The 72089-nt window shown below is 45.1% G+C and overlaps 1 non-coding gene and 3 pseudogenes across 1 annotated transcript; all 4 read right to left on the reverse strand.

Annotated features, from left to right (window-relative positions):
• Positions 1–20817: 20817 nt before the first annotated feature.
• LOC149221907 (25S ribosomal RNA) lies at positions 20818–25270 on the reverse strand (annotated as a pseudogene).
• A 248-nt stretch (positions 25271–25518) lies between these two features.
• On the reverse strand, positions 25519–25672 carry LOC149221908 (5.8S ribosomal RNA). Its single transcript, XR_016249773.1, has one exon. It is a non-coding gene; the product is annotated as a 5.8S ribosomal RNA (ribosomal RNA).
• Positions 25673–28636: 2964 nt separating this feature from the next.
• LOC149221909 (18S ribosomal RNA) lies at positions 28637–30448 on the reverse strand (annotated as a pseudogene).
• A 40033-nt stretch (positions 30449–70481) lies between these two features.
• LOC149221910 (25S ribosomal RNA) overlaps positions 70482–72089 on the reverse strand; it is a 3117-nt pseudogene continuing 1509 nt past the window's right edge.

Raw genomic sequence — 72089 nt, forward strand, 5'->3', positions numbered from 1 at the left:
GGTGCTATGCAACATAGCTAGTCAGTGGAGCAGCTGAAATGATCCTGATTTGATTGATTCTGAGCATTTTCTGGTGGAGAACTTCTAGGAGAAGCTGTAATTTGTTGACCTTGTTCCTTTAGGGGTCGGAACAAAACTTTTAGGGACTTAGGATCCCTTGGCTTATGGACATTTCATGCTTGGAGCTGCAAGGCACAAAAATGTCTATAACAGGTAGGGTACCGGCCATCAATCACTTTCCCTCCTGGTTTGTCATGTCATTGCTCCCTTCATGGAAAGTGGCCTTCTTGATATATATTAGGTCCTTTTTGTCATGTAGCTACTCCTTTGTCATCTTGTCTATCCTTCATAATATTTATCACATGGATGCTTAGTTGTACTTGCTTGTTCCCATACTTTGATTTAGTGGCCTTTCATGACTTCATCGTGATATTGTTTCAACATCAAATGGTGCTTTTGTTGGATGGCCTGTTCATCATGACATAATTATAGATTTGAATCGGTTATCTGCACCTTACTATCTCCAAGGCCTTCGTAGGTTTCAAGGGTCCTTTATATTTTTCTTCCTTTGTCAGAATTGCCATGCCTTTTTTTGAGAGATGTTGAGGAATCTTGTCAAATAGTTATTCTTTGTGACCGCAATGTTCTTCACATGCTTGATCTCATTCTTCATTTGCTTCTTCTTGGATTGATTAGTCAACCACATTATACTCCTAATGAGAGCACTTCTTCATGTTGACCTTTACTCCATTGTAGTACATGCCTCCGAGAATATCGATGGCGAAAGAGATCCTTTTATTCTTGATCGTGATTCTAGAACTTTTCCCATGACCCAATCAATATATATGATGACATGACTTAAACTTTGATGCATACATACCTCATCATGATTATGCTTTTACCATATCGGCTTTATTTGATAGTTCTCCTCGATTGGTGTAGCCTTTATTGCTTCATCTACTCTCGCCTGTATATCATCCTTTCTTGAATCCCATAAATGGGACCCCCAATGAGACATCTACCCCCTTTGAAAGAATAATTTAACCAAAGAGGTTGACTTAGTCATAGGAGGATCTTCGTTCTTTTGCTTCTTGTTGTCTTCTTTCACTTCTTGAGTTACATGAGCTTCTTCCCTTTTTCTCTTGTTGTTGTTGTCCTTCTTAAGTTTAGGACAATCCCTTTTGTAGCATCCATATTCTTGGAATCCAAATAATTGGACTTTGGACATGTATTGGTCCCAACCAATTTGTTACTTTCCTTGCAAAAAGACATTGAGGTATACTAAGAAGGGGACATATACTTACTTAATAGAGTTTGATATGTAGTGAACTTGCTTTCTTCTTGAAGACTTGATGGCTTGCCTTCCTTAGATCTTGATGTTCTTCAAGTTGCTTTCTTAAAATGGACTTGCTTGATGACTTGACTCATAGTGCCTTTCATTTTTCAAGATGGTGTAGCTTGATGTAGGTCCCTCTTTGATTTTTTCTTCTTGTAGGTGCCTTTATACAAGGCGTTTCTTCTTGCTTTGTAGTCTTCCATGATGAATGATAGATGGTAGACCTTCTTGTCCTTGATGTGATTGAGACTTCTTGGCTTGTTGCTTCAACCTTGCAGATGTTCTTGAGATTCCCTTTCCTTGATGTGTTACCTTAGCTCCAATACCACGTTGAAGAATCTGGGGCATTGGGGTATAGTGGGATTCTTCCAGACTTGATAACAATTTGTGAAGCTCTTTTACAATTTATCTTGTTATCTTAATCTTCTTCTCTTCTTATTAATGCATGTGTGTTTACTTCATCAAACTGGTGCCAAAAACATAAGAACAAGAACACAAGATGTTGGCTCTCTGCCAGGAAAAAACCTCTCTCTCTCAGAGAGGAAAACCCTTTCATAAATTTCTCTTATTGAAGCTTCTTATTGGTCATTGTGAAGCCCTAGACCCTTGACAACAATATCCTCCAAGCACAAGTTGAGTCCTTCCTCCTCTCTGCACTTTGTTTCTTCAGCACTTCGTTCCCCGGCAATGTGTCCTTCTTTCAACTTTTGATAGTCCTTGGTGGACGAGCTCTAGAAGAGACTCCAACCTTTGATCCTTAGCGAGATCCTTTAAAAATGAAGAAACCTTCATTCTGTTGACCAACCGAGCCTTTTTCTTGATGTCAGGTTGCAGACTCGATGTACACCAAGTGTGAAGTAGGAAAGTGTTCCCTCTGCGGACAGAGGCAACTCCTCTAGCCATAGAGTGGGTCTAGTCACAGCAAGGACAAATTCCCTTAAATAGTCATCATTGGAGGCCTACCTCAAACTAGTGGTTGATAAAGTTCCATTGCACTGCTCCCGCTTCCGTTTCCTTCTCCTTAATGAGCAATCAATGTGAAACACCACAAGAAAACAACATAGGACGTAATTGAGGACAACAATGATCTATTTACTCATAAAGTCAAGAAATCATGAGCTATCAAGTAAATTACATACAAGACATAGGAAATCATCATTGATTGTATTAATGATAAATCAAGAGCAAAGCTTACAACCATGTCTTGATGTCGCAAGCCTTCTCGAAGGATCCAGCCAGCATGTTTCTTCAAGCATTCACTCTAAAAGATGTGTCTCCCACACAATAATATCTCTCTCTCACTCACAAGCTTTAATACAAGATTAAGGGCACTCCATAACCTCTTGCAAACTATTTCACAATCCCACCCTTGTCACACTCACACCAAAGCTATTTACCAAAATCAAAAGCAATAGCAACACTATACAACCAAAAGAAATAGTAGATCATATCAATGGTGAGTGATTTTATAGGAGAAGGAGTCTCCATGAAGTGAGGGAGAGGGAGCTTATCCTAAGGGAAAGTAGCACAAAAGACAGAACTACCATCCCAGAGGGGGAAGGGTTACCCAAACTGACCCAACAACCAGGTCTAGAGACATCTAGAAGGCCAACTATTGGAACAAATTCACCCAATCTGGATTGTCGCTGGTCGTGAACTAAGCCTCAGCGATGACATCGCTAGGAAGAAATTTATGCAAACCATCTGTCGCTAAAGATAGTTAATAGCTTCGCGTCGAGGGTTGAAATCCAAACGTCGCGAGAAACAGGTGTACTCCCATGACGGGGTCGCGATGGGACTATTTACGACAAAGGTCCATCACGTATATTAAGTGTATTCTCGTGACGAGGCAGAAAACTTAGGAAATGAGGGTTAATTGGCAACATTAAAGAGCATTTACTTAATATGAGCATGTTTATTTGAAAATGACATAGTAGAGGGACTGGGATGAAGACAGTGACAAATTACTATGTAATAGATGCCCCATAAAACATGAAGCCTGAGAGAGGGGGAGGGGTGAAATGCTTTACGAAACTGTCTAAACTGGAACACCACCTAGAAGAACCTGCAGGGGCACAAGTACAACTAATATCTCTGATAGTGAAATACATGTAGTTTAGGCATGGACACAACCATCCAAAAGACATACAAACTTGGTCTGTGGTATGGACGTAGCCACCCAACTAATAAGACCATGATAATGATAAAGGTATGGTCGCAGCCATCCATGAAGACTCAGGTATGGATGAAACCATCCATCACAGAGTCATATATGTAATCACGAACCAATCCACGCAACCCGAACATGTGTAATCTTAGTTCGGGGTCTTGAACCCCAACCGATCATAATACAAATTCTAGCATGCGAATGGATGTGCTGAAGTCAAGCATGATAGAAAGTTGCTTGATTACTGGTCAGTGATGAAAATCGTTAACAGGCGCGAGAGAAACCACCAATAATGCCAACGGATCTCAAGGTATTGTCCAGTACAATCCACCAAGTGCGAAAAATGAGCTGAAGTCAAACACTCGTGGAATCACCCAATCAACGACCAATAATGAAAGTTTATTGTCAGGCGCGAAGAACTTACCATTGAGGCATGCAAGCTCCAAGGTACTGAAAGGGATCTCTAGATCAATCGCCTGGATAATGAGCTGGCATTGACAAGAGATGATCCATCACAAGAAGGCCACAATGTTTCCCTCATCAATGACACGAGATAAGGAACAAGTGGTAGATGGTGAAATAGAGTATCAGAGGAGGAGTTAAGGGTGTGAACTGCAGAAAGATTATACTCTTGAACATGTGGGAGACACGACTTCAGGAGGTGGTAGCATTCGGGTACCAAGGGATCAGAGGCTCGAAGGAGACAACGTAGATCAGATGGAATGAGGCAAAATGGAAACCCAAAACCCCGGAAAGCCAAATGACGATGGATATCCCAACCTGACAAGAAACCAAAGTGTCGATGTTCAAGAGTGACTAGCTGTTGCAGGTAACCAATGATAACTTCCAAATTTCGCCCCACCATTGCTGGCGAGTACCCCAATTATTTTTGAAAACAAGCTTGAAGGGGATAGCATATGCTTGTAATATAAGTTCATCCGTAGGACGAATCCAACCTAGTGATAGTTTAACGAGCCCTAGGGAGGAGAAGATCGAGTCTCATCATGGTGATGAGTCCAATGTCGTCAGGGTTTAACGAGTCTGACATAGGGAAAACTCGGAGTCTTTTTCATGTTTAGAGAGTTTGAAAAAGACACAGAAAAGAAAACTCCATGGGGTTCCTTTTTCGTATATTTGTGTCCCTCGAACCCTAAAAAGTATAAAATAATACTCGAGAGAACCGCTCGACCATTACGGTCAAGGAGTATTTTTTGTAATTAGTGGCCTCGATTCGAAAAAGTAGAAAAGCAATCGAAGACACGTCATTTCGTAACCAGTATCGAACCTAAAACGATAAAAGTCCGGTGATATTTTCACATTTATATAGTCAGAAAAGAGCTCAAAGTGGACCACCTTTTATTCCATTTAACGAGTTGAAAGGGAAAACTCTGCAATCTTTTCGTCATTTTTAAAGAGGACTTTTTACAAAATATGGACCAAGTGTATACAAATCATGACATGTACCCACCACCTGTAGTTCTAGACAAAACACCTCAACATAAGACCCATTCAACATAAAAATAGTATATGTGTGGATACAAGGTCAAAAACTCAAAACCCTGACCAAAACCCTAAAATAAATGGAAAAAACCCAAACCATATAGTGCAAAATTTTTATTTTTTGAAAAAAACACTATAAAAGTGGGTGTGGTAAGTTTATATTTACCATTTACCATTGTGAGTTTTACCTTGTAATTTTGGTGTGCAAAACTGAGCGAGGTCCCGAGCTTGATTCCGATACTGACGACCAACAACTTCGCCCAAGGTCTTTACCAAGTAAGTAATCTCTCCCTTGCGCTCCATTTCAAAGCTTTTTTCATGCAATTTGGTGGTAGATAGGTGGTTTTTGGGCGGATTTTGAAACCCACATCCGCCTCTTGGTCATCACGGTAGATCCGCTTGGGTTAGTGATGACTGAGATTGTTAACACTGGCTATTATCGGGATCGTCATGGTATATAGATGTACTCCTGTGATGTTCACCAAAAAAATGAATGGCTGACCTCGAGTCACTGTTCCTGTTTGAAAAATAGATGCGACGGCATGGTAAAGTCAATGTTTTTTGTAATTTATGTGTTTAAGCTTAAGAAAAGTGTCCTAGTCAATTTTCCCTTTGATGTAGGGCAAAATGGCTTTTGTGTGGCAAGAGACAACTCATGATGACAATGACAAACAAGATTTTAATGATCCTGGGTGCTGAAGAGCTCTACTCAAGTGCAGATTGCTAAAATTCTTCCTCACTCCTCATCTTCAAGCACAACTTGACTTACTAGAGCTGTTAATCCGCTCCTAGAACCCAATGGATGGGAAGTTCATCATTTGGGGCAAAGATATTGAATTTGATGCCATGTATATATATTTTCTAACTAGATGGTCTCATCACAGTGAGAGGCAAATCTTAGAGGGCCAACAAGTGGCCGATCAGACCTTAGACATGCTGATAGCATGGGTGTGCCCAGGGGCACACAAATTAGCCACTAGTGGGAAATTACAAATCCCGACAGTGGATGACTTGACTCTCTGGTTGTTACTGTTCATAGTGACGAGGATGGTGGGTTCCCAAGCCCAACATGAGGCAACAAAGAACCACCTCTAGTTAGCTCTCGAGTGCCTTAACCTGACCATGTATAACTGGGCAGAGGCAGTGGCCATTAACATGAAGAGACATCTGATGAGATGTTGGCGCGAAGAGGCGAAACAGTTCGGTTATGGATCTATCCTGATCCTACTCATGCTGGAGGGGTACCAGTTCTTCAGCTGCAGGACATGGACTTGTATGTACCCAGGCCACGAGAGACCCGCATCACCCACTGGGCACATGTTATGCTACGAGGGGGTGGCGGTTGACCGATATCATGGGGGATGCTATTCTGAGAGTGGCTAGACTGGCAAAAGTTTATAGTTGAGTACTGGCCATATGCAGGCACAAATTTTTATGGAGACACCAACATGCTGCTTCTTGCGGGCGAGCAGTGGGATGAGGGAGGTAAATACTTGATCAAAACACCACACTATTTATGTTTTGATTTTTATGATGTTTTATTTTATTTTATCAGGCATATGTCTTAATAATGTCTCTTATGTTACTTGTAGATGTGGGACTAGAGAGGCTGGTAGGACTAGCTCCCGAGGCACGGACGAACCCACAGGGAAACATGGAGCTAGCCCTAGTTCACCCTAGTGGCAATGCAGTGGAGGAGATAGCCCGTAACCTTGAGGGCTTGATGGACAGGATCCCGATTACAGGGGGATCGAGGAGGTCCCTGTAGAGTACTAGAGACATACAGTCGAAGTGACAGCTAGGGTGCATAGGCTCTTGAGATTAGTCACATGAGGAGTGGTCTGCTATAGAGAGCAGAACCCACTATAGTAGATACCTAGGTTTTACTTCCTGCTGATTTTTTTAGAGACATGTGTCTCGGATGTATGGAGAGCACAGACTCTATTTTTGACATATACACTTTATTTTTTGAGCATCTCGGTGTGTCACACGATATATATATATATATGTTATCTATAGTTCATTATTGTGTCTTGGATGCTTCTATACAATGTTTTGATTACATGTTGCGTAAATGTATGTCTAACACATGATTTGCTAATGCATTAGTTAATGTGTTTAATCTTCTTGGAATGTGTTGATATGTAATAAAATCAAAATTCCTTTCTAATAATTTAACACGTAAATACAACTTTAAAATCCAATGATCTTCGACGGAATAACACCCGTTAAGCTAGTGGACAACAAGTTGAGAATCCAGATTCACAACCAATGCACGAATATCAAGGTTGACAGCCTCGGTCAGTAATTCAATGAGAACGCTATATTCAGCGACATTATTTGTGGTGCAACCTAGACAAAAACCTTGAAGGTCTACTAACTCACCATGAGGATCGTAGATCACCCATGCCGCAGAAGAAAGGTTCCGGGTACTACGGTAGGCACCATCAGTGAAACCAACGTAAGATGTACTAGACATCTGCACAAATAAAAAGACACAATAAGTGGCAATCATGCCTACACACCAAGCCAAACATGCAAACACACACTAAAAACACACTTGCTGACAAACACACGAATGTACAAATCAGATGCACGAAATTCATGCATAATATTTTTTCAGATAAATCCCATTTCGAGGCTTATCTAGAGGCTTCCCTTTGTAATCGATCAGCTCATAGGCCCCTTTTTACAAAAGACTTTTCACAATGTAAAGCCCATGCCACATAGGCTCGAATTTTCCTGCACCTAGCTTATCATTTGCTTGATCGTAGAGCAGGACTAAGTCTCCTTCAATGAAAGAATGAGGATTGACAGCTTGGTTGAAGTGAGTTTTCACTCTCTTCTTCTATGCTTCAATGGCTAGAGAGGCTAGTCGACAGGTCTTGTCTAACCGCTCTAGGTAAAGAAGACATTCTTCTACCGGAGTAGTGCTTGGGAGAAATTCTATGGCTAATTTAAGAGAAGGGATCTCACACTCAATCGGAAGGGTAGCATCCAGACCATAAACCAATTGGAACGGGGTGAACCTAGTGGCATCCTTAACTAAATTTCGGTAGGCCCATAAGGTGGAAAACAACATCAAATGCCAGTTAGACTTGTGCATGCCAATGGTGCATTGAAGCATCGTGACCAAAACTTTGTTGACAACTTCCCCTTGGCCATTGGCCCGAGGATAGTGTGGTGTTGAGCTATCATGCTGCAAGCCCAGCTGGGTTGTTAACTCAGTCATCATATGAGTACGGAAATGTTTTCCATGATCAGTGACGATAGCCTGAGGGACTCCGAATCTGAAATGACATGATTGAATAAATATTGTGCCACTGTCTTACCGTCATTAGATAGCATAGGCATCTCCTTGGCCCATTTCGTGAAATAATTGACGGCAACAATGATATACCCATGCCCCCTGGCGAAGCGAGGGTTACAGGTCATATAATCAATGCCCCATTTGGCAAAAGGGTTGACGGTAATGATAGGGTGTAAAGGAGTAGGAGGCACGCATCTTCTGTTGGTAGATTTGGCACTCATGACAAGAGTAGATGGCAAGAATGAAATCCTTAAAAATAGATGGCCAAAAATAACCAACACGGAGGATCTTCTGAGAAGTAACATATCCAGACATATGACCACCATAGATAGCAGAGTGGCAGTCATTCAGAACTCGTTTAGCTTCCTTGAACGTCAAACAACAACGGAGAGTAGAGTCGGCACCGAGATGGTACAAGGTGTCCCCAATAATGCGATAAGGTTGAGAATGATGGCAAATACATCGCCGAGCATCCTTGGACAAATCTGGATGAAAGGAGGATGTCTAAAGATAGATAATAATGTCCCCGTACCAAGGATCGAGGGTACTAATCAAGAACAGAGATTCATCCGGGATATGGTCCTCTAACCGAGAGGGCGCGGTAGCAGATGGTAGGGATCAAAGTAGCTCAGCGAAAATGAGGTTCTTCTTAGACTTGACTGTAGTAAACTCCAAGTCAAACTATTGAAGGATGAAAATCCATTTTGAGTACTTGCCCCCCAGTAGCCGACGTGACAAGATGTACATCATTGGGTTTGAGTCAGAAATCACTGTTGTGGTGTGCAATAATATATAGTGGCAGAAACGTTGGATGGCGTAAACGGCTGCCAATGCCAACTTCTTGACATAGGCATATGGAGTTTTCGTATCAAGTAGATTGCAACTGAGATAATAAACAATATGCTCAAAACCATCATCATCGTCTTGGACCAGAACCATGCCAATGGTGCTATCGATGGTGGCTAAATAAAGAGTGTAGTCACTGTGATAATCAGGTGGACGAACGATAGAGCAAAAGCAAGGAGGGCCGTCAGCTGCTCGAATGACTCTTGTGCAGTGGTATCCCAAAGAAAAGGGGTATCCCACTTTAATAACCGCGTATAGCCTTTGGCCACTTCAGCATAATTCGGAATGAAACGGTGTAGAAAATTTGCTTTTCCCTGTAGACTCTGCAATTGCTAAAAAGAAGCAGGGGGAGGGAGATTTAGGATGGCTTCAACTTTAAGGGGATCCAGGTGGTTACCCTCTTGGGAGACAAAAAACCCAAAAAGTCTACCAGATTCCATGCAGAAGACACACTTATGTGGATTAAGACTGATACGATAGTGTCGACAATGAAGAAAAATTTCGTGAAGGTGGTTTGGATGGTCTTGGTGTTTCGTTGAATGACCCAGAAGGTCATCCAGGTAAGGCTGTACAATGTGTCGAATATCATGAAACACATTGGAAGGTAGAACTAGCATTTTTTAGATCGAAAGGGAGCTTTTTATAAGCTAAATTACCCCACGGGTAGATAAATGCGGTATTATGTTGATCCGCAGGCGAGATATTAATCTGGTTATAACCAAAAAAGCCGTCCATGAATGAATAGATCTCACTCCCAGGTCAATGAAAGGTGTAGGCTAGTTGTCTTTGGGATAGGCACGATTGATGTCACGATAATCAACACATACCCTAATAGTGCCCTGTTTCTTAGTCACAGGGACATTAGAAACCCAATCTGTGAGCAGGATAGGGTAAATAAAACCAGCCTTAAAAATATTTTTGACTTCCGCTTTAATAGCTGCAGCTTTTTGGGGGTGCAGGACTATAGACATTATCGAATAGGTTTGGAACCCTGATATGTAGGTATTTCATGCACCACGATGCTAGGATCGATGCCAGGCATCTCTTCATAAGACCAAGCGAAAACATCACGAAATTCACAAAAAAGATTAGTATAAATATGAATCTCCTTCGGAGTACAAGTTACTCCGATATGAATGTGCTCAACAACCCCTGGTTTAATAGAGATATCAATCGGCTAAGTTTGCATAATGTTCCTCATGTTTCCTTCAGAAAAAAACTTGATGAATTTGGATGGGTGTCTGAGGGGGTTGAGAGGGGAGACAGGGAGAAAACTGCTGAAGACAAGTAAGCATTCCCCCATGGATAGGGAGAAACGAGGAATGATGGTGACGATCGGACAAAGGAGGTTCCTCAAAATACATAGTCTCAATAATTGCTTCATCAGAAGGAAAAATTTCCTGTAAATGGTCTGAAGAAGTGCTATATCCTAGTAAAGGGGATTGAACGTACAAGTCGAGAGCTGTTCAGGAGGTGAAGTTGATACAGAAACAATTTCGACGTAGTTGAGCTCCGCAGGACTCAACGACATCACATTGCCCCAAGATTCTATCTAAACAACAGGAGGAAGAAACCAAGGATCATAATGAACAGAAATCATATTAACAAGAGAGACGTTGGGAGGTGGGAGTGAAAAAACACCCATAAGGGTAGGATCTTTAAAGAGTCCAGCACCCACACTCTCATATGGAATGAAGGTATGCTCCACGAAAGGCACGTTTTCATCGAAGGAGGAAGAGGTGAAGAAGGACAACTGGTCTATCGTGAAAATATTCCCTTGATGAGGAAAATGAAGGACACAAAATAGAGATGAAGCCACAGCTCGCATGGCATATGTCCAGCTTCATCCTAAAAGGAGGTTGTAAGTTAAATTGGCATCAACAACTTCAACCTCCACTTCAACCGTCTTCCCTTCTAGGGTAATAGGTAGACATGGGAGTATACCATAAGGATGAGACTCTCTCCCATCGAAGGCTTCCAAGGTAGTGAGAGACGGACTCAGAGTCGAAGAACCGATAGCCTTCCAACAAGCAATAGACATAATGCAAGTAAAAGCACCTTCATTAATGACCATGCAGTGAATAGTTTTAGAATTGATGATGAATTGAATAAGGAAGGCAATTTGGTGAGGTAGTCTCGGTACATGATTGTCTAGGTCAAAAGTGATCAAATCCGAGTCAGCCAGGTCAATGCCACCGATGGCTGATAGAAATGACTTCCTCTGAGAGGGGTAGCTCTGGAGGACCTCTAATGTGGACATAGCTGACGAAGCCTGGGCTGAGTCCTCAATGATGCTACAGTACTGCACAGCATGAGAATTAGGGTTGTAAGTAGACTTTTGGAGTACCCCTTTAGGAGGAGGTCGGATGACTGACTTAGTGCTAGGTCACTCGATATGGAGCAAAACAAAGCTGGACGAAGGAGCACTAGAGGGGACCTCAGTTTCCTTCACAGCAGGCGAAGGATACTCTTTTGACCAAGTACTGATATGGATGGGAATTGTCCCAGCCATAAATACCTGAGAACCAAAAGGAGAGGAGGATTGAGATGGATCAGCCACCATTTGAGTCTGTTGTGAGGGAAAAGGCTCTTTGAGCATGGCAGGAGTCCTAGGGACACCTTTTAACAAAAGACTAACTTCAGACTGCCTCAGGCAGTCTTTAGTATAGTGATCTTTATTGCAAATAAGGCAAGGATACTTAGGCTTGCGCTTGGCACCTTCCTCTAGTGGAGGTTTAAGGGAATCTTGCTTCAGTTGATCGACTTTATTCTTTCCTTTTCCCTTCTTCTTTCCTTTCGAAGCTTTATCCGTCGTGGTGGAATGAATGGCATTAACCTCGGAAGTGTTACCAGAATTGGATATTGCCTGAGAAGAATTTTCATTCAGAGCATTTGACTTTTTCTTCCTAGGGTTCGCAGAAGATTTTTTAGAGGATGTATTGACAAAACCGATGACACCATCAACAAATGGTGTTGATGGGGCTTTAGAATTTTTGTGTCATGGAGCATCAGGAAAATAATCATATAGCGTACCAGACTGGGAGTAAACCAAATCAAGATACTGAGCACACGCGATAGCTTGCTCTTCAGTTACACATGCCCCCATAGCACTGTCCTGGGCTATCAGTCCGACAAATTAGGCTGTGAACCAGTCAGTCAGAAGCTGACTGGGGATCTAGAACTCAATCAAATGGCAATGCCTCCTCCATTTATGGATATGATCAGAGATATGCATGGCCGTGTTTTACTTTAAGGATGTCAGGAGATGTGTGCCTGTTTCATATCAAATCAGCAACTGAAAATGAGTTAAAAATGCCATAGCCAGCGAATTAAAGTCCTAAAAAGATGCGCGAGCTAGCTTAATATACCATTTTGCAGTAGAGCCAGTGAGAGTCCATTGAAAAAGACAGAGCTAGATTGAATCATCGAGCCATGGATTTGATGAACACCATAGGTGATAAGTCATGACATGAGCTTGGGGATCCTCTCCAGCTTTACCATCAAATTTGGGACAGTCACCGGGAATTTTTAGTTGGAACCGGTGACCAATATGGATTATGAAGAAAGGAATCATTGGTCAGTTTGGACACATCCAGTAATTCCAACATTGCTAAAAAGGGTAATTGAGGGTTAAAGGACATCTGAGGCCATAGGTAAGAAGTAGCACCAGAGTTCCATCCAGTTCCTGGTTGCCCCCATTGATTTTGTCTAGGCGGATTTGGCCCATAAGGGTTTTGTCTATAGGGATTTTGTCCATAGGGATTATAACTATAACTAGATGGTTGACTCTGGATTTGACCCGTAGCATTCCACTGATTACCAACTTGGCCTGCAGGAGCAACATATGCTTGCTAGAAATTCTGATAAGGGTTAACCTATGGCTATTGATAATTTTGGTATGGGGCAAATTGAGTTTTCCCTTAGGACTGCTGAAAACCATAAGGTGGTTGGGCTCCAAACTGAGCTTGGGGACCAGGCTGTGTCTGATAAGTAGGTTGGGTTTGGGATCCAACCTGATTTTGGAGACCGGATTGGGTCTAGAGCCTAGACTGGAGCTAAAAACTAGGTGGAGCTTGAGAAGCAACTACCGTTTGAGTGCCTGGTTGAGCAGGCCCAGACAGATGTCCTTGGGAAAAATAAGGCTAAGCCATCTAGCTAGAAGGTTGGCCCAGTTGAGGTTGAGGTTGGCCCATTTGTCTAGAAGTTTTAACTTGTTGGGTATTGGGTTGACCTTGCGCAACCGAAGGTTGTCCAGACTGACCAAATGGTTGAGTAGGCTAAACAATTGGTTGGCCTTGTTGAATTTTAGGTTGACCAACTTGTCTAGAAGGGTGACCTTGCTGGGTACTAGGTTGGCCTTGTTGGATGTAAGGTTGTCCTGGGTTGCTAGAAGGTTGCCCGAAGTATGTGAAAGAAGAACCACTAAAGGTCGAAGGTTGTCCCTGAATGGGTTGTCCTTCTGGGTCGACAGGTTGCCCTGGATAAGGTTGCCTATAGTATCGTTGTCCATAAGACATTTGACATTGATGGGGTGGACCTTGAAAATTTGAAGACTGTGCTTGGCTACCATTATAAGAAGTGGTACCTGAAGCGACAGATAACGAAACCAAAACCTCAACCGCAGGCTGAGATGCTATGGGTCCAGGGTGGTAAATATGGGCTCATCGAGAATCATAATAATGAAATGGATTTTGTGGATTCGGATTCTAAAGAGCTTGGAAATATTGATCATATGCCCCCCCTACTAGAATGGAACCAGAAGAAGGTGGGGCACTAAGGCTAGGATCAACAACCCTAGATGTGGATGCCGACGGGCCAGTGTTTGGAGGACTAGTTGAAGGTCCCGCAACAGTGGTCACAACTGAAGATGCAGTGAAGGCACTAATAATGGGGGTTGAGGAAGCCACACAAATGGTTGGAATATTCAGGACAGGTGTGACAGTTACATTGTGAATCTGGGGAGTAAAAGGTCCCGAAGTCGGAGTGACAATAAGAGACCACATGGAACTTGTAAGGGGAGACCTAGAACCTATGATATCAGCCAGAGCATTATAGCGTAGAGGCAATGTGATACCAAGAGGAGTGACATGGAAGGGTGAAGTTTTCATAGGTATAGGGATTTCACCATTTTCCATAAAGGTCTCTTCACTCGTGACGGGGTTTGTTTCATCCATGTCAGAAGAAGACATTGGGACCAAAACACTAGGAGGAGTAAGGGGAAAGTCTTCTTCAGAAGTCTCCTAGATGGGGTTCCAATGAATATCATAAGGCTCGTCTTCTAGAGCATGAGAGTTAATCGGTTGGATACTCAGAATGATAGGACGAGTATCACTAACAACCAGTACCTAAGGAGTGACAGAAGATGGAGATCCTTGGTCGCTTGGAACGGGAGATGGGATCAGTGATTCCACCAGGATGATTTAACTCAAAAACCCTAGGGAAAACTAATCAAGTAAGGAATACAACCCTACACAAACTAAAATGCAAGAAGATCTAACAGGGTAAATGTGAATGTAGCCAAATAAATTTTAAGACACAGGAACAGAACTTGACCTTTTCATTTTTAGAGAGTCGAGAAAAGGACAAAAGGATGACTCTAGTTGCCTTCGAATATTTAATGAGCCTGATAGGAAAAGTGCTCAGATGGAAATTTTCTTTTAAGGAGTCTGAAAAGGAATGAAAGTGACTACTCTGGAGAAATTAGGCAAAAGGTTAACCAAACAACCCATAAAACTGCAAATACACCTTGGCGATCATATGAAAAACAAGGACTTTCTGTGTGGCAATCAATCTTCCAGAAAGCTGTGTTTGGTGTGTTATAGTTTGCAAGGCAGTAGACACGGCTTCCTAAGGATATAGGATGATAACCTAGTGGGGTCTCCCAACATATACTCGACGGTACTGGGAACACAATTCCGTACTAGACCGCTATTGAGTCACAGAAGCAGGAATCACCCAACCTTAAGTGGAAAAAATAGTGACTAGGTTTAACGACACTGGAGCACGTCTCTAGCCTAGACCTATAAATAATGTGCGTTATGTTCCAATTCATTGTTAAGTTCATTCAGTTCATTTTAGAGTTGATCTCGAATTATGTTTTAGTTTCCAAGCCTTACCGTATGTATATCAAAAAAACCTAGGATGCAGCTGGAATGAGTAAAGAATTTTTTACTTCAATGAAAACCTACCTACGGGAGGGTAGAGAGATCATTCCCAAACCAAGAAAAACCAAGATCAGCTAAGAGACACAATGCATAAACACATCAACGCTACAATGCATGGATACTACTGATGATAGATTTTAAATTTTCTTTCTAATTTCTCAAACATGAAAACTCAAAATGCAAATATACTTTCACTTTCATATATTAAATGAATGTAGTCTTTTGATTTTAATCGTTTTGAATTTAAAGATACAAACAAGAAAGTGTGAAACCAACTGATCCAAACAATTGTGATCTATGTTTGGTAGTGAAAAGAAATCGAATAAATATCAAATATTGGTTCAATAATTGTCACTAAAAATCAACTAGCAAGAAACAACAGTGAAGAAGCCTCAAACAGATCGAAAAGAAGGTTGTAGATGAACCTTGGACGAACAAGTAACCAAGTCAAGTAATTAAAAAAATTTGAAAAAAACTAGGTCACAAAGCCAAAAAATATGAGATCCACTCAATGAAACCAAAGAAAGAGTATCTTAACCAGAAGAAATTAAAAACAAACTAATGGGCAAGAGAAAGATAACAGGGGATCAACAGGAATGGTGAATACAGGAGGTAGAATTGAAAAAAAAAACTCTACAGGAATCGTCGCGAGCATAACACTAGCAACTAGGGATGATCAGCCACTAGCCGTAGCAGCAAAGCGATGTTGTCATGAGAGTACATGTCTCTTCTGTGATGGGCCAATTTTAGGAATCGTCGCGACTGTACAATAGTATTCAGCGACGCACAAAACTTTAAATCAGAGACAGGGCAATGTCGACATGATTGTTAAGCTATTTTCAATGATGATCTTAAAAACAATGAAAAATAAACAAAAAACTCCCAAACAAAGACCAGCCTATACTACAGATAATAAAGGGACTTCCCAGATTGACCCAGGTAACCCAAAAGACTGATAGTTCAACCCCAAAATTCAAGAGACACTAAATCAAAACCAAAACAAGAGCAAACAAGAGAAAAAAAATGTGAAGGACTCCCTAACGGAGTCACCAACTTATGAAGTAGGAAAGTGTTCCCTCTGCGGACAAAGGCAACGCCTCTAGCCCTAGATTGGGTCTAGTCACAGAAAGGACAAAACAACAATTAATTCCATTAAATAGTCATCATTGGAGGCCTACCTCTAACCGGTGGTTGATGAAGTTCCATTGCACTACTCCAACTTCTGTTTCCTTCTCCTTATTGAGCAATCAACTTGAAACACCACAAGAAAACAACAGAGCACATAACCGAGGACAACATTGTTATATTTACTCATAAAGTCAAGAAATCATGAGCTATCAAGTAAATTACATACAAGACATAGGAAATCATCTTTGATTGTGTTAATGATAAATCAAGAGCAAAGCTTACAACCAAGTCTTGACGTCACAAGCTTTCTCAAAGGATCCAGCCAACATGTTTCTTCAAGCATTCCATCTCAAAGACGGGTCTCCCACACAACAATATCTCTCTCTCACTCACAAGCTTTAATACAAGGTTAAGGGTACTCCACGACCTCTTGGAAACTATTTAACAATCCCACGCTTGTGACACTCACACCAAAGCTATCTACGAAACTAAAAAAAAATAGCAGCATTGTACAACCAAACGAACTAGTAGATCATAGCAATGGTGAGTGATTTTATAGGAGAAGGAGTCTCCATGAAATGAGGGAGAGGGAGCTTATCCTCAGGGAAAGTAGCAGAAAAGACGGAACTACCATCCCAGAGGGGGAAGGGCAACCCAAACTGACCCAAAAACCAGGTCTAGAGACATCCAGAACGCTGAATATTGGAACAAATTCACCCAATCTGGATAGTCGTTGGTCGTGAACTAAGCCTCAGTGATGACATTGCTAGGAAGCAATGTATGCAAACTGTCCATCACTAAAGATAGTTAATAGCTTCGTGTCGGGGCGTGAAATCCAACCATCATGGGAAACAAATGTACTCCTGCGACAGGGTCATGATGGAACCATTTATGACAGAGGTCTATCACGTATATTAAGTGTATTCTCAGAACGAGGCAGAAAACTTAGGAAATGAGGGTCAATTGGAAACATTAGAGAGCATTTTCTTAATATGAGCATGTTTATTTGACACATGACACAGTAGAGGGATTGGGATGAAGACAGTGACAAATTACTATGTAACACCAAGTTTACTGCACCTAGGGTGATTTCCATCACGACGAGACATGGAAACCCCAAATTTCATGCACGTGGGAGGCTTTTGACAAGGCAGGACATGGAATCCTCGAGTTCCGGGCAATTTGGTGACTTTTGTCGAGGAGGGACTAGGAGACCCCATGTCACGCTCCTATCCTAGTGGTAGTATTTTAACCACACATAAGTGAGTGCGACACCACCGTAATTTTTCCTTTTACCAATACTTGAGTACACGGTCTGTGCCTACTTGAACACTCAGTCAATTTTCCAATAAGTGTTCTTAACAATGTAGCGAAAATAACTTACCATAAATTTATCTTCTTCAATTATTCTTTCAACCCATCATGTTGTGTGGTCATGCTACACTGTTCGTGACCTACACGACACAACTCCACACTTGAACTATGAACCTGTTTGCTCGACTTTCTGTTCTGTGGTGCCCAAACTCTGCCCGTCAGTGTGGTCCATAGTGAAGGCACATGGCCCAGACGCAGTGTGGCCCGTCCCCCCAGACGGTAATCCACCTTGCTCTGCCTATCCGCACTACCAAGTCCGACCCGCCTATGATAATTCGCCCACTGGTGCAGCCCTCTTACCCATGTCCTTCTCTTCCTTCTATTTTCGCCCAACTCCTTCCTTCGCACTTGTTCTGAGATGTGGAATTCTGAGTTCGATGTCCCTTCGTCGAACGCCATCCTCCTTACTTATATGCATCCTTTCACCCAAGGGTCGTGTCTCTCGGGGATAACAAGGGTCGGCTCCATCAACATGCATGGCTGGCTGACCTACCACATAACCTCGACACAACCCATTCCAATGAACCAATGTGTCCCTTCGTGTGCATTGTCGCACCCATGGGTCGGCTTCAACACTTAGCCGATTACACCCGTCGCCACACGTCGCACACCTGCCCACATCCTAACTCATCTGCACATGGTCACTTCTTTCATTCAGGCAGCCAACAAGGGTCGCCCGCGCGCCTTTCATTGGTGACTCGCCCATCGTGCGGGTATCAAGGGGCGTGCACCATGCCCAACACGACATGCCCGCTATTAGTGCTCCCATCACCATCGTGCATAAGTGAATGTCGTGCGAAGTATTCGCATATAACCAAATGCTCACCGGAGTCACATATAACCGAACATGGGCGCCTGTACTACGGGTTCAGTCTTTCGACTCTCTTGGGTGCTCCCGGCTCGAATACCTGACAACCCAGGCCCCCCGCCCCCCGCGTACATTGTATAGGTTTCTGACACGATGGGACATGGAAACCATATATTTCATGCACTTGGGTAGCTGTCATCATGGCAGGGCAGGGAAACCCCGCTTTCCTTGCACTTGGACGGCTCCTGTCGTAACAAGGCATGGAAACCCCAAGTTCCAGAGATAGACCAGGCAAGCGGTTTCCACCCCGCCGCGAAATGGAAACCCCAAGTTCGCAAGACTTGGGAAGTTCTTCACCATTCCGCAACATGGAAACCATGAGTTCCATAAACTTGGGTGATTGCGGTCGTGTTGTGACATGGAATCCCAAGTTCCCTGCACCGAGGCCACAGTTTTTGCCCAGGTAGGAGATGGAGACCCCAGAGGTTCCTGGAATTAGGCGGTTTTCCTCATGCCATGAAACAGAATCCCTCGAGTTCCGTGGACTTAGGAAGTTCTTTGTCGTCTCACGGCATGGAAACCCAAGTTCCCTGCACTGAGGTCGTGGTTTTTTTTGTGGTGGGACATGGAAGACCCCGAGTTTCCCATAATTGCCAGTTTCCGTCATGCCATGAAATGGAAAGCCCTGTGTTTGATAGACTTGGGCGGTTGTTCCCTATCGCGCGATGACATGGAAACCCAAAGCTCCCCAAACTTGGGTGGCCATTCCCTCTCATGCGATGACATGGAAACCCGAAGCTCCCCAGACTTGGGCACCAGTTTTAGCCACGGCGCGAGCGACATGGGAACCCCGTGTTTCCCAGACTTGGGTAGCAATTTTTGTCATGACGTGAAATGGAAGCCCCATGTGTCTACTGACTTGGGTAGCAGTTTCCATTGTGCTGCGAAATGGACACCCCGAGTTCCCTGGACTTTGACGGCATTTCGTCGCCCCACGACATGGAAATCCAAAGTTCCACAGACTCTCGAGCAATTCAGGGTGGGCCACGGCATGGAAATCCCATGTTTCCCAGACTTGGGTGGTTTCCATCGGTGGTTCCAGCTGCATTGCGACAAGGAAACAACGAGTTCCCTAGACTTGGGTAGTGGTTTCGAAACACCCCAAGTTCCCAAGACTTGCGAGTTGGTTTGCATCATCATGGAAACCCCAAGTTCCCTGCATTGGGGCATTGTTGAAAACCTCACATTTCCATCGTGCCGTAAAATGCGGAAACCCATGGTTCCATCAAGGGTGGTACATGGAAACCCTAAGTTTCCCCAAGCTTGGGCGTCGCCGGTTTTGGTTGTGGCGCGACATGGAAACCCCATGTTTCCTAGGCCTGGGCACCTGGGCGTGACATGGAAAGCCCGAGTTTCCCCAGGCTTGGGCGCTACCGGTTTCGGTCATGGCACGACATGGAAACCCCAAGTTTCCTAGGCTTGGTTTCCAGGGTGCGACATGGAAACCCTGAGTTTCCCCAGGCTTGGGCACCACCGATATTGATCGTGGCATGACATGGAAACCCAAAGTTTCCCTAGGCTTGGGCGTCGAGGTGCGAATTGGAAACCCAAAATTTTTGGCGCACCATGGAGACCCCAAATTTTGTTTGTGCTAGGCGGAAGCACCAAATTTTAGGTGCTAGGTGGAAACTCCAAATTTTGGGCGTGACATGGAAACCCCAATTTTTTTTGCACCAGGAAGAACCCCCAAATTTTAGGCACCGGGTGGAAACCCAAAATTTTTGACACGACATGGAAGCCCCAAATTTTCGGCATCGGGTGGAAACCCCAAATTTTTGGTGTGACATGGAAGCCCCAAATTTTAGGCGTCGGGTGGAAAATCCAAATTTTGGGCGTCGGGCGTGGCATGGAAACCCCAATTTTTCCCATGCTTGGGCCCCTTTTTCGTCGCAACATGGAAACCCCAAATTTTGGGTGCTAGGGCGCGACATGGAAACCCAAAAATTTTGGGTGCCAAGGTGTGACATGGAAACCCCAATTTTCCCAGGCTTTGCACCTTTTCCATCACGGCATGGAAACCCCAAATTTCCTCCCCCAAGCAATAAAAAATTATCATCTGGAGGAAGAGGCAAAGGCATGAGAGTGGGAGAGTTGTCTGGATTTGTTTGCGATAAGAGCGAAGCTCTGAATCAAGGTGACCAAGGGCTAAATCTTAGTGGATCATGGTAGCAAGGCCACTTTGCCACTTACAATACCCCGTCGTGTATTAAATTTGTCTGCAAAGGATTCTTCTCAACGACCGTTTGGAATTGAACTTCAAAGCTGCCCCGACTGAGAAGCTTCATGGTTGCAGTTTGAAAATGACACGGGCCTCTGGGAGCGATAAAGTGATGCCCCTACTGTGGGTCGAGATACAGTCGAAGAGTGACATGCATCACTTCTAGCGTGGATTTTGACTTAGAGGTGTTCAGTGATAATCTGACACATGACACCACTGGCTTTTCAACCAAGCACGATGACCAATTGTGTGAATCAACGGTTCCTCTCATACTAATTTGAATTACTATTGCGGTGCAGTTCATCAGTAGGGTAAAACTAACCTATCTCATGATGGTCTAAACCCAGCTCACGTTCCTTATTGGTGGGGGAACAATCCAACACTTGGTGAATTCTACTTCATAATGATAGGAAGAGCCGACATCGAAGGATCAAAAAGCAATGTTCCTATGAACGCTTAGCTGCCACAAGCCAGTTATCCCTGTGGTAACTTTTCTGACACCTCTAGATTCAAATTCCAAAAATCTAAAGGATCGATAGGCCACGCTTTCATGGTTTGTATTCGTAATGAAAATCAAAATAAAATGCGCTTTTACCCTTTTTTCAACAAGAGATTTATGTTCTCGTTGAGCTCATCTTAGGACACCTACATTATCTTTTAACAGATGTGTGGCCCAGCCAAACTCCCCACCTGACAATGTCTTTTGCCCAGATCGACCTGCCGAAATGTGCCTTAAGGCCAAAAATAGGGGCAGTGCCCCGTCTCCCCCCCACAGAATAAGTAAAATAAATTTAAAAGTAGTGGTATTTCACTTGTGCTGAAAACGACTCCCACTTATTCTACACCTCTCAAGTCATTTCACAAAGTCGGACTAGAGTCAAGCTCAATAGGATCTTCTTTCCCCACTGATTTTGCCAAGCCCATTCCCTTGGTTGTGGTTTTGCTAGATAGTAGATAGGGACAATGGGAATCTCATTAATCCATTCAGGTGTGTCACTAGTTAGATGACGAGGCATTTTGCTACCTTAAGACAGTCATAGTCACTCCCGCTATTTACCTGCAGTTGGTTGAATTTCTTCACTTTGAAATTCAGAGCACTAGGCATAAATCACATTGCCTCTGCATCCACAGGGACCATCGCAATGCTTTGTTTTAATTAAATAGTCAGATTCCCCTTGTCCATACTAGTTCTGAGTCGACTGTTCGACGCCTAGGGAAAAGCCCCTGGTAGGGGCATTCTACACCTGTAGCTCAATCAACATGTGACTACCTGCCTTAGCCACGAGAGCAGCTCAAGCAGACTGCTAACAACCCATAATTTGAGGGTGCAGACCCCTAGGCCCAACCCTCAGAGCCAATCCTTTTCCTGAAGTCACTAATTCGTTTTGTCGACTTCCCTTACCTACATTGTTCTATTGACCAGAGGTTGTTCACCTTGGAGACCTGATGCGGTTATGAGTACGATTGGGCATGAACAGTACTCCATCCTCCAGATTTTCAAGGGCCACCGAGGGCGCACCAGACACCACAAGATATGCAGTGCTCTTCCAGCTGCTAGACCCTATCTTCGGGTGAACCGATTTAAGGGTGGGCAAGTTGTTAAAAAGAAAAGATAACTCTTCTCGGGGCTGCCGACAACGTCTCCAAATTTCCTAACATTGCCACCCGCCACCATGTCCCTGTTCGGGAATATTAACCCGATTCCATTTCAATGCTTATGCAGAGTGCAGCCTTGATACAAGGCTTCCCCATCTCTTAGGATCGACTAACCTATGTCCAATTGTTGTTCACATGGAACCTTTCCCCACTTCAGTCTTCAAAGTTCTCATTTGAATATTTGCTACTACCACCAAGATCTGCACCAGGGGCTGATCCACCCAAGCTCACGCTCGAGGTTTCTTAATGACCCCCATGTCCTCCTACTCATCGAAGCCAGGAAATTGCTCTGACAGTCGAGTATATGTTGTGCGCTTCAGCACAATTCATTTCAGGGCTAGGTTATTCAACAGGTGGGTTGTCACACACTCCTTAGTGGATTTCGACTTCTATGGCCATCGTCCTGCTATCTTAATCAACCAGCACCCTTTGTGGGATCTAGGTTAGCGTGTAATTCAGCACCGTAACCCGACTTTTGGTTCATCCCACATCACCAGTTCTTCTTGTTATAGACATTTTTGTGCCTTATAGCATTGAGCATGAAATGTCCATAATCTAAAGGATCCAAAGTCCCTAAACATGTTGTTCCTACCCCTAGAGGAACAAGGCTAACAAACCACAGCAATTCACAGAAGTTCTCCACCAGAAACTGCTCAAAAACAAGCCAATTCAGAATCATTTCAGTGGCTACACTAGCTATTTGCGCTGAATGTCAAAGCCAACACTGGCTACCTGTGTTGAATGTCAAAGGGAACACTGGCTACCTGCGCTGAACGAGAGTGGACATGTGGCAAGTTCATTTCTCAAGGTGTCAAAACCCAGGAAGCTTCCAAAATGACACTTGCCTCAGGGAATTCGACTGGTGATGAGTAAGAGGTTCCAAATATCCAAGTGGAAGAAAGAACCTCCAAGTGGAATCAAGAACTGACAAAGGGAGAGGACACTAGTCAGATCTCAAGCTGACTCATCCTCTCTCCAAACATCTATATATGGATCTCTCCTCCATGAGATCTGGAGGCTGGAATTTTGTTATTGCAAAGAATTGTTGTTGGTTTGAGATTGGAATCATTGGGTGCTTAATGCTTTGAAGGGGGTGAAGATAGGAATTCCATTTGCTGGGAAGGAGATGCTGGATTGGAGCCCTCTGGGTTGTATCTCTTCCTGAACCTTGTTATTCATCAATAAAGCTATCTTGGTTTCTCCTATATACTGATGTATTTTTGATGTATGAATACATTAGTATGTTTAGTTTATTTCTAATCCTGAACTAGTTATGAATATGAATCCATGTCTTGTGTAGTGTTCTCTTCTTGTGATCTTGCAGAAACCTCTTGAAGTTGGGCGAGCGAGAAGGCAAGTAGCTGGGAACTCTCCAAGAGAAAAGAAGTTGAATCGAGGGACAAACGGAAGACACCGGTTAGTCCACACATCTCTCTCTTCATTCTTAATTCATAAAGGAAGAATACTAGAATAGCTGTCTCTGTTTGTTGCTAAGGCACTGTCACACCTTAGGTGGATAGGATCGTCCTGCATAGGCATTTTTCCCCACAACACTTCTTACCAAAAATGGCCCACTTGGAGCTCTCTATTCCATGGCGTGGCTTAATGGAGCAGTCACACCCTCTTACCTATTTAAAGTTTGAGAATAGGTCAAGGGCGTTACACCCCCGATGCCTCTAATCATTTTATTTACCCAATAAAACTCGCACGTGAGCTCTAGCTGTCATGACGAAAACTTCGAAGGAAAATAGCTACTAGATGGTTCGATTAGTCTTTCACCCCTATACCCAAGTCAGATGAATGATTTACACGTTAGTATCACTATGAGCCTCCACCAAAGTTTCCATTGGCTTCGCCCTACTCAAGCATAGTTCATCATCTTTTGGGTCCCAATAGGTGTGCTCGCACTCGAACCCTTCGCATAAGATCAAGGTCAGTTGATGATACACCCCCCAAGAGAGGGGATCTCACCCGTCAGCTTCCTTATGCCTCACAGGTTTTCAAACCCGCCGACTTGCACACATGTTAGACTCTTTGGTCTGTGTTTCAAGACAAGTCGCATGGAAAGCCCACCAACCAAGACCATGAGCACACAGGTGCACACGGCCTGCCACAAGGGCACACGCTTCATTCCTAGACCACCATAACGACAAACCGATAGGCAGTAATCCACCCGCACTTGTGACGATGCAGCAGCCCGTGTTGGTTTGCACCTCAAGTCGAGTGGCGGACCAACCTCAGTCATTCCACATCTGACCGATATGCATCGATAGCCTCCATCCACTTCCCTCCCAATAATTTCAAGCACTCTTTAACTCTCTTTTCAAAGTGCTTGTCATCTTTCCCTCGCGGTACTTGTTCGCTATCGATCTCTCGCCCGTATTTAGGCTTGGACGGAATTTACCACCCAATTAGGGTTGCATTCCCAAACAACCTGACTCGCCGACAACGCCTCGTGTTGCGGCAGGGTCTCGGCCCGACGGGGCTATCACCCTCTCAGGTGCCCCCTTCCAAGGGACTTGGCCTAGGTTCACCGCTGAGGACGCTTCTACAGACTACAGTTCCGGCAACACTGCCGCCTAATTTTCATGCTGGGCTCTTCTCGGTTCACTCGCCACTACTAGGGGAATCCTTGTAAGTTTCTTTTCCTCCACTTAATTATATGCTTAAAATCAGCAGGTTTTCTCACCTGAGCTAAGGTCACAAAGTTGGAGCTAATAATGCCCTACCCGATTGGGAGGACAAGAGAGAGCAAAGCAAGTTTGAGCAATGCCACACAAAGCCCGCATCAGCTAATGTTGATTGCCCATCCAAGGGGAAAAGATCACCACTCATCGACGCATGCCATGAAACATCACTTGAGGTATTTTAGCCAACCACACCGCATTGGGCACGGATGATCAGCTCCGTTGCTCCCTAACACATTGTAGGGAGCACGTTTGAATGTGATGCGATGCCTAGACAGACGTGCCCTTGATCGACGCCTCGGGTGCAAATTGTGTTCAAAAACATGATGATTCACGGGATTCTGCAATTCACACTAAGTATCACATTTCTTTACGTTCTTCATTGTAATAAGAGCCAATATATCTATTGGCGAGAGTCATTTCCACGTATTACCAAAAAATCTACCACAACACTGAATAGGGGCACCCCCCACAATAGATGTAAGGCTAAGGGCCAAAAGGAGGAAAGGAAGAAAAACGTAAGAAAGAAAGAGAAACAAGTGTTCCTACCCCCGTCACAGGAGGAGGCTCAAACAGAGAACAATCTCCATGAGCCCCACACCCTCGCAAAAAAGGGGAAAAGAATGGAACAAAAATCGATAAGGACTAGGGTGGCCACCCCGGGAGCTCGCGCTGCTTTTAATCCTTCCCGAACACTAGCCCACAACAATTCCCCCTTTTCTCCATAGAGCTAGGGACCAAAAGGAAGAAGGGAAGAAAATAAGGTGAAAGAAATAGAGATCAAACATGGCTACTGGCTCACAAGGGGAGGCTCAAACAAAGCACAAGCCTCCCAAGCCCCGTGCCTTTGCAAAAAGGTGGGAATTGAAGGGGATGGCAAATGAGAAGGACTAGGATGGCCACCCTTGGAGCTCGCACTGCGTTTCATCCTTCCCGAACACTAATCCACAACAATCCCATCTTTTCTTCGTAAAGTTAGGGGCCAGAAGGAAGAAGGGAAGAGAACAACATGAAAGAAAGGCATATCATCCGTGGCTACCAACTCACAAGGGGAGGCTTCAAACAGAGAACAAGCTTCCCTAACCTCGTGCCTTCACAAAAAGGGGGGAACTGTAAGGGATGACGATCAAGAAGGATTAGGGTGGCCACCCTGGGAACTCACAGTGCTTTTTGTCCTTCCCAAACACCAATCCACAACAATCCCACCTTTTCTCAATAAATCCAGGGGCCAAAAGGAAGAAGGGAAAAAAACAACATGAAAGAAATAGAGATATCAGCCGTGGCTACCGGCTCACAAGGAGAGGCTTCAAACAGAGAACAAGCTTCCCCAACCCCGTGCCTTTGCAAAAACGGGGGAACTGTAGGGGACGGTGATCGAGAAGGAGTAGGGTGGCCACCCCGGGAACTCACACTCCTTTTCGTCCTTCCCGAACACCAATCCATAATAATCCCACCTTTTCTCTATAAATCTAGGGGTGAAAAGGAAGAAGGGAAGGAAACAACATGAAAGAAAGAGAGATATCAAACGTGTCTACTGGCTCACAAGGGGAGGCTCAAATAGAGAACAAGCTTCCCTAACCCTGTGCCTTCGCAAAAAGGGGGGAACTGTAGGGGACGACGATCGAGAAGGACTAGGGTGGCCACCCCTGGAACTCACACTACTTTTAATCCTTCCTAAACACCAATCCACAACAATCCCACCTTTTCTCCATAAACCTAGGGGACAAAAGCAAGAAGGGAAAAAAACAACATGAAAGCAAGAGATATCAAATGTGGCTACTGGCTCACAAGGGGGGGCTCAAATAGAGAACATGCTTCCCAAACCCTATGCCTTCACAAAAATGGGGGAACGACAGGGGACGATAATCGAGAAGGACTAGAGTGGCCACCTCAAGAAGTCGCATTGATTTTCTTCCTTCCTGAACACCAATCCACAACAATCCCACCTCTTCTCCATAAAGCTTGGGGTAAAAGGAAGAAGGGAAGAAAACAACACTAAAGAAATAAAGATCCCAAGAAGAGAGAGAAGCTCAATAGCACGCCAAGTAGATATCTGCTAACCAAAAAGAAATCAAACAATGCACCCAATCAAAAAGCATCCCACCTCTTCACACCCTCCCACATACATTACAGCACATCACCCTTTCTAGCTTAACAACATAACAAACAATAATCAAACAACCAAGCAAACAAATCACAACCTAAACTTGACCACTAGAAAACACAAGGGCCGTGATGAGACTAGTGTTTGGAGCATGTTACTGAGAGGTAAACAACCCCCCAACTCGACACAAGGCTTCAAACAACAAATAGACTACTAATAACAAACCCACCCCGCTATTGCACCCCTCCATGTACAAAACACCCAACAACCTTTCCAGTGAGAAAGTCAACAGGGGTCAAGAATCAAACTCCAAAGAGGAGTTGTCACAGGTCGACACTCAATGCTGGAGAAAGCCACAGGCCACAAATACATCGATGGTGCAAGGCCACTAAAGAGAGGGACGTCCGCAAAGCGCACACCACGAAACAAAGAAATGACCAAGTCCCACAAAAAACCCACAATCCAAAGGGAGGAACAAAGACACAACCCACTACTTCTTTTTCCCTTAGAAGGGGAGTGGCTCATGAGAGGATGAGGAATTCCCTCAATGGCAAAGGCACAAGATAAGATTGCCACCCTCATGCCCATTGGCGGGGAAAATTGTGATCTCGATGGAGCTCAGACCGAGGGAGGGGTTTTTCATTCCCTGGACACCCAACCCTTCTGTGAGGGCATGTCAAGGAATGGTCGGGAGGATTAGGGTGGCCAACCCCATGCATTGAACCACTCTTCATCCATCCCATACTGACCCCACCCCGACAATTTTCCCTCACAGAGGGTTTGAGCTACCAGGCGCGTGCGCAACAACTCCCTCGACCCAACCACTAGCAAAAAAGCTCACCCAAGCAACACATCAACCACCGTCGCCTTTTCAAGAGAACCAACTATGGAGGCCCGCACCCTTGGCCCATGCCTTCCAACGAAAAAAATACTGAGCACCGCCGCTATGAATGAGTCTAAATTTATCCATCATATTTCCCAAGCACCTCAACTGTAGCAACCATGCCCGGCCGAACAAATCGTCAGAAGGGCCCCCAAGAAACAAGCTTCTGAACCCCCTATAGAAACACATTGGGGGAAAGAAAAATAAAGGTTGGGTGGGACAAGCACAAGCATGGCTTGCAAGCACACACACGAAAAAGCAAGCGTTACCTCAAGACAAGCAACCAACAATGTTCCCGCCAAACACCAAACCCACTCCCCTAGAGACACACAACATAGTCCCACATTGCAATCGAAACCCAACCAACCTGAACCAAAAAAGAGAACCCCTGCTATCAATGATCCTACTGCAAGTTCACCTACGGTAACCTTGTTACGACTTCTCCTTCCTCTAAAGGATAAGGTTCAATGAACTTCTCATGACATTGACGGTAGCGAACCACCTTCATCAACACAATTTGAACACTTCACCGGATCACTCAATCGGTAGGAGTGACAGGTGGTGTGTACAAAGGGCAGGGACATAGTCAACATGAGTTGACGACACGTGCTTACTAGGAATTCCTCATTGAAGACCAATAATTGTAATGGTCTATCCCCATCACAATGCAATTTGAGAAGATTTCCCGATCCTCTCGAACCAGGAAGAAAAACTCGTTGGTTGCATCAGTGTAGCACACGTACAACTCAGAAAATCTAAGGGCATCACAAACCTATTATTGCCTCAAACTTCCATGGCCTAAACGACCATAGCCCCTCTAAGAAGCTAGCCACGAAGGGGAACCTCTGCATAGCTATTTAGCAGGCTGAGGTCTCATTAGTTATCAGAATTAACTAAACAAATTGCTCCACCAACTAAGAACGGCCATGCACCACCACCCATAGAATCAAGAAAGAGCTCTCAATCTGTCAATCCTTACTATGTCTGGACCTGGTAAGTTTCCCCGTGTTGAGTGAAATTAAGCCGCAGGCTCCACTCTTGGTGGTGCCCTTTCTTTAATTCCTTTAAGTTTCAGCCTTGCGACCATACTCCTCCCGGAACCCAAACACTCTGATTTCTCAGAAGGTGCTAGTGGACTCCTTAGAGAAACATCCGTCAATCCCTGGTCGACATCGTTTATGGTTGAGACTAGGACGGTATCTGATCATCTTCGAGCCCCCAATTTTCATTCTTTGATTAATCAAAACATCTTTGGCAAATGCTTTCACAGTGGACCATCTTTCATAAATCCAAGAATTTCACCTCTGAAAATGAAATATGAATGCCCCTGACATTCCCTATTAATCATTACTCTGGTCCCGAAGGTGAACACAATAGGACCAGACTCCTATCACGTTATTCCATGCTAATGTATTCAGAGCATAAGCTTGCTTTGTGCACTGTAATTTTTTCAAAGTAATAGCGCCAGACCCACGACCCAACCAATTAAGGCCAGGAGCATGCCACCGACAAAAGGATGGAAGGGCATGTGCACACCGAGTAGGCGGACCAACCTTTATGACCCAAGATCCAACTACAAGCTTTTTAACTGCAACAACTTAAATAACGCTATTGGAGCTAGAATTACCGCGGCTGTTGGCACCAGACTTGCCCTCCAATGGATCCTCATTAAGGGATTTAGATTATACTCATTCCAATTACCAGACTCGATGAGCCCAGTATTGTTATTTATTATCACTACCTCCCCATGTCAGGATTGGGTAATTTGTGTGCTTGCTGCCTTCCTTGGATGTGGTAGCCATTTCTCAGGCTTTCTCTCTGGAATCAAACCCTAATTCTCCGTCACCCGTCACCACCATGGTAGTCCCCTATCCTACAATCGATAGTTGATAGGGCAGAAATTTGAATGAAGCATCGCTATCACAAGGGCTGTGCGATCCATCGAGTTATCATGATTCACCGAAGAAGCGGGCAAGCCCGCACTAGCCTTTTATCTAAAAAATGCATCCCTTCCAAAGAGTCGAGACTTGGAGCATGTATTAGCTCTAGAATTACTACAGTTATCCGAGTAGTATGGTACCATAAAAAAAACTATAATTGATTTAATGAGCCATCCGCAGTTTCACAGTCTAAATTAGTTCATACTTAGACATGCATGGGTTAATCTTTGAGACAAGCATATGACTATTGGAAGGATCAACTAGGTAGCACCCTCCCACTTCGAAGGGCATTCTTAGTGCTCCCTTACCAAGAGCCAACCACCCATCAAGTCAAAGAGATGTCAAAATATCATGTAAAACTTTTATGCCTTGCACCTCTTGCATCCCAAGAAGGAAGCACACGCAACATGCGAAGCACATGGCGAATAAATGGGTAGACCTACCAAGCCGCAACACACCAAGGCCACTCCAGAGTTTGTAACCATGCCCCAACCAACAAGAAAACAAGCTATCACTCACCCACTCCCTTAGAAATGCCTCCAAAAGCCTCCAAGCCCCACACCGAGGCCACCTAGAAGTCAACCCGGATAGTAGCAACGGTGGATGTCGATCTCCCGATCGCCTGCAGTAGCCTCGATGCAAAGGAAATAAATGGAGAACGACCAACCACGCAACCTCTATATTATAAATGAGCCCTAACCCTCCCTGCCCCCACACCGAAGCCACCTAGGAATCCACTTGGACAGTAGCAACGATGGACCTCGATCTCCCGATCGCCTGCGACAACCTCGATGCGAAGGAAAAGGAAGGAAATAAAAAGAGGATGACCAACCACAAATCCTATCATAGAGAGGCCATACAAACCTCCCCACCCCACACCGATGCCACCTAGGAGTCCACCTGGACAGCAACAATAGTGGACCTTGATCGGATGATCGCCTGCAGCAACCTCGACACAAAGGCAAGGGAAGGAAATAATACAAGACAAACCGAGCCAGCAACCTACCTTAGAAATGCCCCCCAACCCTCCCCTCCCTGCGTAGAGGCCACCTAGGAGTCCACCCAGACGGCATCAATGATGGACCTCGATAGCATGATTTCCTGCGACAGCCTCAATTCAAAGGAAATGGAAGGAAATAAAACAAGACCAACGGAGCCCGCAACCTCTCTTAGAAATGCTGCCCCCTGACCCTCCCCGCCCCACACCGAGGCCACCTAGGAATCCACCCGAACAGCAGCAACGATGGACCTCAATTTCCTGATCACCTATGGTAGCCTCGATGCGAAGGAAAAGGAAGGAAATAAAAAGAAGACGATGACTGCAAATCCTATCATAGAGAGGCCATACAAACCTCCCCGCCCCTCACCGATGCCACCTAGGAGTCCACTCGGATAGTAGCAATAGTGGACCTCAATTGGATGATCACCTATGGTAGCCTTGAAACAAAGGCAAGGGAAGGAAATAATACAAGACAAACTGAGCCCACAACCTCCCTTAGAAATGCCCCCCAACCCTCCCCTCCCTGCACAGAGGCCACCTAGGAGTCCACCCGGACAACAGCAACGATGGACCTCGATCACATGATCACCTACGACAGCCTCAATGCAAAGGAAACAAAAGGAAATAAAAAAAGACCAACTGAGCCCACAACCTCTCTTAAAAATGCTGCCCCTCGACCCTCTCCACCCCGCACCAAGGCCACCTAGGAGTCCACCTAGACAGCAGCAACGGTGTACTTCGATCACTTGACCGCATGCAGCAACCAAAATGTGAAGGAAATGGAAGGAAATAAGTGCAAATCAAGAGGCTCGCTACACAATACAAGAACATATCCAAATAGGAGGAGGGATTGGGTAGCTCTGCACCCCATGCATCCTATGTACAAGCAACCTAGGAGATTACCCACAGCTTTACAAACTGGACAATGAATAATTTTCACTTACGGCCACCTCCACGCAGAGGAGGGAGGTCAAAGCATTCCACCTTGAAATCCTTCTTACAAATAGCCCCCACCATCGACGTAGCAAGCCTCCTCCCCATTGGACCACGAGCGCATACACAATTGAAACAACAAATGCCCATAAACGTTGTGACTTAACATTTCCAACCGCAAAAGCCTGCCACACACGTGAGATGCAAGGAAAAAGTTGACCACTCGATCAAACATATGGGCCAACACATCTATCAAAACCTCAAAGCCAACACAACCACAGATAATGTGCACTTTGAAAGGAATGCCAACCCTTAACTTTACAATAAGGAGAACATCGCCTCACATCACCCGACGGAAAAAGCATGCAAGAGGGAGGGTAGGTGGTTTACAACCAAAACCCTTCCATGTTCATCTTAAATGTATGCATCTCAACTGAAAATGCCAACATAGAAAGAGTACAAGCACAAGAAACCGACACCATAAACAACCGAACAATGAAGAGGCTAGTCGTCATAGGGATCCACATCACAACAACCCATACAACTCCGAGAACTTAGAGCAGAAGGGGAATTGTTCACATATACCTCTCCAGACAAGCATGGCCAACATTACCTCTCATGTGCTACTGAGCGAGTATGGAGAGAAAATGAAAATCGGGCACCCTACAAATGACCAAAGGCCATTCATGAGGCAAACCTGAAAAACCAACTCAACTACGAACCCACCTTTCACACGAAAAGCAAAAAACTCACTACCAAATAGGGAGGAGGTGAACAATATAAACAGAGCCAATTTCAATGGAGCCACACATGGCTACCTAGCCCAATCAAAATTTTCTATTCGAAACAATCGAGGGGCACGATAGCAACATAGGCGCGATGGAGTTTTGGGGTTTCCATCTCGGACCACAACAATGAAGGCTCAATGGAGCGTCGAGCAAACGTTTAACATTTTTATCGTTCGAGTGGGCAAGAGGGACGGGGATGAGCATGGCCAACATTACTGCTCATGTGCTACCAAGTGGGGATGGAGAGAAGATGAAAATCAGCCACCCTACAAATGACCCAAGTCCATCGTTCAGGAAAACCCAACAAAATAACTCAATTACCAACCCACCTTTCACATGGAAAGAAAACCCGTCACCTGCATCATTTGGATGGGCACGAGGGACCAGGATGAGCTAGGGAGCCACACCACAACAACTCCAAGAAATTAGAGAGAAAAAGGGGAATTGTTCACATATTCCTCCCAGGACGAGCATGGCCAACATTACTGGTCATGTGCTACTGAGTGGGGATGGAGAGAAGATGAAAATCGACCACCCTAGAAACGACCCAAGGCAATCATTCAGGCAAACTCAAAAACATAACTCAATTACCAACCTACCTTTCACATCAAAAGAAAAACTGTCACTTGTATCATTTGGATGGGTGCGAGGGGACCTGGATGAGCTAGGGAGCCACACCACAACAACCCATACAACTCCAAGAACTTAGAGAGCATAAGGGGAATTATTCACATATGCCTCCTGGGACGAGCATGGCCAACATTACCGCTCATGTGTTACCGAGTTGGGATGGAGAGAAGATGAAAATCGACCACCCTAAAAACGACCCAAGGCCATAGTTCAGGTAAACTTGAAAAAACAACTCGATTACCAACCCACCTTTCGAACAGAAAGAAAACCTGTCATTTGTATCATTTGGATGGGCACGAGGGGACCAAGATGAGCCAGGGAGCCACACCACAACAACCCATACAACTCTAAGAACTTAGAGAGTAGAAGGGGAATTGTTCATATATGCCTCTCGGGACGAGCCTGGCCAACATTACCGCACATGTGCTACTGAGTGGGGATGGAGAGAAGATGAAATCGGCCACCCTACAAACGACCCAAGGCCATTTTTCAAGAAAACCAAAAAACACAACTCAATTACCAACCCACCTTTCACACGGAGAGCAAACTTGTCACTTGTATCATTTGGATGAGCATGAGGGACCAAGACAAGCCCGAGAGCCACACCACAGCAACCCATACAACTCCAAGAACTTGGAGAGCAGAAGGGGAATTGTTCAGATATGCCTCCCGAGACGAGCATGGCCAACATTATTGCTTATGTGCTACCAAGTGGGGATGGAGAGAAGATAAAAATAGGCCACCCTACAAATGACCCAAGGCCATTCTTCAGCCAAGCCTAAAAAAATAACTCAATTACCAACCTACCTTTCACGCAAAAATAAAACCTATCACTTGTATCATTGGGATGGGTGCGAGGGACCAGGACGAGCCCAGGAGCAACACAACAATAGCCCATACAAATCCAAGAACTTGGAGAGCAGAAGGGGAATTGTTCACATATGCCTCCCAGGACGAGCATGACCAACATTACGACTCATGTGTTACCAAGTGGGGATGGAGAGAAGATGAAAATCGGCCACCCTACAAATTACCCAAGGCCATTCTTCAGGCAAACCCGAAAACACAACTCAATTACCAACCCACCTTTCACAAGAAAAGAAAACCCATCACTTGTATCATTTGGATGGGCACGAGGGGACCAAGACGATCCAGGGAGCCACACCCCAAAAACCCATACAACTCCATGAAATTGGAGAGCAGAAGGGGAATTGTTCACATATGCCTCCTACGATGAGCATGGCCAACATTACTACTCATGTGTTATTGAGTGGGGATGGAGAGAAGATGAAAATCGGCCACCTTACAAATGACCCAAGCCCATTGTTCAGGAAAGCCCAAAAAACAACTCAATTACCAACCCACCTTCCACACAGAAAGCAAACTTGTCACTTGTATCATTTGGATGGGCACGAGGGACCAAGATGAGCTCAGGAGCCACACCACAATAGCCCATACAACTCACAAAACTTGGAGAGTAGAAGGGGAATTGTTCACATATGCCACCTGGGATAAGCATGGCCAACATTACCACTCATGTGCTACCGAGTGGGGATGGAGAGAAGATGAAAATCGGCCACCCTAAAAATGACCCAAGGCCATTCTTCAGGAAAACCCGAAAAAACAACTCAATTACCAACCCACCTTTTACACTGAAAGAGAACCTATCACTTGTATCATTTGGATGGGCACAAGGGGACCAAGACGAGCCAGGGAGCCACACCACAACAACCCATACAACTCCAAGAACTTAGAGAGTAGATGGGGAATTGTTCATGTATGCCTCCTGGGACAAGCATGGCCAACATTAGCGCTCATGTGCTACCGAGTGGGGATGGAGAGAAGATGAAAATCGGCAACCCTACAAGCGACCCTAGGCCATCGTTCAGGTAAACCCAAAAACACAACTCAATTACCAACCCACCTTTCAAACAGAAAGCAAACTTGTCACTTGTATCATCGGATGGGCATGAGGGACCAAGACATGCCCAAGAGCCACACCACAATAGCCCATACAACTCCAAAAACTTGGAGAGTAGAAGGGGAATTGTTCACATATGCCTCCCGGGATGAGCATGGCCAACATTACCACTCATGTGCTACTGAGTGGGGATGGAGAGAAGATGAGAATCAGCCACCCTACAAATAACCCAAGGCCATTCTTTAGGCAAAACCAAAAAAACAACTCAATTACCAACCCACCTTTCACACGAAAAGAAAACCTATCACTTGTATCATTTGGGTTGGCACGAGGGAATAGGACGAGCCTGGGAGCCACACCATAACAGCCCATACAACTCCAGGAACTTAGAGAGCAGAAGGGGAATTTTTCACATATGCCTCCCAGGACTAGCATGGCCAACATTACCGCTCATGTGCTACCAAGTGGGGATGGAGAGAAGATGAAAATCGGCCACCCTACAAAACACCCGAGGCCATTCTTTAGGCAAACCCGAAAACACAACTCAATTACCAACCCACCTTTCACACGAAAAGAAAAATCGTCACTTGTATCATTTGGATGGGCACGAGGGGACCAAGATGAGATAGGGAGCCACACCACAACAACCCATACAACTCCAAGAACTAGGAGAGCGAAAGGGTAATTGTTCACATATGCCTCCCAGGACGAGCATGGCCAATATTACAGCTCATGTTCTACTGAGTGGGGATGGAGAGAAGATGAAAATTGGCCACCCTACAAATGACCCAAGGCCATCGTTCAGGCAAGCCTGAAAAAACAACTTAATTACCAACCCACCTTTCACATGGAAAGCAAAATTGTCACTTGTATCATTTGGATGGACACGAGGGACTAAAACGAGCCTGGGAGCCACACGACAACAGCGCATACAACTCCAATAACTTGGAGAGAAGAATGGGAATTGTTCACATATGCCTCCCAGGATGAGCTTGGCCAACATTAATGCTCATGTGCTACAGAGTGGGGATGGAGAGAAGATGAAAATCGGCCACCCTACAAATGACCCAAGGCCATTCTTCAAGCAAACCTGAAAAAAAAACTCAATTACCAACCCACCTTTCACACGGAAAGAAAACTTGTCATTTGTATCATTTGGATGGGCACGAGGGACCAAGATGAGCCAGGGAGCCACACCACAATAGCCCATATGACTCACAGAACTTGGAGAGTAGAAGGCGAATTGTCCACATATGCCTCCCGAGATGAGCATGGCCAACATTACCGCTAATGTGCTACCGAGTGGGGATGGAGAGAAGATGAAAATCTGCCACCCTACAAATGAACCAAGGCCATTCTTCAGGCAATCCCAGAAAAACAACTCAATTACCAACCCACCTTTCACACAGAAAGCAAACTTGTCACTTGTATCATTTGGATGGGCACGAGGGACCAAGACAAGCCTGGGAACCACACCACAACAGCCCATACAACTCCAAGAACTTGGAGAGTAGAAGGGGAATTTTTCACATATGCCTCCTGGGATGAGCATGGCCAACATTACTGCTCATGTGCTACCAAGTGGGGATGGAGAGAAGATGAAAATCGGTCACCCTACAAATGACCCAAGGCCATTCTTCAGGAAAAACTGAAAAACAACTCAATTACCAACCCAAATTTCACACGAAAAGCCGACCGAGGAACCAAAACGAACATGTCCAACATTACTACAATTTTGATACAAGCTCATGTTCCCAGATGCGCCCTCACACTGAATGACCTGCCTGATCAAGTTTACACAGACGCCCTCAAATGACTTGCCTGAATGACCCACCTGAATGAGTTGACACGGATGCCCTCAACTGACCTGCCCGAATGAGTTTGCATGGGCACCCACATGACCATAACAAAGGTACAAGGGAGAACCGGGAAAACAAGCTGCATGAACATGCATAAAGCCAACCTCGGGTCACAACTTATCATTTTTGATACGGCTCATTCTCCTACGCGTGCCCTCGCTAGACCCACCCGAACTAGTTGACACGGATGCCCTCAAACAACCCGCCCAAAAAAATTTACATGGGCACGCCCACACGACCGAAACAAAGGGAAAAGGGAGAGCCGGGCCAAAGAGCTGCACGAACATGCACAAAGCCAACCTTAGGTCACAACTTAGCATTTTTGATACGTGCTCATTCACCTAGGCGCGTCCCCACCTGACCCACCCTGTTATGCCCCTGCACCTGCAGTAGTCTTTCAATCACTTATCGCAAGGTGCGGCACCACCAAACACTTTCTTTTCACCAATACTTATGTTCATGGACTACGCCTTAACATTCGATACTTAGTTTTATTTTTCTTCACAAAGTATTATTATTATCCTTTACACTAATGAACACCTGTACACATTCATTATCCACAGCAATTATAAATAAACAACACAATTGCAAAGTATGAAGGGAGGAGCAACTCCCTGAACAATGAGTCTGCCTGAATTCAATATATTATTCAATCTTTACAAATTTTACAAGTATCCTTGGGAAACCCCAAGTTTCATACTTATCCAAATTTCCACTCGGCAGCACCTTCGTGCAGCCAACAGAGCTCACCGTGCCAACACACAAGTCACCTTACCCGAGTTGGGTGGGCACGCCCTCACATGGACTGCCAACCAAAACTCCACAAATGAGCTCATGCTACCTAGCGAGTGGGCTCCTTCATGCACCCTCCCCCCGCACTTGCAACCGTCAGGCGGGTGCCTCACATGCACCCTCCACCTGAACTTCCAACCAGTGGGCAAGCGCTCCACACACACTTGCGTTTACTCCTAAAAGGTGGGCGGGCGCCTTCGTGTGACCCACGACCCACGCTACACCCGTCACCAAGACTCGTGATGAACCTCCATGTAGAGCTGCTCGAGAGCACGAAAATTCACCTGTGCTTACTGCAACTCCTTCTCTCCACCCTTCGCACTTCTCCTTGATGAGTGAGCTCATCCTTCACTTGATCGAATGAATGATCAAGTTAATTGATGCCTTTGCTTCCAAATATGCCCTCCATATATACTGGCGGTTGGGCAAGTCGTGCCACCAAGTTGACTCGTCCAAGTTGTTGAGCTGATGCCCTCATCTTTCTAATTCATTCACCTTTACTTGGTCGGCCCGCCCATCACACGGGATCGCCAACCCAACCTTCACCCGAATGCATAAGTCATGAGGTCGACCTGTGGGTGATGCCAACTCATCCCCATGGTATAAGTTTGCCTCCGCCAAAACTACTACGTGCATTTCACCACATGCTTGTTTGTATGTCTCGACCTTAGCTCATCTCTTCACATCGCACTTCGCACGGTGATAAGGCCTCGGACCACAGGTCCTTACATCCTCCTCCACCTGAAGTCATTGTCATCCTCGACAATAAGTCATCCCAGTAATCATACTGCCACCAAGATCATCATCTCAACTGTCTCATCCTCTGTCCATGATATTAATCAGTCCATACAATGCAAACATCCCTACAACATATGTAAACCAACTGTCTCCATCATGTGTCATCCCATCCTATGAACTGTCATCAGATACTCCAACATAATGCCAACATCTCTCTGTACACTTCTGGACCTCATGATTCGAACTAGTCAGGTGATCAGTCCAACTGTCACGCTCAAACCATAAGAATGCACATCCTTATGTCTACACCAATCTTTCTCAGACTCTGCCACATCCTGGACTCACCAACAATCTCTCCCATGCTCAGGTCCATGGAAACTCCATCCCATCTGCAACATGTCATGATGCTAATGCCAAACCATTCCTACACCATCTGTCATACCTGCTCAACCTGTTTTAAGGACTCACTGCCATGAGTAGCTAACAATGAGCCCCATATTCTATGTCATCTAAGAAGATGTAAAGGGAGTAGAGCCTGAAGGCCCTCCCTCACTAATAAGCTCAATCCATTTTTCAGGATCCTCTATCTCCATCCTCTGCAAATATGCCACCCGATCCTCCTCATGGACATTTGGTCTCACATAAACATCCTCGTCATCATCATCCTCGACCTCCTCTAGCCTTCTTGACAAATCCAAGATACTATCAGATAGTGTCCTGATAACCAATGACTGATCGGTAAGATTTGCCTCAGTAGTAGACAACTGCTTACATACATCATCCAATCACCTCTCATCCTCCATCTGCATCACTGCCAGTTTACAATCAGGCCTTGTCACACCAATGGGTACATCTCCCCTTCCGTCATAAATGTATAGCTTCTTCAAATGTGGAACAATCATAGCATCATATTGTTTCAAGAATTCCATCCCTAGCACAACCTCATAGCCATCAATTTGCGCTATAGTGAAGTTGACTTTCCCAATCCACTCACCTAGTGTTGTGTCCACCCTTTCAGCTACACCAAGTACAGAATAAGGAGGAGAATTCACCGTCTTCATTTGTGCCTTCACTGGTACAAATTTCAGCCCAATCCTTCTCGTAACATCCTCACTCATGAAGTTATGAGTAGCACCACTATCCACCATAGTGAGTACCTCCATACCTCCAATCTTCATCCAAACATACTCCAAGCTGTTCCTTTCAGGATCTCTCCAAGAGGCCACTTCTGTAGCACCAGCAGCTCCAAGAATCTACATCGTCCCCACAGAAGGTTCTTCTTTCTTCGCATTAGATTGTGCAATAGTGGCCACTTTCGGTCTAGAAGGAAAATTCTTCATCGTATGTGGTTCAACACAAATCCAACACTTCAATGGTTTCTTCATCTTCTTCTTCTCATCCGATTTTGAAGCATCATCTTTCTTCTTCTCTTTCGTCTTATCGAACTTCTTCTTTTCATCAGAAGCTACAATAGCAAAAGCTTCTTCAAGTGTCTTTATCTTCTTCCTCTTCACTTCATTACGTGCCCAAGGTTTCAATCCAATAACAAAGTTGAACACCTTGTCCCTCTCTCCCATGTCAGGAAGTTCCATAAATGCACTTGCAAACTCTCGCTAATATGTATGTAGGTTCCTTGTCTGCTTAATAAATTTAATCTTCATCCTTTCTTCCCACGTTTCATCTTGAGGACTGAAATGAGCTTGCAAAGCTTTCTTCATATCATCCCAAGAAGTGATGTCATTAGCACTACCATTAGCAATCTGATACATTCTCCTTCTCCACCACATCTTACCATCTTTCGTCAAGAATTGAGCAGCCACTTTCACCTTTGTCTCATCATCGGATAGACCCAAGTGTCCCAAGTATTGCTCCATATCCCAGAGAAAGTTACCAAGAGCCTTCGCGCTTCTCGTACCATCATAAGATTCCGATTCCTTGACTTTCACATGAGACACTCCTCTACCTGAGTTATGTCTCACGACCTTCTTCAACACCGCGATCTCATCATTTGCATCATCAAGAGATTTCTACAAGTTCAAGGTTTCTGCTAGACCTCGATCCCTCGCTTCTCCAATCTCCTTGAATTCACCTTCAAGTTGTGTACACTTAAGATCAGTGTATTCATGCTGAGTCCAAAGTTCATCGAGTTCTTCCCTCATTTGCACATTAGCCTCTGGTTCCTTCGTGACCAGAGTCATCTTTATAGTCAAGTAAGATTCCAATTCCTCCATTCTCTCTAGTATCCTTTCAATAAAGGCCTCAGTCGCATTATTGCTAAATTCACCCGATACAACACGCGTTTCACATGCCATCTTTGTTTCCTTTTTCCTCCTTTGTGATTTAGTATAGATCATCCACCAACTTCACCAAGTTCCCTGCAAGCCAACCCAGTACTTGTGTGAAACCAACTTCCTTCACCTGCAAGTACCTGTTTCCATTGTCACTTCATCACCAGCTCCAACAGTGAGCTCTAATACGTAGTCTTTCAACCGCTTATACTGCACCAACACCGAACACTTTCTTTTCACCAATACTTATGTTCATGGACTACGCCTTAACATTCGATACTTAGTTTTATTTTTCTTCACCAAGTATTATTATTATCCTTTATACCAATGAACACCCATACACATTCATTATCCACAACAATTATAAATAAATAACACAATTGCAATAGTATAAAGGGAGGGGAAACTCCTTGAACAATGAGTCTACCCAAATTCAATATATTATTAAAACTTTACAAATTTTATAAATATCCTTGGGAAACCCCAAGTTTCATACTTAGCGAAATTTCCACTCGGCAGCACCTTCATGCAACCAACCAATTTCACCGTGCCAACACATAAGTCACCTTGCTGAGTTGGGTGGGTGTGTCCTCACACAGACCGCCAATCGAAACTCCAAAAACGAGCTCATGCTACACGACGGGTGGGCGCCTTCATGCACCCTCCACCCACACTTGCAACTATCAGATGGGCCCCTCACATGCACCCCCCACTCGAACTTCCAACTGGCGGGCAAGTACTCCACACACACTCACATTTACTCCTGAATGGTGGGCAGACACCTTCGTGTGACCCACGACCCACGCTACACTCAAGACTTCAACCGAATGGTGGATGAGCACCTTTGTGCGACCCATGACCCACGCTACACCTGTCACCAAGAATCATGCTAAACCTCCGTGTAGAACTGCCCGAGAGTGGGTGCATTCACCTGCACTTGCTGCAGCTTCTTCTCTCCACCCTTCATACTTCTCTTTGATGAGCAAGCTTGTCCTTCAGTTGATCAAATGAATGATCAAGTTTGTTGATGCCTTTGCTTCCAAATGCGCCCTCCATATATATGGGTGGTTGGGCGAGTTGTGCCACCCAACTGACTCGTCCAACTCACTCAACCAACGCCCTCGTCTTTCCAATTTGTTTGCCTTTGTTCGGTCAGCCCACTCATCACACGGGACTTCCAACCCAATATTTTCCCGAATGCATAAGTCATGAGGTCAGCCCGTGGGTGATGCCAACTCGTCCCCACAGTATAAGTTCGCCTCTGCCAAGATTCCTACGGGCATTTCACCACACGCTCGTTCGTATGTCTCGACCTCATCTCGTCTCTTCGCATCGCACTTCACACGGTGATAAGACCTTGGACCATAGGTCCTTACACGCCCGGACGAGTTTACACATACGCCCTCGCCCAACCCGCCTGAACGAGTTGACACGGATGCCCTCAAATGACCTGACCAAATGAGCTTACATGGGTGCCCACACGACTGAAACGAAGGGGCAAGGGAGAGCCAGGCAAAAGAGCTGCACGAATGTGCACAAAGCTAACCTCGGGTCACAACTTAGTATTTTCTATACGGGCTCGTTCACCCGGGCACGTCCTCACCCAAACAACATGAACGAGCTTACACAAACGGCCTCGCCTGACCCGCCCAAACAACCCACCCGAATGGGTTGACACGGATGCCCTCAAACAACCCGCCCAAACAAGTTTACATGGGCACCCACACAACCATAACGAAGGGACAAGGGAGAGTCGGGAAAACGAGCTGCATGAACATGCACAAAGCCAACCTCGGGTCACGACTTAGCATTTTTGATATGGGCTCATTCGCCTCGGCGTGCACTCGACCGACTAGCTTGAACGAGTTTATAAGGATGCCCTCGCCCGACCTGCCCAAACGAATTGACATGGACGCCCTCAAACGACCCACCCGAATGAGTTTACATGGGCGCCCACACGACCGTAATGAAGGGACAAGGGAGAGTTGGGCAAACGAGTTGCACGAACATGCACAAAACCAACCTCGGGTCACAACTTAGAATTTTTTATATGGGCTTGTTTGCCTAGGCACGCCCTCGCCCAACCCGCTTGAATGAGTTTACACAGACACCCTCGCCCGACTCGCCCGAGCGACCCGCCTGAATGAGTTGACACGGACACCCTCAAACGACCCACCCGAATGAGTTTACATGGGTGCCCACACGACTGAAACTAAGGGACAAGGGAGAGTCGGGCAAACGAGCTGCATGAATGTGCACAAAGCCAACCTCAGGTCACAACTTAGCATTTTTGATATGGGCTCGTTCGCCCAGGCGCGCCCTCGCCCAACCAGCCTGAACAAGTTTACACGGACACCCTCACTCGACCCGCCTGAACGAGTTGACACGAACGCCCTCAAATGACCCACCCAAATGAGTTAGCATGTGTGCCCACACGACTGAAACGAAGGGACAAGGGAGAGCCGGGAAAACGAGCTGCATGAACATGCATAAAGCCAATGTCGGGTTACAACTTAGCATTTTTTATACGGGCTTGTTCGCTCGGGTGCACCCTCGCTCAACCCCTCTGAATGAGTTTACATGGACACCCTCACCCGACCTGCCCGAACGAGTTAACACGGACGTCCTTAAATGAAGCACTCAAACGAGTTTACATGGGCACCCACACGACCATAACGAAGGGACTAGGTAGAGCTATGCAAACGAGCTACACAAACATGCATAAAGCCAACCTCGGGTCATGACTTAGCATTTTTTATACGGGCTCGTTCGCCAGGGTGCACCCTTGTCCGACCCACCCGAACGAGTTGACATGGATGCCCTCACCCAACCCGCCCAAATGAGTTGACACGTACACCCCCAAACGACCCACCCGAAGGAGTTTACATGTGCACCCACATGACCGAAACAAAGGGACAAGGGAGAGCCAGGCAAATGAGCTGCACGAACATGCACAAAGCCAACCTTGGGTCACAACTTAGCATTTTTGATACGGGCTCGTTCGCCCCGGCATGCCCTTGCCCGACCAGCCCGAACGCGTTTACACGGACGCCCTCGCCTGACCCACCATAATGACCGCCCTGAACAAGTTGACACAGACACCCTCAAATGACTGGTTTGAACGAGTTTACATGGACGCCACATGACCGTAACGAAGGGACAAGGGAGAGCTAGGTAAATGAGCTGCACAAATGTGGACAAATCTAACCTCGGGTCACAACTTAGCATTTTTGATCCGGGCTCGTTCACCTGGGTGCACCCTCGCCTACTTTCCCAAACGAGTTTACATGGATGCCCTCGCCCGACCCGCCCGAACGAGTTTACATGGACGACCTCGCCCAACCCACCCGAATGACCTACCTGAACGACCCGCCCAAACGACCCACCCAAACGAGTTGACATGGATGCCCTCAAACGACTCACCCGAATGAATTTACATGGGCGCCCACACCACCAAAACGAAGGGACAAGGGAGAGCCAGGCAAACGAGCTACACGAACGTGCACAAAGCCAACCTCGGGTCACACATTAGCATTTTTGATATGGGCTTGTTTTCCCCAGCGCGCCCTCGCCCGACCCGCCCGAATGAGTTTACACGGATGCCCTCGCTTGACCCGCCCGAATGAGTTGACACGGATTCCCTCAAATGACCTGCTCGAACGAGTTTACATGGGTGCCCACATGACCATAACGAAGGGACAAGGGAGAGTCGGGAAAATGAGCTGCATGAAAATGCACAAAGAAAACCTCAGGGCACAACTTAGCATTTTTGATACGGGCTCGTTCGCCCGGGCATGCCCTCGCCTGACTCGCCCTATATGGACCTGCGGTCCGTGTGACGGGCAGGGTGACTCCGCCATGCGAAGGACCTGTGAAATGTGAAACGAAATGAACCTTGGACAAGTTTATAAGGTGTTGGGTGAGTTGAGGGGGCAGTCCCATGAGTTGGGTAGGCCGACCCTCCTCCTAGGCGAGATAACACATTGTGAACGAGTCGGCTTGGGCGTTGGGTGTGGGTCAGCCGGGTGACATAGCCCGCCACCCGCCCGTATATATTGGAGGGCATTTGGAGTCAAATGACCATCATTCGATCAACACGAGTTCGAACAAGGAGTTCTGCAGTGTGTGGATGAGCCCGCACGACAGGTGGAACGCGGGTGGAAAACTCGTTCAGAAAAGTCGGGTGAAAAACTCGGGTGAGAAATTCGGGCGAAAAACTCGTGTAGAAAACTCGGGAAAAAAACTCATGCAGGAAACTCGTGCAGAAAACTTAGGCGAGGTTGTCAGGCAGAACTCAAGCGAGTTCATTCAGGTAGGACTCAGGCGAGGTCATTCAGGCAGTACTTGGGCGAGGTTGTTCAGGAAGGACTCGGGCGAGGTCGTTCAGGTGAGCCGGGTGAGGTCGTCGAGTGACCCGGGTGAAGTCGTTCGGGTGACCCGGGTGAAGTCATGTGGAGACCCGGGTGAGGTCATTCGGGCAAACCGGGTGAAGTCGTGTGGCAACTCGGGTGAAGTTGTTCAAGTGAACGAGTTTGGGTGAACGGGTGGACGTGCAAATGGGCGGTCAGGTGAGGGCATGTCGTGCACGTTGAAATGAAGAATCGTGCAGACAGGTGACTTGGGTAGGGCGTGCCGTGCATGACGAAATGGTGGAAACGGCGAAGTGTTGAGGTTGTGAATGAAGGTGTGACTCGTGCGCAGGTGCCCGTGTGTGGTGACTTGGTTACAACGAGGTGTGCACAAGTTGGGCAAACAACGTGATCGTGCGATGAGGTGAACGAAGGGTTGGTGAGTCGTGCGGGACCGTGTGGAGGCACCGACAAGATAGGCAACCGAGTTTGCTGAAGTTGGAAATTTGGCTAAGTGTAAATTTGGGGTTTCCCAAGATTTAACTTGTACTTGTAAAAGAAGATTATATATATTGATTTGGGCAGACTCATATTGCAGGGAGTTGCCCCTCCCTTTATACTGTTGTGCATTTCTCTTGTATAATGATGTTTATGTGAATGTTATGGGCTTTCACTATATAAAGGATAAAAATAATACTTGGTAATGAAAAATAAACTAAGTATGGAATGCTAGGCATAGTCTACAATCATAAGTATTGGTGAAAAGAAAACGGTTGGTAGTGCTGCACCTTGCTATAGTGCGGTTGAAAGATTACCGCCAGTATAGGGGCATGACAGGTGATATCAGAGCTAGTGCCAGGGAGCTGGTGCTAGTATTGAAGCGTTGAATCTGATACACACCTACATTTCATGATAGGTGGTATCAGAGCTGGTCCAAGTTTTGCAGAAAACTTGGTGAACTGAATCAAGGAGTTGATTCTACGAAGATCGAAGACTTGAAAGGGAGTTCAAGTTTTGCAGGTGACAGGTAGAATATCAAAGTGATTCAGGTGAATGGTGAAGCAGGTTTAGCAGAGGAGAAGCTTTGTGCTTGGGCCAAGATGAAGGACAAGGCATGTCAGGTTTGAAAGAATGTGAAGGGAAGCTCTTGCTTACCTTATATAGGTTGAAGTGGTTGAAAGAAGAGAACCCCTGGATTTGAAAGGAACTTGAAGTCTTGGAAAATAATGTTGAAGACGAACTTCTTCAACTTGGTTGGAAAATGGAGCAAGATGAAGTTCCAGATTATGCTGACAAGGAAGACGAAGCCATGATGATTGCGGATGTTGCAGATATGACAACGATGGAGGATGAGCTTGAGATTGATCAAGTTGGACCAGGATCATGCAGTTTGCAGACATGGATGGATGAGGACACTCACATGGAGGAGCCTCATGATGATGATGTAAGTACTATTGATACTTGTGTTTCATTTGAGCTTTTGGGAGATGAACCATATGCAAGGAAGGGAAAAATCAGTTTGTCGATGCTAGGGAGGATCTTACCATGGATGTCTACGATGAGACCTTGTATGGAGAAGCAAGGATTTTTGACTTTTGTGGGACTTGTTGGGGTTGTTTGTGACCTTGTGATAGAAGGTACAAAGGCCCGTGACAAGGGAGGAACATGATGATCATTGCGGAGGATTGGGTCATTCTTTAGCCACATGAAGAATTGGCTAAGTGCCCGGCATGACTCATTGATAGATTGAGGAGGGCACACACTTGAGTTGCTTGGGTGTGCTTCTCATGGCCGAGACCAGGAGGAAGCCTTGGTGGAACCTTTAGTGGGGGAGCTATGATGGAAGGGACTCGTGATGATGATGATATGGTTGGGTGAACGAGTTCACTAGACCGAAGATTATAGACTTCGATGAGGATGACCTATTGTTGTGATGGGTCTACTTGGTTGGACTACATGGACAACTTAGTCATGGACATCAGGCTGGAGACATGGAGCATGGCAATCTTATAGAGGGACATTATGTAGGAGCACTTGTAGAGGTGTCACTTGTGGGCATCCAATGAGGAGTGCCAAGGCAGGGATGTTGTGCAAGTTGATTTGCTAATGTGACATGGAGATGTTTTATTTATGAGCCAATGGAGAGGTTGTGCACTCTTGTACAACAAGGCCATGGACTTGGATGGAGTTGTGAGTAGACTATGGAGCATTCCTACTACATGGAGAGTTGAGGCATCCTGCAAAGACCTTTGGGCCGAGACTTGTATGCTTGCTGAGATGTTGGTTGGAGATGACTCATGGAGCTCATGATGACATGAGGTTGTGACTTTTAGGGACTTCATATATGGTGTACTTGGAGGATCTGAAGCATTGAGGAGCTGAGGTCAGAGACTTTGATGCAGAATGGATGCATACTTCAAGTACATGTATGGGTGTAGCTTGGAAGAGTGACTTGATGTGGAGGATCGATATGAGACACTTTGGAGTGATGGAGTTACAACGATGGTGATGCCTTAGTGGCAACACTTGGGCATGGGTTGAGCTGAGACTTAACCACTTTTGACACATGGGAGATGATTGATCTATCATCATGGGCAGCACATGGGAGATGAGACAGGTATATACTTGTTTCTATGGCAGACTTGAGGAATGGCACATTGCAGATATGATGGAGGTTGCTTCATGGACCTGGATGTGGCACATCGAGAGTCGAAGTTTGATGAGATGATCTCTTCACTTTGAGGAGATGGATGTTTTGCAAATGGATGTTGATGTCATGGACATCATGTTGCAGATGAGGTGAGGGCTACTTCATGGACTTGAGCATGGCTTATACTTGTATGGAGATGGATTCTTGATCGAGTTGAGGATGTGATGGGATGTTCTGAGAAACGACTGATGGTGGCATGAGGATGTGCATTCTCATGGTTTGAGTGGATAGTTGGACTGATCACCCGACTAGTTCAAACATGGGAGACGTTAGTGTACAGAAATGTGTTAGCATTTGTTGGAGTATTGGCAGTAGTTCACACGAGGACGATACATGATGAGGTCAACACGATATGTTGCAGTGGGCATGTAGCTTGAGAGGGAGGGGCCATCCTTCCACGATGGGGAGCAGCATGTGGAGATTGTGACAGGGTGGTTGATGGTCATGGATTGAGGTGATTTTCTATGTATGGCATACTGATGGGGTGTATACCTTGGTATGGTGATCTTGGTGACAGTTGGTTGCTAGGATGAGATATTGTCAAGGACGACAATGACTTCAAGTGGGGGAGGATGTATGGACCTATGGTCCGTGTAATAGGCAGGGCGAATCCACCATGCGAAGGACGTGTGAAATGTGAAACGAAATGAACCTTGGATGAGTTTATAAGGTGTTGGGCGAGTTGAGGGGGTGGTCCCATGAGTTGGGTGGGCCGACCCTCATCCTGGGCGAGACAACACATTGTGAACGAGTCGGCTTGGGCATTGGGCATGGGTCGGCCGGGTGACATAACCCACCACCTGCACATATATATTGGAGGGTGTTAGGAGGCAAACGACCATCATTCGATCAACACAAGTTCGAAAAAGGAGTTCTGTAGTGTGTGGATGAGCTCGCACGATGGGCGAAACTCGGGTGGGAAACTCGTTCAGAAAAGTCGGGTGAAAAACTTGGGTGAGAAACTCGGGTGAAAGACTCATGCAGAAAAATAGGGTGAAAAACTCATGCAAGAAACTCTTATAGAAAACTCGGGCGAGGTCATCGGGCATAACTCGGATGGGGTCATTCAGGTAGCACTCGGGTGAGGTCGTTCAGGCAGAACTCGAGTGAGGTCGTTCAGGTAGGACTTGGGCAAGGTCGTTCGGGCAAGTCGGGTGAGGTCGGTGGGTGACCTGGGTGAAGTCATCCGAGCGAGCCGTGTGAAGTCGTGTGGCGACCCGGGTGAGGTTGTTCGGGCGAACTGGGTGAAGTCGTGTGGCGACCAGGGTGAAGTCATGTGGTGACTCAGGTGAAGTTGTTCTGGTGAACGAGTTTGGGTGAACGGGTGGACGTGCGGACGGGCAACTGAGTGAGGGTGCACCATGCACGCCGAAATGAAGAATCATGCGGACGAGCGACTTGGGTAGGACGCACTGTGCATGACGAAACGGTGGAAATGGTGAAGTGTTTAGGTTGTGAATGAAGGTGTGACTCGTTTGGAGGCGCCCGTGTGTGGCAACTTGGTTACAATGAGGCGCGCCCAAGTTGGGCAAACAACACGATCATGTGATGAGGTGAACAAAGGGTTGGTGAGTTCTGCGGGATTGTGTGGAGGCGCTGATGAGCTGAGAAACTGAGTTTGCCGAAGTTGGAAATTTGGCTAAGTGTAAATTTGGGGTTTCCCAAGATTTAACTTGTACTTGTAAAAGAAGATTATATATATTGATTCGGGCAGACTCATATTGTAGGGAGTTTCCCCTCCCTTTATACTATTGTGCATTTCTCTTGTATAATGTTGTTTATGTGAATGTTATGGGCTTTCACTATATAAAGGATAAAAATAATACTGGGTAATGAAAAATAAACTATGGAATGTTAGGCATAGTCTACAATCGTAAGTATTGGTGAAAAGAAAACGGTTGGTAGTGCCGCACCTCACTATAGTGCGGTTGAAATATTACCACCAATATAGGGGTGTGACATGCCCAAACAAGTTTACATGGATGCCCTCGCTCGACCCGCCTGAACAAGTTTGCATGGACGCCCTCGCTCGACCCACCCAAACGAGTTTACACGGATGCCCTCGCTCGACCCACCCGAACGAGTTGACATAGACTCCCTCAAACGACCTGCCTGAACGAGTTTACATGGGCGCCGACACGACCAAAACGAAGGGACAAGGGAGAGTTGGGAAAATGAGTTGCACGAACATGCACAAAGGCCACCCCGGGTCACAACTTAGCATTTTTGATATGGGCTCGTGTGCTCAGGCGCACCCTCGCTCGATCGGCCCGAACGAGTTTACATGGACGCCCTCACCCAACCTGTCCACCCGACCCACCCGAATGAGTTTACATGAATGCCCTCACCCGACCCACCTGAATGAGTTTACATGGATGCCCTCACCCAACCCGTCTGAATGACCCACCTGAATGAGTTTACACAAACGCACTCGCCCGACCTGGCCGAGCGCGTTTACACGGACGCCTTCAAATGACCTGCCCAAACGAGTTTACACAGAAGCCCTCGCCCGACCGGCTCGAACGAGTTTACTTGAACACCGTCACCCAACCTGCCCAACCCACCCTGTCATGCCCCTACACTGGTGGTACTCTTCCAACCGCACTATAGCGAGGTGTGGCACTACCAACCGTTTTCTTTTCACCAATACTTATGATTGTAGACTACACCTAACATTCCATACTTAGTTTATTTTTCATTACCAAGTATTATCTTTGTCCTTTATACAATGAAATCCCATAACATTCACATAAACTTGGTTGCCCAGCTCGTTGATGCCTCAACACGGTTGCTGCACGACTCACCAACCCTTCGTTCACCTCGTCACATGATCGTGTTGTTTTCCCAACTTGGGCACACCTCGTCGTAACCAAGTTGCCACACACAAGCGCCTTTGCACAAGTCACACCTCCATTCACAACTCCAAAACTTCACCATTTCCACAGTTTCATCATGCACGACGTGCCCTACCCAAGTCGCCCGTCCGCACGATTCTTCGTTGACCCAAACTTGTTCACCCAAACAACTTCACCAGAGTTGCCACACGACTTCACCAAGGTCACCACATGACTTTACACTATTCACTCGAACGACCTCACCCACGTCGCCACATGACTTCACTCGGCTCACCCGAACGACTTCACCCGAGTCACCCGACAACCTCACCCGACTCGCTCGAACGACTTCACCCAGGTCACCCGAAAACCTCACCTGGCTCGCCCGAACGACCTCACCTGGATCGCCCGAATGACCTCGCCCAAGATTCCTACCCGATGACCTCACCTGAGTTCTGCCTGAATAACCTCGCCCGAGTTCTACCTGAACGACCTCACCCGAGTCTTGCCATGAACGACCTTGCCCGAGTCCTTTCTGAACGACCTCACCCGAGTTCTGCCCGATGACCTCGCACGAGTTTCCTGCATGAGTTTTTTGCCCGAATTTCTCACTCAACTTTTTTGCACAAGCTTTTTGCCCAAGTTCCACATCTGAGTTTCTCACCTGACTTTTCTGCATGAGTTTTTTGCCCAAGTTCTGCTCATCGTGCGGGCTCATCCATGCACCGCAGAACTCCTCAATCAAACTCATGTTGATCGAATGATGATTTTCCTCCACAAACTGTCCACTAATATATATGGGCGGGTGGCGAGTTATGTCACTTGGCTGACCCACACCCAACGCCCATAGTTGACTCATTCAACATGTTGCCTTCGCCCGAGTGGAGGGTCGACCCACCCAAATCATGGGACCACCCTCTCAACTCGCCCAGCATCGTATAAACTCACCCTTGGTTCGTTCATTGTGCATTTCACATGAGCTCCTCACCCGTCTTTCGCATGGTGAAGGTGACCTGGACCACAGGTCCTTACATCCTCCCCCACTTGAAGTCATTGTCGTCCTCGACAATATCTCATCCCAGCAACCATCTGTCACCAAGATATCCATACCAACGCATACACCCCATCAGTATGTCACATATTAGAAAATCATCTCAATCCATGATCATCAACCACCCTGTCACAATCTCCACATGCTGCTCCCCATCATGGAAAGCTGGCCCCTCCATCTCAAGCTACATGCTTCCTGCAACATATTGTGTCAGCGTCTTTAATGACAGATTGCAGACTTGGATGCAGATGGCCAGATGTTGGGATGGAGTCTACATGGGTTAGACATCATGGACAACTAGAGTCATGGACATTAGGTTGGAGACATGGAGCATGACAGTTATGCAGGGACATTATGCAGGAGCATGTGTAGAGGTGTCATTCACATTCTGTGGGGAATGACAAAGCAAAGGATGTTGTGCAGATGCTGTTATGACATGGAGATGTATGAGACAGTGCAGAGGTTGTACACTCTTGTGCAACAAGGCCATGGGTTGAACATGTTGTAGATAGGATGGAGTTTCCATGGACTTGAACATGGGAATTGGACAGAATCTTGATGAGTCTGAGGTGTAGCAGAAGTCAGGGAAAGATTGATGGTGGCATAATGATGTGCATTCTTATGATTTGAGCGTGACAGTTGGACTAATCATCCGACTAGTTCAAGTCATGAGGGGTACCAGTGTACAGAGGTATGTTGGCATTAGGATGAGGCAACGTTGGCACATGATGGAAGTGTGTTGGCATCTGATGAAAGACTACAGGATAAGGATGACACATGATGGAGATGGTGGTTCTACATATGTTGTAGACATGTTTGGAGTATGTGGAGGAGTTGACATCATGCATAAGATGGTTCGAATATGGAAATTTTGATCTTGGTGGAGGGCTACCAGGATGGTATGTTGTCGAGGACGAAAATGACTTTAGGTGGAAGAGGATGTAAGGACCTGTAGTCCTTAACACACACTCCCAGCATGAAGTGCGACTTGAGCGATGAGTTATGGAAGCTCTACGACTAGCGCACGAGGAGACATAAGATAAAATACGTAGATGGGTTGAGCGACCATGTTTATATGATGAACAACATGGGGCATTCATGATATGAAGCCGATGGTTGGAAGTAATCTTTGAGGGCGTTGGTCGATGGGCCGACCAAGCCGCAAGCATGAACAAAAAACGTTGGTTGATGAATTGAACGGGTCGGCCAAGGGAATGGCATAACCATTGAGTAGCGTATATATTGTGTGCGAGTTGGAGTCATTTGCATCATTCGACCTTCGCTCATCCAACAAAGGAGAAGTGCGTAGAATAAGGATAGTCACAACAATAAAAGGAAAGGCACAACACAGTTGTGTGCCCAACCTTGGGCGAGGCTACACGAGAAAAATGCATTGTCTTAGTTTGGGTGAGGGCGTGAGTAGAGGAACGCCTACCAGTTGAAGAGTAGGGCATGCACGGGTGTGGACACCTGGTTGTGCGAAGGAGCACCCGACGGTTGAATGAAGGTGTGGGCACCTGGTTTGTGCGACGACTTGGCACGGGTTCTTGGGTGACTCGGGTGAGCGCCCGCCCATCATGCAAGTGTGCACGGTGAGACATTTGGTGAAGCCGGTTGTGCGAAGAGGGTGTCTTGGTGACTTGGTGGAGTCACCCGCTCGTCATGCATGAAGACAAGGTTCAATTGTGAAGTGCGGAAGGCAGCTCGTGTGAGGGCGCACCCGCCCGCCTTAGGCAAGGAAATCTTGGTTGTCACACAGACGTGTGACAAGGTTGTAAATTTGGCTAAGTAGGAAACTTGGTGTTTCTAAGTATACTTGTAAAGCTTTGTAATATTGAAAGACTATATAATATATTATTCGAGCAGACTCATTGCTTAGGGAGTTGCCCCTCCCTTTATATTGTGGAATTGTGTTCTCGTTTATAATTGTTGATGTTAATGACTATGTATGGGTGTTCATTGGTATAAAGGAAGCATTAATAAACTTGGTTTTGAAACACAAACTAAATAGGATAAGTGGTTAGGCGTAGTCCACGAACATAAGTATTGGTGAAAAGAAAGTGTTTGGTGGTGCTGCACCTCTCCATGCGTGGTTGAAAGACTACCATAGTCTCTGGCGTCGTGATAGTTGGTATCAGAGCTAGTCTGAAGACTTGGAGGAGTCTTGTAGGAAGCTGGGTGAAACGAGTGTGTAAACACTTGATAGTTGGTGACAGTGATAGGTACTTGCAGGTGAAGGAAGCTAATTTCACATGCGAGTGGAACAGGAGCTAGTTCATGTCTTGCAGGGAACTTGGAGAAGGCTGAAAGGTAAAAGATGGTGGATGAACCTACGACTAGTGAATCTAGCCATAATGCAGGTGAAATCTTCCGGTACAAAGTGTTGGAACATATGGGTCGATTGAGTTCTAACTCGGTTTCGATGAAGGCTGAGAACATGAATATTCAGGAAAGTTGTTCGGAACTAAGGAGGGAAATTGAAGAACTCAAGAGCCAATGCAGAAGTATGAAAAATGTTGAACTCAAAGAACTTGATGAGGAGATCGGACAAAGTGGTCTAGGTCTTCAAGAGCTCTTGGATGAAAGAGCCAGGTTGAGGAAGAAAAGTGCAATGGTGGAAGCCAAAATCAAGCAAGTTGAGAATGAAATAAAGAAGAATCTTCTTGGTAAGAAGATCGTTGTAATTGAGTAGGAAGAGCTCGACTACATTGATAGGCTGGGAACTCACTACCGAGACAATTCAAAGGATGTTCGGAAGCTTTGTTCTATGGAAGTAGTCAATGGATATTTGGTTGGTGCACTTGAGCAAAATGCAATTGAGGACAAGCTTGAAGGGAATCAAGCTGAACCAGGATCGAGTTTCTTAAAAGAGCCAAGCAAGGAAGTGAAGTACCTTAGGAGGAATGTCAATTTGGAACACAAGCCAATTGACACTTCTGAGACCAAATTATTGAAAAAGGTTTCTAATGTGAGACACAAGATAAAGCCGACAGAAGGAGGTGATGCCTTGAAGCTGAGTTTTGTGCAAGTGACCGTGAAGGGCAAGAGATTTGCAGCTTTGGTGCATACAGGAGCTACTCATAGGTTCTTAAGCAGGAAAGCAGCAAAGTCTTTTGGGAAGAAAGCAAAGATGGAGAGGGAATGGAGTGCTTTCAAAGTAGTCAACTCTACCATGAAAGTTGTTATTGGTGTAATTGAAAACACTCAGGTGAGAGTGGGATCGTGGTTTGGAAAGTTGGACTTGAGGATCGTGGACATGGATGATCATTCTATGGTGCTCGGGCAAGATTTCATGAGGCTTGCACAAGCCATACCAATGGTGGACTTGGACATTCTCTTGATCACAATTGAAGGAAGAACCATGATGGTTCCAATGAATAGAAGGAGTTGCTTGGGGTATAGGTTGAGGATGAATTCTATGACTTTGTATCCCAAAGATCTGCATGTGAAGCATGAAGATGTGGAGCAAAGAGGACTTGGGAGTATGACTCAAACAACGAAGGAAGGGAAGTTGATTGACTTCATTGCAAGAGCGAGGAAGAAGGAAGTAAGTGAGAGGGAAATGTCACGAACCTCGGAGCACTTGACAAAGACATCTTCTACTGATGATCTTCACAATGGAGTTGCAAAAGAAGGGAGTCCGAGTACTACCTCAGAAGTAGTGGTTGGAGAGTATTATGTGGGTAGAGATCCGGCTGGCATAGTGGATTTTTGTAGGTATGCTGTGGGCATATATGAATTTTAGTTGACAAAGGACAAGCTTAGAGAGCTTGGATGTACATGTGAGGAGATTGAGGCTGTGCACAGATACTTGAGGACACAACATCAATCTGATACATGGGTGGATGAGAGTCAGGGAGGAAAATTCCCGACCCTCCTTTCTCTATAGACAACCTTGGAGATGGGTTGGTGTAGGGACCCTATTTGGAAGGGGCTACACCAACTAAAAAAAGGGGCCTTGAGAGAAGGCTTCTTTATGACAGATTGCAGACTTGGATGTAGATGGCTAGATGTTGGGATGGAGTCTACATGGGTTAGACATCATGAAAAACTAGAGTCATGGACATCAGGTTGGAGACATGGAGCATGACAGTTATGTAGGGACATCATGCAGGAGCATGTGTAGAGGTGTCATTCACATTCTATGGGGAATACCGAAGCAAAGGATGTTGTGCAAATGCTGTTATGACATGGAGATGTATGAGCCAGTGGAGAGGTTGTACACTCTTGTGCAACAAGGCCATGGGTTGAACATGTTGCAGATAGGATGGAGTTTCCATGGACCTGAACATGAGAATTGGACAGATGCTTGATGAGTCCAAGATGTAGCAGAAGTCAGGGAAAGACTGATGGTGGCATAAGGATGTGCATTCTTATGAATTGAGCGTGACAGTTGGACTGATCACCCAACTAGTTCAAGTCATGAGGGGTACTAGTGTGCAGAGCTATGTTGGCATCAGGACGAGGCAATGTTGGCACATGATGGAAGTGCATTGGCATCTGATGAAAGACTATAGGATAAGGATGACACATGATGGAGATGGTGGTTCTACATATGTTGCAGAGATGTTTGTAGTATGTGGAGGAGTTGACATCATGGATAAGACTGTTCGGATATGGAAATTTTGATCTTGGTGGAGGGCTACCAGGATGGTATGTTGTCGAGGACGACAATGATTTCAGGTGGAGGAGGATGTAAGGATGTAAGGATGTAAGTGTGACTTGAGCGACGAGTTATGGAATCTCTATGACTAGCGCGCGAGGAGACATAAGATAAAATGCGTAGATGGGTTGAGTGACCATGTTTATATGATGAAAAACGTGGGGCATTCATGATATGAAATCGATGGTTGGAAGTAATGGTTGAGGGCATTGGTCGACAGGCCGACCAAGCTACAAGCATGAACAGAAAACATTGGTTGATGAATTGAATGGGTCGGCCAAGGGAATGGCATAACCGTTAAGCAGTGTATATATTTTATGCAAGTTGGAGTCATTTACATCATTCGAGCTTCGCTCATCCAACAAAGGAGAAGTGCATAAAATAAGGACAATCACAACAATAAAAGGAAAGGCACAACACAGTGATGCGCCCAACCTTGGGCGAGGCTACACGAGGAAAATGCATTGTCTTGGCTTGGGTGAGGGCGTAGGTAGAGGAACACCCACCGGTTGAAGAGTAGGGCGTGCATGGGTGTCGATGCTCGGTTGTGCGAAGGAGCACCCGACAGTTGAATGAAGACATGGGCGCCTGGTTTGTGCGATGACTTGGAACAGGTTCTTGGGTGACTCGGGTGAGCACTCACCCGTCGTGTAAGTGTGCACGATGAGACCTTTGGTGAAGCCAGTTGTGCGAAGAGGGTGTCTTGGTGACTTGGTGGAGTCACCCGCCCATCGTGCATGAAGACAAGGTTTGGTTGTGAAGTGCGGAAGGAAGCTTGTGTGAGGGCGCTCCCACCTGCCTTGGGCAAGGAAATCTTGGTTGTCGCATGAAGGTGTGACAAGGTTGTAAATTTGGCTAAGTATGAAACTTGGTGTTTCCAAGTATACTTGTAAAGCTTTTTAATATTAAAAGAATACATAATATATTATTCGGGTAGACTCATTGTTCAGGGAGTTGCCCCTCCCTTTATATTGTGCAATTGTGTTCTCGTTTATAATTGCTAATGTTAATGAATGTGTATGGGTGTTCATTGGTATAAAGGAAACATTAATAATACTTGGTTGTGAAACACAAGCTAAGTAGGATAAGTGGTTAGGCATAGTCCATGAATATAAGTATTGGTGAAAAGAAAGTGTTCGGTGGTGCCGCACCTCACCAAGCATGGTTGAAGGAATACCATCATCTCCGGCATCGTGACATGCCCGAACGGGTATACACAGATGCCCTCAAATGACTCACTCGAACAAGTTTACACAGATGCCCTCAAACGACCTGCCCAAATGAGTTTACATGGGTGCCCACACGATCGAAACGAAGGCACAAGGGAGAGCCTGGAAAGCAAGCTACACAAACGTACACAAAGCCCACCATGGGTCACAAATTATAATTTTTGATACTGGCTCATGTGCTCGGGCATGCACTAAACGACCCAACCAAATGAGTTTACACGAACGCCCTCAAAAAACCCACCCAAATGAGTTTACATGAGCACCCTCGAATGACTCGCCCGAATGACCCACCTGAGCGAGTTTACATGAACACCCTCGAACGACCCACCCGAATGACCCACCCGAATGAGTTTACATGGATGCCCTCAAACGACCCACCCGAACAAGTTTACACAGACGCCCTCAAATGACCAGCATGAATGAGTTTACAATGACGCCCTTGAACGACCCACCCGAACGAGTTTACATGGATGCCCTCAAACGACTCTCCCGGATGAGTTTACATGGATGCCCTCGAATGACCCACCCAAACAAGTTTACATGGGCCCCATACTACCGAAATGAAGGCACAAGGGAGAGCTGAGCAAATGAGTTGCATGAACGTGCACAAAGCCCACCCCGGGCCACAACTTAGCATTTTTGATACGGTCTCGTGTTCCCGGGCACGCCCTCACACTGAACGACACGACCAAACGAGTTTACACGGGCCCCCTCAAATGACCCTCCGGAATGAATTTACATGGCAAACGACCCGCCTGAACGAGTTTACATGTAAAAAGACCCGCCCAAACGAGTTTACATGGGCACCCTTAACCAACCCGCCGAAACAAGTTTACATGGGCGCCCTCTAATGACCCACCCGAACGAGTTTACATGGGCGCCCTCAAACGACCTGCCCGAATGAGTTTACATGACCACCCTCAAATGACCTGCCCGAATGAGTTTACATGGCAAATGACCTTCCTGAACGAGTTTACATAGACGCCCTCAAACGACTCGCCCAAATGAGTTTACATGGCAAACAACCCGCCAGAATGCGTTTACATGGAAAACGACCCGCCCGAACTATTTTACATGGAAAACGACCCTCCCGAACGAGTTTACACGGGTTCCCTCAAACGACCTGCCCGGACGATTTTACATGGCAATTGACTCGCCCAGTCAAGGTTACAAGGGCACCCTTAAACGACCCGCTCGAATGAGTTTACATGGCAAACGACCTGCCATAATGAGTTTACATGGAAAACAACCCACCCGAAGAGTTTACACGGGCAAACAACCCGCCCAAACGAGTTTACATGGCAAACGACCCGCACGAATGAGTTTACATGGGCTCTTACACAACCAAAATGAAGGCACAAGCGAGAGTCGGGAAAATGGGCAGCACAATTGTGCACAAAACCCAGCCGCAGTCACAACTTAGCATTTTTTATATGGCCACGTGTGCCCTGGGTGTCCTCACATGACACAACACGACACGAACCAACCCGACCCAACCCGACCTGCCCCAATGCATTTTCACGGGCACCCACACACGACATGTCTCGACCCGCCGAACGAAATTTGGTGTTTCCATGGGTGCACGACCCAAACGAAATTTGGGGTTTTTATGGGTGCATGAACCAAACGAAGCCACGAGGGAGCGTCTGGCAAATAGGCCACATGAACGTGTAGAAGACACACAAGCGGTCACGACTTAGCGTTTTTGGCACAGCCACGTGTGCCCGAGCACCCACACACAGCACGACACAACCCAACTAGCCTTGGGCTAGCCGACCCGACCCGCCCGAACGCATTTGCACGGGAACCCACACACGACATGACACAAGCCAACCCAAACAAAATTTTGGGTTTCCTTGTATGCACAACCCAAACAAAATTTAGGGTTTCCATGGGTGCACGACTCGAACGAAGGCATAACAGAGCGTCGGGAAAACGGGCCGCACGAACATGTAGAAGGCACATGCGGGGTCGTGACTTAGCATTTTTGGCACTGCCACGTGTGCTTGAGCACCCACACATGGCATGACCCGACTCGCCCGAATGAAATTTGGGGTTTCCATGGGTCCACGACCCAAACGAAGACACGAGGGAGCATCCGACAAATAGGTCACACGAACGTGCGTAAGGCACATAGGCGGTCATGTCTTAGCATTTTTGTACAACTGCATGTTCCTAAGCACCCACACACAGCATGAAATGACCTGACCTGAGTCACCCGAATGCGTTTGCATGGGCACCCACACAAAACACAACTCGAGCCGCCCGAACGAAATTTGGGGTTTCCATGTGTGCATGACCCAAATGAAATTTGGGGTTTCCATGGGTGCACGACTCGAACGAAGGCCCGAGGGAGTGTCGGCAAACGGGCCACACGAACGTGTAGAAGACACACAGGTAGTGATGACTTAGAATTTTTGGCACAACCATGTGTGCCCAAGCACCCACAAATGGCATAGCATGACCCAACCTGCCCTATGCGAGCCGACCCAACTCACCCCAACGAAATTTGGGGTTTCCATGGGTGCACGACCCAAACAAAGGCATGATGGAGCATTGGCCATGTTATCACTGACAAAATTTCAATGCCAAATGTCTGCAAATAAGCACATGAATCCTTTTTAGCAGTTTCACAGCGCTATATGTTTAGGTGGTTTCGTAGCGCACTACGAAACTGGGGATTTGTCCGAAACCATAGCTCACCCATATCACCTTTGTCTCCTATGGGTTCTGTGGGAATATCTGGCTCGACATGTCACATTGCTGGTTCTTATCATCAATATTCAAATGATACTGCTGTGTTTTTCATCTTCAAGGGTCTTTCATATAATCCCGCTACATTGGATGTACTCACTGCAAAGATATTGGATGTAGAGCAATGTGAAGAGTTGAAAATGGGATCATATTTAGGAGTGGCTACAGCATCTGCAAACCCTCCAAAGTTCATTCACCTTTGCTACAAGCCTCCAACTGGAGATGTTAAGACTAAACTTGCCATAGTTAGAGAAGGATTGACATTTGATAGTGGAGGTTACAACATCAAGACAGGACCAGGATGTCTTATTGAACTCATCAAGTTTGACATGGGAGGTTCTGCAGCAGTTCTTGGTGCAGCAAAGACTATTGGTCAAATTAAGCCTCCCGGGGTGGAGGTCCATTTCATTGTTGCTGTAGGTGATGTTTTTTACAGGCATATTTCTCTGTTTTAAGTAGTCAAATTCCAAGAGGTATTTAGAGCAGCTGAAAGAATATTTTCAAAAACTAAAAGAGGTTTTTATTCCTAACATAACGAACTAGAAAAACCTCTTTCAGTTTCTTCAAATTTATTATGATCTGGGAGAAACGGGTGACTAAACGTCGCGCTACGAAACTGCTGTAGGTGCAGATTTTAATTTCCTGTTTTACACATCTTCTTCAAGGATCGATTCTGGGCAGCTGGAGTAAGGTTTCAAAAAACTAAAAGAGGTTTTTGTTCAGCATGGATTGGTTCACAAAAGCCTCCTTCAGTTTTTCCAAATACAGTTTCTATGAGAAGTTATGAGCTCTGTCCCAAGAGATATTTTTCAGGCAGAACAACAGTTTCGTAGCAGCTGAAGCTAAATAATCCAATCTCAGTCACTAGTTTTGAACTGCAAGTGGAAATGTTAAAAAGGGAATATCTTCAAGGGATCCTAAAAAATTATCAATCTTCAGCAAAGTTAATACAGGTGGAGGAAACATGTATTCGAATGAAACTTTAAACTTTTGTCATAAAGTGAACACATCTACTACAGTCCAAAATATGTCAGGCAGCTTGCAAGAACTTTTGCCTACACATATGAAAACGGTGGACAGCGTATTAAGGACGTGGCATTTTGTCATATCATAAAAGAATTGAAGCATGCATCAGACAGCTTGAATGCGTTTTCTCTTTGGTTTTTTAAAATAGTGGATGACACATCATCAAAACAAGTTTCATAACAGTGGACAGTCTTCCTCTTATTTTGATAACTCATGATTCTGTTGGCTCGGGTGGGTTCAAAAATGACAATAACCTGAATATGGAGCTAGATATAGGCTCATTTATCAGTGTTGAAGATGGTTCACTTTCGTGCAGTCAGGCTTCCAGCTCCAGTGAAATCGTAAAGGTTTTTTTAAACATGAGTCACTTTCTTGCAGTCGGATTTCCAGCTCCAGCCAGATTGTAACTGTTGATACACTGGAAGGTTTTGTTACTGAAGAGATTTTTCAACTATCTGAAGGAGAGAGATGGTTTGCTAAAGTAAATGGTGGTTGTGTTAAACATCCTGGCTTATTGCTAACTTCTCCTCTTCGACCAGTGTCTCATACCTTTGGCCAAAGCACCAGCTGTGTGAAGTGAATTTTAAAAGGGCAGGGAAGAAGTTAGGATTTGAGTTGGATGTAATTAGACCTGGAGAGAATGATATGGATGGTAGAATGTCATTGAAGAAAGTGTTACATGGAGGAATGGGTTATTTCTTTGTGGAGCACTTGATTCAGCTAGTCATTCTGGAAATGCTATTGCAACTGATAAAAGGGAAACAGGCAATGCATCCATTAATCAGCCAGTGAGGTACCAGCCAGCTTCATACAGTTATATTTGAAACAGTTAAAGGTGTGATTCTAAGTTTTGGTCAAATTTTGTTTAGTTTTAGTATTTTGAAGGCATGTAGACCCTGTTATGCATATCCATGGTCAGAAAGAATTTTGAAATCATGTGGCAGAGCATTAAAGATCTCAGGAGAAAGTGAAATTGTTTAAAACAGTTTCGCAGCACGCTACGAAACTGCGAAACTGCTGTAGGTGTGTTTTTGAAACGCATATAACAGTTTGATGGCAGAATCAAAATTTTGTGAAGGGAACACCTCAGTGACATAAAGGGGATTAAAGGAAGCTTCTACAGCCAGTCAACATACGCCATGTGTACCTTTAACAAGAGATGAAAGAATTTAACCCAAGTTTGGAATCTTCGGTCATAAAGCCACTTTATTTTCGGTGATTAGGGTTTTGGAGGGAGCTGCATATGAAAAGTTTTGGTTGGCACACCTGTCCATCAAAGAAGCTTCCAGCATGTCAATAAGCATATCAGTAACATGGTAATACCCTATATTCTTGGGTTATTAAAGGTTTAAGGTACCAACTGCTGCATATTCGGTGATGGGGAACCAGAACCGAAAATTTAGGGTTACTCTCAGCCAAAACAGAACAGATCAAAGCTTTCGGTGCTCAACGCCAATATGGGACATTAATTGCTCATTCCATGTCATCTCAGCCCAACGAAGAAAAAGCCAGGTGTCAAAGCTGCAAGGAGGAATCAATTGATGAAGAAGACAGAGTTAGAGTTATAATTGGTTTAGGACTCTTAAACACTACAGTTAGTTTCTTATTGTATTTATGAGTTTGTTAAGAGAAAATAGGTGTCATTAGTGACAGTCATCGAGCTCCCCTCATGCTGGAGGAGGAAGCTCCAAGTAGTTAGAATGATGTTTCTATATATAGCTGGAAGATCTATGTAATCAAGGTTCGATATTTTATGAAAACAGAGTGCTATTTTGGCTTGTATAAAGAACAGTTTGCAGTAATATAAGATATATGCCTTTCTTCTCAGGATTCATACAGTATTTCCATGTTCAAGATGTATTGTTTTACTTTGTCCTTCATGTCTTTTTTCAGTTGCTTAGAGGAGTAATCACTCAGAATTCACATATGTTGCTCTGACTTCCTGTACTCTTCTATGAACTGTGGTTTTATAAGAGTTATATTTTGAACATTTAAATGTCACATGCCCTGACTTCTATGTAGAGGAAATATCATTGTTTGCTGTAGCATGTTTGACTCCATAAGCCCAATGGATGCCTTTGTAATGTTTGTCCAGCCAGCAAGTTTATTAAATTTACTGTACAAGAGTTAGCCCTCTTATAAACATTCAAAATCAATAACTTTTTCTCGAGAGAGCCCTCTCAGGCTAGGGAGGCTAATCCTTAGTCAAAAGCTTGGTCTGAAACAGTTACACAGAGTCTACCTGATCAGCAGCCCTTCAGTGCTTGATTTTGTGATAACAATTTGGTGCGTCTGCCGGGAGTCGAAGATTATTCTTTCCCGAAATCATGAAGCTGAACTTCTGAAGGTAGCAGGAGCTCAGAAGGTTTTTGAGGCTGCAAAACTACCTTGGCGACTCCATTGTTGAAGAATTCGAAATTCATACATTCATGGTGATTCCACTGGAGTCATGAAGGACCCAGAAGATACCATTCTTAGTTCAAGGTATGCATGCATAGATTTTTCAGGAATTCATGGTTTCCCAAATCATTTTCCCAAGGATGCATATTTTCTAAAGAATGGTCCAAAATTCAATGGTGAAGATTTGAGTTTAACCTTGAAGCATATATCAGATTTTTGTGAATTTGCACAGCTTCTTAGAGTTAAACATGAGGATGTTTGCATTATGTTATTCTATGATTCACTTCAAGGGAAATGCAAACAGTGGGTTGAAAGCTTTCCTGTCAAATCCATTAAGTCATTTCAAGACTTTTGGCTTATGTTTTTGGAGGAATGGATAGATAGGTTAGAGGAGGTGGCAAACTCTCCCTCAGTTGAAGGTTTCAAACAATGGAATAATGATCATAGTAAAGAAGAAACAAATGAATCTTTTTCTTTGTCCTTGTCCTCATATCTAAAATCCTTTGACTGCAAGGCAGAGGATAGGATGAGATTTTTGGATGAATTTGCTGAGGACCTTGAAAAAGAAATTGAAGGTTTAGAAGGTCAAATTCAGGCATATAGTTTTCATAATCATGATCATTATTTTCAGAAGTTTTCTATGGTAGAACGCAAGGAGAGAATGTTGGTTCCTTTCTCTTTCACGATTGAGGAACTGAACATTGTCGTTGAAGATCAGTTGGCACAACCTGAAAGTTACAAGAATCATCATCAAGCTGATCATGTATTCTGGGATCCTGTAGCTGACTACATGGAAGAGTTTTACTCTCAAGTTTTTCAGTTTTTCTATGAAGATCAGAGGCAATTTCAGTGGCAGTGGTCATCACAATATCATTGTGGCTCTGAACTCCGATGTAGTCAAAAATCTCAAATATCAGATAAAACAGAGGATTGGCTACATTGGAAATTTCATATTGATTGAGTAGAAAGAAGTTGAAATTGTTAGGGTAGGTAGGTAGGTAAATGCAAATAAGCTCAAGGTCAACTGAGCATTTTTTTCAGTAGATATAGTTTTCTTTCGCCTACAATGATCATCCAGCTAAAGCCCGAGGTGAAGGCCCAAGGAGCTTAAAGAAGATGTTTGTCAAATAAATTTTATAAGGCACTGGAACTGCAGGTTCTTAGTGTACCACAAGGGCACACTATCCCAAGTGGAGCCACTGTTATCACTGACAAAATTTCAATGCCAAATGTCTGCAAATAAGCACATGAATCCTTTTTAGCAGTTTCGCAGCGCTATATGTTTAGGTGGTTTCGTAGCGCGCTACGAAACTGGGGATTTGTCCGAAACCATAGCTCACCCATATCACCTTTGTCTCCTATGGGTTCTGTGGGAATATCTGGCTCGACATGTCACAGTGCTGGTTCTTATCATCAATATTCAAATGATACTGCTGTGTTTTTCATCTTCAAGGGTCTTTCATATAATCCCGCTACATTGGATGTACTCACTGCAAAGATATTGGATGTAGAGCAATGTGAAGAGTTGAAAATGGGATCATATTTAGGAGTGGCTGCAGCATCTGCAAACCCTCCAAAGTTCATTCACCTTTGCTACAAGCCTCCAACTGGAGATGTTAAGACTAAACTTGCCATAGTTGGAAAAGGATTGACATTTGATAGTGGAGGTTACAACATCAAGACAGGACCAGGATGTCTTATTGAACTCATGAAGTTTGACATGGGAGGTTCTGCAGCAGTTCTTGGCGCAGCAAAGGCTATTGGTCAAATTAAGCCTCCCGGGGTGGAGGTCCATTTCATTGTTGCTGTAGGTGATGTTTTTTACAGGCATATTTCTCTGTTTTAAGTAGTCAACTTCCAGGAGGTATTTAGAGCAGCTGAAAGAATATTTTCGAACACTAAAAGAGGTTTTTATTCCTAACATACTGAAATAGAAAAACCTCTTTCAGTTTCTTGAAATTAATTATGAGCTGGGAGAAACGGGTGACTAAACGTCACGCTACGAAACTGCTGTAGGTGCAGTTTTTAATTTCCTGTTTTACACATCTTCTTCAAGGATCGATTCTGGGCAGCTGGAGTAAGGTTTCAAAAAACTAAAAGAGGTTTTTGTTCAGCATGGATTGGTTCACAAAAGCCTCCTTCATTTTTTCCAAATACGGTTTCTGTGAGAAGTTATGAGCTCTGTCCCAAGAGCTATTTTTCAGGCAGAACAACAGTTTCGTAGCAGCTGAAGCTAAATAATCCAATCTTAGTCACTAGTTTTGAACTGCAAGTGGAAATGTTAAAAAGGGAATATCTTCAAGGGATCCTGAAAAATTATCAATCTTCAGCAAAGTTAATACAGGTGGAGGAAACATGTATTCAAATGAAACTTTAAACTTTTGTCATAAAGTGAACACATCTACTACAGTCCAAAATATGTCAGGCAGCTTGCAAGAACTTTTGCCTACACATATGAAAACGGTGGACAGCGTATTAAGGACGTGGCATTTTTTCATATCATAAAAGAATTGAAGCATGCATCAGACAGCTTGAATGCGTTTTCTCTTTGGTTTTTTAAAATAGTGGATGACGCATCATCAAAACAAGTTTCATAACAGTGGACAGTCTTCCTCTTATTTTGATAACTCATGATTCTGTTGGCTCGGGTGGGTTCAAAAATGACAATAACCTGAATATGGAGCTAGATATAGGCTCATTTATCATTGTTGAAGATGGTTCACTTTCGTTCAGTCAGGCTTCCAGCTCTAGTGAAATCGTAAAGGTTTTTTTAAACATGAGTCACTTTCTTGCAGTCGGATTTCCAGCTCCAGCCAGATTGTAACTGTTGATACACTGGAAGGTTTTGTTACTGAAGAGATTTTTCAACTATCTGAAGGAGAGAGATGGTTTGCTAAAGTAAATGGTGGTTGTGTTAAACATCCTGGCTTATTGCTAACTTCTCCTCTTCGACCAGTGTCTCATACCTTTGGCCAAAGCACCAGCTGTGTGAAGTGAATTTTAAAAGGGCAGGGAAGAAGTTAGGATTTGAGTTGGATGTAATTAGACCTGGAGAGAATGATATGGATGGCAGAATGTCATTGAAGAAAGTGTTACATGGAGGAATGGGCTATTTCTTTGTGGAGCACTTGATTCAGCTGGTCATTCTGGAAATGCTATTGCAACTGATAAAAGGGAAACAGGCAATGCATCCATTAATCAGCCAGTGAGGTACCAGCCAGCTTCATACAGTTATATTTGAAACAGTTAAAGGTGTGATTCTAAGTTTTGGTCAAATTTTGTTTAGTTTCAGTATTTTGAAGGCATGTAGACCCTGTTATGCATATCCATGGTCAGAAAGAATTTTGAAATCACGTGGCAGAGCATTAAAGATCTCAGGAGAAAGTGAAATTGTTTAAAACAGTTTCGCAGTTTCGCAGCGCACTACGAAACTGCGAAACTGCTGTAGGTGTGTTTTTGAAACGCATATAACAGTTTGATGGCAGAATCAAAATTTTGTGAAGGCAACACCTCAGTGACATAAAGGGGATTAAAGGAAGCTTCTACAGCCAGTCAACATACGCCATGTGTACCTTTAACAAGAGATGAAAGAATTTAACCCAAGTTTGGAATCTTCGGTCATAAAGCCACTTTATTTTCGGTGATTAGGGTTTTGGAGGGAGCTGCATATGAAAAGTTTCGGTTGGCACACCTGTCCATCAAAGAAGCTTCCAGCATGTCAATAAGCATATCAGTAACATGGTAATACCCTATATTCTTGGGTTATTAAAGGTTTAAGGTACCAACTGCTGCATATTCGGTGATGGGGAACTAGAACCGAAAATTTAGGGTTACTCTCAGCCAAAACAGAACAGATCAAAGCTTTCGGTGCTCAACGCCAATATGGGACATTAATTGCTCATTCCATGTCATCTCAGCCCAACGAAGAAAAAGCCAGGTGTCAACGCTGCAAGGAGGAATCAATTGATGAAGAAGACAGAGTTAGAGTTATAATTGGTTTAGGACTCTTAAACACTACAGTTAGTTTCTTATTATATTTATGAGTTTGTTAAGAGCAAATAGGTGTCATTAGTGACAGTCATCGAGCTCCCCTCATGCTGGAGGAGGAAGCTCCAAGTAGTTAGAATGATGTTTCTATATATAGCTGGAAGATCTATGTAATCAAGGTTGGATATTTTATGAAAACAGAGTGCTATTTTGGCTTGTATAAAGAACAGTTTGCAGTAATATAAGATATATGCCTTTCTTCTCAGGATTCATACAGCATTTCCATGTTCAAGATGTATTGTTTTACTTTGTCCTTCATGTCTTTTTTTAGTTGCTTAGAGGAGTAATCACTCAGAATTCACATATGTTGCTCTGACTTCCTGTACTCTTCTATGAACTGTGGTTTTATAAGAGTTATATTTTGAACATTTAAATGTCACATGCCCTGACTTCTATGTAGAGGAAATATCATTGCTTGCTGTAGCATGTTTGACTCCATAAACCCAATGGATGCCTTTGTAATGTTTGTCCAGCCAGCAAGTTTATTAAATTTACTGTACAAGAGTTAGCCCTCTTATCAACATTCAAAATCAATAACTTTTTCTTGAGAGAGCCCTCTCAGGCTAGGGAGGCTAATCCTTAGTCAAAAGCTTGGTCTGAAACAGTTACACAGAGTCTACCTGATCAGCAGCCCTTCAGTGCTTGATTTTGTGATAACAGGGCAAACAGGCCGCACGAATGTGTATAAGGCACACGGGCGGTCACAACTTAGCATTTTTGGCACAGCAACATGTGCCCAGGCACCCACACATGGCATGACACAGGATGACCTGGCCCTCCCGAAGGAAATTTGGGGTTTGAATGTCCATACAACCCGAACGAAGGTGCAAGGGTAGAAATACCTTTGACTCTAATACATAAATATACCTGGTGTAACCTGCCCTTAAGGTCTTCAACATTTTCTTTTGACTCTTTATAACACTTTAACATGTGCTAGGCCTCTTTGAATGAGCAATAAAATCAATGATAAATATATATATATATATATATATATATATATATACATATTTCTTTTTTGGAATAAATACAAATATCAAAAGCACATTTATGAAGACCGAACCCAGTTACACTTTCTTCAACACCCCATCTTAAATAGGTAGGTATTCATAAATCATTACAAGGTGTTTGGCTATTTTTCAATCTTGGATAATTCACAGAAGAGAAACGAGATTGGCAACCCATCTGTTATAGCATCATATTAGCAAAAATTGTTCATAGCAAGGCCTTGACTAACAGCTTTATCTCTCATAAGATCAGAGCACAATGTTGGTGAGGCCAATGGCTTATAAACACCTTAGTCATTGTCTCTAAAGGTACATACCCACCCACGTGTTCCATCAAGGGCGGGACATGGAAACCCCAAGTTTCCCTGGACTTGGGCACCGCTAGTTTTGGTCGTCGTACGACATGGAAACCCCAAGTTTCCCAGGGTTGAGCGCCAAGGCATGACATGGAAACCTCGAGTTTCCCCAGGCTTGGGCACTGCGGTTTCAGTCATGGCACAACATGGAAACCCCAATTTTCCCAAGCCTAGGTGCCAGGGCCAAGATGGAAACCCTGAGTTTCCCCAGGCTTGGGTGCTGCCGGTTTCGGTCATGGCGCGACATGGAAACCCCAAGTTTCCCCAGGCTTGGGCACTGGAGCGCAAATTGGAAACCTCAAATTTTGGGCGCGGCATGGAAACCCCATTTTTTTTTGCACCAGGCAGAAGCCCCAAATTTTAGGCGCCAGGTGGAAACCCCAAATTTTGGGTGTGACATGGAAACCCCAAATATTTTTGCACCAGGTGGAACCCCCAAATTTTAGGTGCCGGTGGAAACCCAAATTTTTTTGTGCAACATGGAAGCCCGAAATTTTAGGCGTCGGGTGGAAACCCCAAATTTTGGGCACGACATGGAAGCCCCAAATTTCAGGTGCCAAGTGGAAACCCCAAATTTTTGGCGTGACATGGAAGCCCCAAATTTTAGGCACTAGGTAGAAACCCCAAATTTTGGGTGCCGGGGCGTGGCATGGAAACACAAATTTTTCCCATGCTTGGGAGCCTTTTTCATCACAATGTGGAAACCCAAAATTTTTGGCGTTGGGGTGCGACATGGAAACCCAAAATTTTGGGCGTCGGGGCAAGACATGGAAACCCCAATTTTCTCAGGCTTCGGTGCCTTTTCCATCGTGGCGTGGAAACCGCAAATTTCCTTCCCCTAAGAAATAAAAAATTGTTGTTTGGAGGAAGAGGCAAAGGTGTGAGAGCAGGAGGGTTGTCTGGATTTGTTTGCGACAAGAGCAAAGCTCCGAATCAAGGCGACCAAGGGCTAAATCTTAGTGGATCCTGGAAGCGAGGCTACTCTGCCACTTACAATACCCGTTGCGTATTTAAGTTGTCTACAAAGGATTATTCTCAATGACCATTTGGAATTGAACTTCAAATCTACCCCAACCGAGATGCTTCATAGTCACAGTTTTCAAATGACATGGGCCCCTGGGGGCGACAAAGCATCGCCCCTACTGCAGGTCGAGATACAGCCGAAGAGTGACATGCACCGCTTCTAGCGTGGATTCTGACTTAGAGTCATTCAGTCATAATCCAACATGTGGTAGCTTCCCGCCACTAGCTTTTCAACCAAGTGCGATGACCAATTGTGTGAATCAACGATTCCTCTCATACTAAGTTGAATTACTATTGCGGTGTGGTTCATCGGTTCATCAGTAGCGCAAAAATAACCTGTCTCACGATGGTCTAAACCCAACTCATGTTCCCTATTGGTGGGTGAACAATCCAACACTTGGTGAATTCTACTTCACAATGATAGGAAGAGCCGACATCGAAGGATCAAAAAGCAACGTCACTATGAACACTTGGCTGCCACAAGCCAGTTATCCATGTGGTAACTTTTCTGACACCTCTAGCTTCAAATTTTGAAAATCTAAAGGATCAATAGGCCACACTTTCACGGTTTGTATTCATACTGAAAATCAAAATCAAATGAGCTTTTACCCTTTTGTTCCACACGAGATTTCTTTTCTTGTTGAGCTCATCTTAGGACACTTGTGTTATCTTTTAACAGATGTGACGCCCCAGCCAAACTCCCCACCTGACAATGTCTTCCACCTGGATCAACCTACCAAAACATGTGTTAAGGCAAAAAACTGGGGTAGTGACCCATCTCCGCCCCATGGAATAAGTAAAATAACGTTAAAAGTAGTGGTATTTCACTTGCGCCGAAAACAAATCCCACTTATTCTACACCTCTCAAGTCATTTCAAAAAGTTGGACTAGAGTCAAGCTCAACAGGGTCTTCTTTCCCCGATGATTCTGCCAAGCCCGTTCCCTTGGTTGTGGTTTCGCTAGATAGTATATAGGGACAGTGGAAATCTCGTTAATCCATTCATGTGCATCACTAATTAGATGACGAGGCATTTGGATACCTTAAGAGAGTCATAGTTACTCCCGCCATTTACTTGCGCTTGGTTGAATTTATTCACCTTGACATTCATAGCACTAGGCAGAAATCACATTGCGTTAGCATCCACAGGGACCATCGTAATGATTTGTTTTAATTAAATAGTCAGATTCCCCTTATCGTACCATTTCTGAGTCAATTGTTCGACGCCTAGCGAAAGGCCTCCGACAGGAGGAATTCTACGCTTGTAGCCCATTCGGCATGCGACTGCCCGCCCTCACCGCGAGACTGGGCAAGCTGTTAAAAAGAAAAGATAAGTCTTCCTGGGGCCCCCGACGACATCTCTGGATTTCCTAATGTTACCGCTCGCCGCCATGTCCCGGTTCAGGAATATTAACTCGATTCCCTTTCGATGCTTGTGCAAAGTGCACCCTTGATACAAGGCTTCCCCATCTCTTAGGATCTACTAACCCATGTCCAAGTGTTGTTCACATGGAA

This window comes from Pinus tabuliformis, chromosome Q (assembly GCF_031772625.1).
Source record: "Pinus tabuliformis cultivar Carrire ecotype Pingquan chromosome Q, CPIR1, whole genome shotgun sequence".
Classification (NCBI taxonomy): Eukaryota; Viridiplantae; Streptophyta; class Pinopsida; order Pinales; family Pinaceae; genus Pinus; species Pinus tabuliformis.